This window comes from Octodon degus, unplaced genomic scaffold (assembly GCF_000260255.1).
Source record: "Octodon degus isolate 3935 unplaced genomic scaffold, OctDeg1.0 scaffold00070, whole genome shotgun sequence".
Classification (NCBI taxonomy): Eukaryota; Metazoa; Chordata; class Mammalia; order Rodentia; family Octodontidae; genus Octodon; species Octodon degus.
In genome coordinates this window covers 8,156,722-8,227,581 of record NW_004524646.1, presented here as the reverse complement: position 1 = coordinate 8,227,581, position 70,860 = coordinate 8,156,722, and the positions used below count along the sequence as shown (strand labels likewise).

At 50.9% G+C, this 70,860-nt stretch overlaps 1 protein-coding gene across 1 annotated transcript; it reads right to left on the bottom strand.

Annotated features, from left to right (window-relative positions):
• Positions 1–11,742: 11,742 nt before the first annotated feature.
• CUNH14orf132 (chromosome unknown C14orf132 homolog) lies at positions 11,743–41,515 on the bottom strand. Its single transcript, XM_023719690.1, has 2 exons — positions 41,301–41,515; positions 11,743–12,336 (listed from the first exon to the last, which is right to left on the bottom strand). The coding sequence occupies exons 1-2, from the start codon at positions 41,325–41,327 to the stop codon at positions 12,112–12,114; spliced, it is 252 nt and encodes an 83-aa protein (XP_023575458.1). The 5' UTR covers positions 41,328–41,515; the 3' UTR covers positions 11,743–12,111.
• Positions 41,516–70,860: the final 29,345 nt, after the last annotated feature.

Below are 70,860 nucleotides of genomic sequence, written 5' to 3'. Positions count from 1 at the left end.
CACTTTTAGGACAGACAGATAACCCTCTATATGGTAGTCAGAGACCTTAAGAACAGAGATGGAGGTAGGCTTTTGGCAGGAGAGAAGTGAATTCTCAAAGGTGCCACAGGGAAGTCTTGCTTCCGTTTCCAATCTGCTATCAAGGGAATTTGGATGTAAGATGGCGACTGTGTTAAATGGCGCTTGACAGATCAGCAGACATGCTTCTGTGTAAAGTAATGAGGCTGGCTTTATTTCATTCCTCTGTAATGGGCTGAGGCCAAGACGTCAGCTCCTGGCCAGAGGAGGGGCAGGGTGATACAAGGCTCGGGGAGGGAGCTGCGCTCTGACAGAGCATGGAGGGATGGGGCGCCAGTGGTCCACTTCATGGAAAGGTCCGAAGGGTTGGGCGGGTGTGTAGCTGACGTCAGACTCTTCACCATGTCCTGATCTCATCTTTATGTCCTTCTGCTTGGTGTACTGAGTGCAGCACAGCCCATTGGTGGCTTCCTGTTGTCTGCTCAAAACCGCATGTTTGCTGTCAGGGTCTCTCCTGGGTCAGGCATGACAGCAATATCAACTCCTAGCAGAATTTCTAGCCTGCCTGCACACTGGCCTGCCTTATGAATCTTAGGTTTGCCAGGTCTTATAACTGCGTGAAGGAATTCCTTAAAAGTCTCTGTCTTTCAGTCTCCATCACTTGGGCTTGGACTCCAGTCTCTCTCTCTGTCTGTCTCTCTCTCTCTCTCTCTCTCTCTCTCTCTCTCTCTCTCTCTCTCTCTCTCTCTCTCTTTCTCAGAGTTGCTCCTCAGTATCTGCAGAGGAGTGGTCCCAGCACCTTTGGGGAAACAAAACCCTGGGAACTCAAGTCTTTTGTATAAAACGATGTGTTTGCGCATAACTTGCACACATCTTCCAATATACTTCAAGTCATCTCTAGATTATACCTAATCCTCGTCTCTAATACAGAGCAAATGATATGGGAATGGCTGTGAGGCTGTATTGTTTATGGAATAATGACAAGGAAAGTCTACCCGTTCGGTACAGATTCAATTTTTTTGGAGACATTTTATAGCTGAAGATTGAAAAACACAGGGAGCTGGGCCCAGCAGGGGGCAGTGTGGGGCTGGCAACCGGCCAAGATGGATCTGCCCGCGGGGCCCTCCTTTCAGGCAGAGGGCTGCACGCCGTGTGCTTGCCTCAGGTCTGCCCCCGTGTTCTTCCCACCCACCGTGTTTCCTCATCACCTCACAGCAGCATGGACCCACGCCAGAGCCTGCAGATGCTCTTGTGGCAATGAGCTCAGCAAAATGCAAACCTGCCCAGGCACAGGGGAAGGCACAGGGTTCTGGCCTGGAGGGGAGTGACGGCGCAGAGGGACAAGTCTAGGCTCCTGGAGCCCTTTGGGTTTGTTTTTTTTCCCATAATTTTATTGAGAGACAAATAGCAATGAGACAGTTTCAAATCAAATTGGTAGGACAGTTTCAATAATCAACACATTGCATACTGTCTTCCTAGTGGTTAATTGCTGTACAAGATGCAGACATGATATCCTATTTACAAGTACTATTAAAACAGATCCCTCTATTCATTAAGAGAATGTAACTATATATCTATCCTAACCATTTTGAATACACAGATACAAAATGGACATTCATCTGTATCCCCTTTTTTGTTTAGTTCTGTTATTTAAATATTATAGGTGTGTTAACTCAGCAAAATATTCTAAAAGAGTCCAGTAGCCCATAATAGCATTGGGGCTTCCGCTTGACAATGGAGCCCTTTGTTGCGTAGGACACGAAATAGTCCTTGGCAGTGGGGCCCAGGGCGGCTCCCAGCCCTCAGTTCTTCCCTTCCATGCCACATGCTGATGCTTCAGTTTTGTCAAGAGAAAACAGAAACCAAGACTTTTGGTTGATTAGACTGCAGCCAATCGCAGCACACGTCGTGACTTTGTGCTGGCCGAAGGGGCGTGGGGTCTCCTGCGGGTGTTCTGCTGTTGGCCTCCTTCCTGATTTATAGCCACCACGACCTTGGAAAGTTCACTGACTTGTGCATGTAGGACACCGGCATTTCTCTGTCCTTGTCACATTTCAATAAAAAGACTTCATTAGAACAGAACAGCACCCTGCCCAGAGTCGAGGAGGTCTGAGGACAGAGTTGGCCTGGAGTCCAGCAGCTGGCTCCAGCCCGAAGGCCTGCCTGGCATTTATTTAGGTCCTGTTGGTCAATTTCCTCTCTGGGGCCCTTCCTGTAGCCCCAGGGGGCAGCAGCTGGGCAAGATTCGGGGCCTCACGATGTTCTCATGAAAGCCAAAGGCCCCGTGTTCTCTGCTGGTTCCTGACACCACACTGTCCCCTGCTGGGCCCAGCTCCCTGTGTTTTTCCATCCTCAGGCTATTTTTCTACAGCTCATAACTGCCAACTTGCTATACATAGCTCTGAGGGCAACTTTGGGGATGTGTTTAATGGCCCGGGGTGTCATGGCACAGGAGGAGCTTGAATGGATTCCGTCAGCACAGGGCCAGACAGCGCACGTGCTCTTTTCTGGTAGAAGGTGACAGCGTGGGAAGGGGGCAGAGTCCTGGCCTCTGAAGGCAGCCCTAGCCCTGCCGGCTCCATGCCCCTCGGGTCTCGTATGGGAGAGCAGGGTACAGCTCCAGGCAGCCTGCAGGGACTCGTGTCCACGCTGCCTGCAACAGGTCACCCTGCCTTCTCATTCTCACTTCATCTACCAATGTGCCTGCCCTGTCCCCTCCCCCCGCCCACAGGAGGAGCAGAGGCTGTGAGAGGCCTTCCAAAGGCAGACATACAGCAAGCATCCCTGTGACACTGACCACCATGGCAGTGCCCCAGCTGTATGTGTAGCCCCTACGGGCATCTGCTCCGGGCTCTTCAGCATGTATAGGTGACAGCCACATCCTTGGCCCCACACCATTGACCCTCAAAGGTCAGGGTGGAGGGAGAATGACAGGCAAGCAGAGGCTAGTGCTGTCTGTGTTTCTTTGACTAAGTGTCCCAGGGACACCCCACCCAGCCCCAGGCTCGGGTCTTGAGATCTGGCTTCTGAGGACTGACTGTGGTGGCAATCAATCAATCAATCAATCAGTCAATCAATTATGGGTGACATGGCGTGGGTTGTAGGGTCCTGAAGAGCTGAGTTGAAGCCCATCCTGTCATTCGCTAGCTGTGTGATGTTGGGTGGGTCATTGAACTTCTTTCTCAGAGCTTCAGCTTCTCCATCTGCAGTGTGGAGATGACTGTGTCTAGGTCTTGGGCCTTAGAGGGCTCCCGGAAGCAGACCCAAGACACAGGTTCTGGGCGAGTGTTTTTCTAAAGAAGTGCTTCCGTGGAGACTGGGGGGAGGGGGCCAGGGGCCAGGGCTAGAAGGCAGAGAGCAGAGCAGGGAAACAGCTCCAGGCGGGGTCCCGCAGGGCCAAGCCCAGCCTGCTCTGCCGAGAGCCCCAGGGTGCAAGTGGCAGAGCCCTGTGGAGGTAAGAGGCTGGGCTCATGGCTGGGCACCAGTGTCAGCGGTTAAGGCCACATCAGGGTGGGCAGGGCTCTGTGGCTCCTGCATCTAGGACAGCATGCCACAAGGCACAACCCTAGCGCAGCTGGGGTGTGGCATCTTGCTGTGGTTCAGATGTGTATCCCCAGAGTTCATGTGTTTAAAGGCTTGGCCAATCAGGCACTTTGAGAGGCATAGCCTGACAGGAGGCCCTTGAGTCACTGAGGGTGCACCACCAAGGGGGACCACGGAAGCCCAGAATGTCCTTTTTCTCTTTTTGCTTCCTGGCTGTGTGCAAGACCAAAGCTAAGGAGTCATCCAGCCTTGAACTGGAATCTCTAGAGCCTTGAACCAAAGCAAACCTTTTCTCTGTATAAGGTAACTGCCTCAGATATTTCATTACAATAACGTAAAGCTGACCAATGTATGTTTGGAAGGAATCTGAGCAGAGTACTGCAGGTCAGAGCTCAGCAGGGTTCACTGCAGAATCGCATGAGAAAATGGGTGTGAACTGTCTTTGTCACCTCAACTGCTATAACCAGGTGCTAGAGCCTGAGAGGTTTATAAACAGTAGCAACTCATTCCCACAGTTCTAGGGCTACACATTCAAGATCATGGACCAGCATCTTCTAGGTTGTGGCCTGGTCTCTTCTTGTGTTTTCACACAGCAGAAACAGAGCGGGAGCTCTCTAGGGCTCACTGAGCAGGGTACTCGTCTCATGCACGGGGGTCCACCCTCGTAACCTGCTCGCCTACCCAAGGACTGCCTCTGATGCTCACACACTAGATTTAGGGTCCCAATGTACAACTTAGGGGGACTCGTGCATTCAGTCCACTGCATGAAAGAACTTTTGTAGGCGATGAAGCGCTGTGCATGAAATGGTTATGGCTGGCACCCAAAAGCACCAGAAGCTTCACAGGGCTGTGCTGGGACTGTGCATTCTCCTCCCTCCACCCCTCCAGAGTAGGACAAAAATGAGAAGTTTGTCTGATACAGTCTAATGTTGGGCTGGTACCATGGCTGGTCCTAGGTGCTGGAACTAAGTGGTGGGCAGTACCTGGGGCTGGCAGGGGCTAGCAGACAAGGAGAAGGCAAGAAGGTAGGGCCACACTAGAGAAGCTGAACCTGTGGCCAGACTCCAGGGGCAAGCTGCCGGCGGCATGGTGGGCCAGTGGACACCAGGAACACAGCCAGATGACAGCAAGACAAGAGAGCCTGGGGTCCCAGGTTGGGTGGTGGCATTGAACAGGATGGAGCCTGCAGCTCTTAGCTTGAAATAGGCCACTTTCCAAGCAGTTTAAAGGTCAGAGCTCCTTGAGGAAGTACCAGTGGGCTTCCTGCCCTAAGGAGCAAAGCCAAACTCAAAATGATGGAATTACACAGCGATTAATTAGCTCACACAGAGAATCCTCAAATGGGCCGGTGGGTGTGACTGAGGGGGTCCAGTTAGACACATCAAGACAAGTGTTGGACCCATCAAGAACCCATCTTTCTCTTCCGTCTCTGGACGTAGCTCTCTATGGCTTCATTCTTAGGTGGCTCTCCTGTCACCGCGGCAGGATGGCGACCACCCAGGTTCTGCTCCCCACGACGCTCGGTGCAGCTGGGTTTCCCACACCAGCAGTGTCTCAGTTACTGTTCTCTTGTTGCTGGGACAAAATACCTGATGCCCAAAATTAAGGGAGGAAAGGTCTATTTAGCTCAGTTAGTGGAGGTTTCAGTCCGTACTCCGCTGGCTCTAAGGAAGACTGGTGCGTGGCAGAGGGCAGCAGCTCATGGCGGTGGAAAACAGCAAAGAGCCACAGGAAGAGCCGCTGCAGCTTCTAGCAGGCCTCTCTCCCTTCCGTCCATGCTGACTGTGGAGACTAGAGCTCCTCCGAGGAAGTGGAACTCTCCATCCTTCCTCAGTTCCTTTTATATCCTTTAAGCGCTGAGTCACTCTAGGGAGGGCCCTGCATGCCCGAGGGCACGGAATTGATGAGCCAGTTTAGTTAAGCTTTTAACTTCTCAGGATGACGCAGCGAATCAACCACTACCTGCCGCATCCTGGGGCTCCTGCACAGGTCGGAGCATCTACTTGGCCTGCACCAGCTAGTCTCTGCTCATCCCTGACCCAGACCAGGGAGACTGCAATGTCTTGGCTGAGTGGGCTACAGCCATGCGTCTACTCTGCATGCATCATGTGCTTGGTGCTGCAGAGGCCCAGAGCAACTAGAGGCCAAAGGGAAGATCCTGGGAGTGGAGGCTTTCGAGTGTGCAGCGGGCTGCCAAGAGAGCAGGGGATCACAGGCATGTACCACCATGCCCAGTTTCAGTGGCCGGCTTAGTGCAGGACTGGCATGGCATGTGATACCAGGGATTGAACCTGGATCCTTTTGCTCACTAAGCAGGCACTTAGACTGTCGAGCTATCTTCCTGGCCCAAGAACTCTTTTTTAAACATGTTTATTTATTTATTTATTTTGATACAGTGTCTCACTATGTAGTTCAGACTTATGGTGATCTTCCTGTCTCAGCCGCCCCAGTGCTGGGATTACAGGTGTGCGCCACCATGGGTGGTTTCAGGGCCAGCGTGTTGTGCCTGGGATTCCGGGGCTAGCGTGGCATGTGGCACTAGGCATCGAACTCGGGATCTTTTGCTTGCCAGTCAGGCACTTAGACCGCCAAGCTATCTCCCCAGTCATCCTTGAGAACTCTTGTCCATGGTCTCCTTTGTTATTTCAAAACACCTCATTCTGGAGAGCAGACTGCCCTCAATGTCCCCTGGGCCATCTCTGCAAGGCATGTGACAGGGAGGGGCCTCGCCCAGTGGGTGCCAGCTTGGGCCCCCCTTAGCCAGCATGGAAGTCACTCCTGTCCTGTCTGCTCCAGACTATACTCCATCTGCTCGGACACCAGCCCTACCTTAGGGACAGCAGGTAGTGGCCCACAGCCCACCTGACAGACAAGGCCCCTTCTGCCTGGTTTTGTCCGTCACCCACCATGTCCTTCAGGCTCCAGCCTGGCTTCCCCATCCCCACCCTGTCCTCCCCTGCAATGCACCCACTTTGACATATTCTGTGTGAAGCCCACTTCTCCACATAGCCCCAGGGAGCTTGGTGGCCTTTCCTGCTGCCGGGGAGCCCACACAGCATGGACACTGGGAACACGCTGTCTACCCAGCCTCCTCTCGGTCACTCCCTGCTGGGGGGAGCAGCCCATGGTCTCTATTCAGCTGAGGACTCCTCAGGGCAGAAGCTTCTGCCCGCTCAGTGTCTGCATTGCCAAGCGGAGATAGCAACAGGCTCCACAGTATAACTGCTGCGTACACAGAGCTCGGCATTGCACCAAATGTCCACCAAGTGCGATGTAAATATTTGCCACGATTGGTGACTGAACGGGGAGAACTGCGATCGCATGCTTGATGTTTCTTTACTGCTGAAGTGCACCAGGCTGGTCACTCAGGATGCCTTCACCCTCTTACCTGCTGGAGGGCTGCTATGTGCCGGGCGCTGTGCCGAGGTGCTGGGGTGGGGGAAGCTGGCACGGTGCTCTGCTCCTCACTGCCAGGGCTTAGTGCTGGGAAAGACTGACGGGTGCTCACAGGGGCCTCCGCAGCCTGCTGCAGGGGTCACCGTGGAGCTGCCTTGTGAGGGGAGTGGACATCCTGCCTCGGTGGGGCGGCAGCACAGGGGTCACCCGGGGCAGAGGAGAGGACAGCACCGTGTATGCCAGGCAGGGCAGGATGCGACTGGGAGGCGTGAAAGCTTTCCTGTGTTCTGTTTTTAATTATCATAATAGAAAAATTGACAACCACAGCGATAAAGTTAACAAAGAGCATTTCACCGCCACGTTTTTACATCCTGGAGGTTACAGAGTTTTAGTCTAAAGAGCACACTGCAGTCCCACATTAAGAAAGAGCCTTTTCACTGTAGGAAAAGCCAGTGGGCACTGGGGACCCCAGGTGCTGCGCAGCAAAGGCCTACAAGAAGAGTTAAAATACTTTTATATCAAGGAAACCGCGTACTTTACAAGTTGATTCTGAAAACATTAGTAAGACATAGAAACATTTCTGATTCTCTCAGCATGGAGAGTTGTTAAATGTAGTTGGCAAGTCGCAAGAATAAGGATTCTGTAAAAGTCGAAAGAGTAGAAAGAGTACTTAGAACGCTTTCAGCTGGGGAGTAGGGTGGGGCAGGTGGAAAGGGTCAGAAATCGGAGGAAAGGCAGATTTGTCCAGCAGCTGGTCCCCAGCCCACGGCCCCCCTCAACTGTGCTTCTCGAGGTGCGGATGGCGACCAGTCTCCAGACGTCCTCCAGAGACACCTCCCCATGGGGCAGTGCAGCCTAGGTGTCCTGCCCACTTTGGGCAGCATTCGGCATCCTGACTGGGGTGCTCCAGAAAACCCCGGAGCGTGGGACCAGAGTCAGGTGGAATTCTAGATCCAGGCTCTTCGCTGGAATTCCTGCACCTGGGCAGCAGCCATGACCGGGCGGCCGCCATGACCCCCGCTGTTGCTCAGAAAGGCTCTGATTTCCTCAGTGACTCACAGATTAGGAGTGAAGCTCTGGGGAAACCCGTAATTTTGAAGTCAGAGACAGTACCGCCCAGTACAGTCTTAACTTTGGCACGACTGGCTTTTGGGGGCCGGATCATCGTCTGTCCTGGGGGCTGGGCTGTGTGCCTTTTAAGGGTTCAAGCAGCAACCCAGGCCTCCATCCACCAGGTGTCGCTAGTGCTCCTCCCAGCTGTGGCAGCCAAAATGGTCTGTAGACATTGCCATCATCTCCTGGCAGGCAGAAGTGCCGGCTACTGAGAAGCACAGATAGGCTGGCTGGAACCAGAACCTTTGTAGTTAGGAGCCCTGAGCCCATGATCCTGTGCCTCTGCTCTCAGCTCAGCCTGGTGTCCCTCCAAGCCTCCTCCAGACTCAGGTTCCTCAAGGTGCATGGTTGAAGCACCCTCCTGCCAGCTTACCAAGCTGTCAGACCCACGGAGAGTGCCGTTTCCAGCTGAACGCTTGGAGCTGTAGATGCCAGTCCCTGGCTCATAAAGTTACTGGTAGGAAGACTGCTGGGGAGATAGGCACAGGGGAGCCAGAGGCAACTTGGCCACACGGAATGGGGCTCCCCGTCTCTATTCCCAGTGCACAGCCCACCTGCCCTGTCCTCTGCCTCTCTCACTGAGTGGCCTTGGGCAAGGCCTGAGAGCATGCTGGGATGGGAGCGGCCAGGACAGGTGGCCATGGATGATTCGGGTGTCTGGAGTTCTCCCGGGCCCCGAGCACAGAACCCTGGGCCTCCCCAGCACACAGCGCTGCCCACCTTGGGGACTGGCCATCAGCGGGCATCTGCAGGGTGCAGCCATAGGGCCCGGTGGCAGCTGGCAGAGAACACGTCCCATCTCAAGGCTGGCTGGCTGTGGGGCTTCTGGGTGGTTCCAGTCAGGTGCTCTCTAAGCCCATCTTCTGTGAGACCCAGGACCAAGTGCACAGCACAGCTCCCGGCCCTTTGCACACTCACACTTGATGCTGGCAATCTGGCTGCAGGCCCTCCGGGACCAGAACCAGGCCGTAGGCTCTGAAACGCTGTCCCAGGCAGCCTGGCCCAGAGGGCTCATCTCAGAGGCTGTGGGCACAGGGAGCTCAGGGCAGTGCCCACCAGGCTGTGGCTGGGTCTTGGCTTCTTCTCTGTGGGCTCTCAGGCCAAGGGCCTGGCCTCAGTTTTCTTGACAGAAAAATGGGAAAAATCAGGTGCACACCCTGCACCCTCATACCTGCCCCCAGGGAGATTTGGGGGACTAAGAGATTCGCACAGAGCACTTGACACAAGGAAGATGCGCAAAACAGGTGTGGGGAACAGTGGCCAGTGACAGCTCTGCTCCTGATGGGGGGAGCCCCATGTCTGCAGAAAGAGCAGGTCCTTTGCTGGGAAGGGATCGGGTGGCCACACTGATGACAGTACATGTGGCCTGGGCTCTTGGCTGTGGGGACAGGTTCTGATACATGCTAATGTGGTCTGGCCAATATCCCAGCCCACCACTTAAGACAGGGCTGGAAGCCGGGCTGTGGTCACAGCTGTGTGGTGGTAGCCTGTCCTCCCTGCCTGCTCCCTGGGACTTGGGGACTTCTGCGTGGACATCCGGGCCTCTCTCTGGAGAGGGGAGGGGTCTCCCTGTCTTCTCAGCCTTCCAGCAAATGTATGCCTCTCTGTGAGAACCAGCTCTTGGAGTGATAACCCCCTTTCTTTCTCAGCACTGACCTCACATCTAAGGGCTGGGGATCCACCCCATCCAGGGAAAAGGCAGGACAGAGCCCTGGCTGGGGCCTGAAAGAAGAGGACACATGTCCCCCTGCCCAAGAGAGCCTGAGCTTAGAGGAAGGCCTGTGCTGTGTGGGTCCCAGGACTCTGGGGGGACATGAAGAGTTCTCCTCTGTGGGTGCACAGTCTGCGGGGCCCCGATCTCAGCCAAGGTCCCTTCTGCACACATCCCAAGGAAAGCAGGCCCTCAGAAGCTCACTGCGGCTTGGGGAGGCCTACATGGTGAGTCTTATGGGGCAGTAGAGCCCAGGCAGAGAGGGATGCAGCACGGGTCCCACTCCCCACCCTGAGGACATCAGGGACCCATGGGGACCAGAGGTGGCCCAGGCCAGCACGAAGTGGCCCCCCAGGAAATAGAGCCTGGAGATCAGGCCAAGTCACACAGCCACAAAAGGCAGGCTGGTGTCAGTGGCTTTAGAGCCTGGGTTCCTTGCTGCTGGGCAGCCTCAGGAGGCTAACTTCCTCCCCCAAGCCTGGTGGTGACCTGGGCAGTGGGGTGATGTCAGGAGGGAGATGGGCCTGGGATTCTAGCCTAGAACCTGAATGTGACACTGTGGCATGAGGCCAGGTCTCTGCTTCACCTTGCCCTAGAGCAAAGGCAGAACCCTGCGGGGGCAGCCGGAGGGTACAGAAATCTGTGATGGTGGAGAAAGCAGACTGGGAAAGTGCAGGAGGTGGGGATGGGGACTGAAATCTGCCACCTGCTGCTCTACAGGGCGCAAGCCAGCTCGGGCCCAGGGCCCAGGGGTGCTATGCTGGAGCAACCCGGAAGAGCTCAAGCCCCCCGCAAGCCTAGCTCCTTGGCTGCCCTCAGCTTGACCCCTGTCTAAGAACATCCTAGTCAGGGGAGTCCCACTGTGTAGGGCTCTAAGAAGGCACCCAGGGCCAACAGCTCAGTCCCGTCCCCCTGGCTGCCAGTGTTGGCTGGCTCTGCACTCACGGCTTTGCCTTAAAGGATGTGTTCGTGGACGGATGTGTGGCTGAAGGACAGGTGTAGCCAGTAAGAGTTGGCAGCCTCAGGCACACTGTCTGGAGGCCCAGCTGGTAGCTCTATTGGCTCGCAGCTCCCAGCAGCTGCCTCTGGGCAAGGGAGGCACCTGTTGCTGTCATGGAGCACACTTGTGTCCCAAGACCACAGGGGCACTGGGCCGAGACTGCTCCTTCCAGGCCGCTGCTGCGGGAAGTGCTGCCCACTCCAGTCTGGGTGCAGAGCTTCCCTCTTTGCAGGGACCCCCCACATGCCACGTCTTAAGAATTTAAGGAAACGGGTTAGGCAGAAGCACCTTCAAAGCTGCAGCGCAGTGCAGAGCTCACCAGAACCATGGCTGAAATGCAGGAGCTGGGTGGCCTGCCCAGCTTCCAGCTGCATCCAGAGCCCTTGCACATACATGTTCCCACAGGACACGCATGTTCCTGCCACACCTGCCAAGGCAGGGACCTGCCCATGACAGCCAAGCCAGCTGGAGAGTAAGAGGATGGAGGCCTTTCCATGCGCTTTCAGTCACCAGCCCTGGGATCACAGGCAAATCGCATCCCACCCATGCAATAATTGGGTGTGAAGACTCACTCTGTGACTCTTCAGAGAAGAGAGCCTGGCTGAAGAGCTGGCTGCCTCACGTTTGAAGGCATCTTTCATCTTTCTCTCTTCTTAAAAAGATCAGTCCCTCCATCCCTAGATAAAAAGCCCCTACCAACCACCCACAAACCTCACTACCGGCAACCCCACTCCTGTGTTTCCTGTTGTGCTTGGGTCCCATAGAGAGCCAGGTGTCAGAGTGTCCCTTCTAAGTCCTACTAGGAATGCTCTGTGGCCCTCCAAGATCACCATTATTAGAAGGGCTGGACATGAAACCAAGCCACAGTTCTCAGGGCTGCCCCTGCCCCGCCCCCACACACCACTTGGAGGAGTTTGCATAAAACCGGGACACACAAGTAATTTTTACCGCTGGCGAGTGATCACCAAGCCACATCCGTGTTTTAACCCTGCTGAGCTGTTGTTCCTCCTGGTCTGCGGTTCTGGGGCCACCATTTCAAGCACTCTCCAGCCAGTTCTTTGGAGCCTTGTCCCACCATGCCTCTGGGAGCTGAGAGTCCAGGTTGGCATGTTTCCGGAATCCACTCAACTGTGGTTCAGGATCTGAAATCAGGACCTGGGGGGGTGGCAGTTCTGGGATGCGTGGCTGCTGCCTCATCGACAGCCCACTCAAGTGGGCAGAACTCCTAGTTCTCCTTTGGAGCAGCCAAAGGCCAATGGCAAGCCAGAGCCAGGAGGGAAGCCTCAGCCCAGCACAGGGGGGCCATCCTGGAATGGCCGGGGACCGTGCCTCAGAAGGTGAAGGCGTACACCACGCCAACCACCACGATGTTGCCCAGCGTTGCTATGATGGCGATCCACAGCAGGACGGCGTCGTTGGAGGAGCGGGGAGGCTCCTCCAGCTGGCCCTGGCCGTTGGAGGCCGTGTGGACGTTGGTGGAGGAGTTGAACAGGGAGTACTCAGTGCTGAAGTCCTCGTTGGGTGAGTCCATGAACGCTCCTCCCATCATGGGCAGCTGTGGGGAGGACAGAGAGAGTCACCCAGGGCCACAGCAGGCAGCAGAGACCCCGAGCGAACCAGACCGGCCCAGTGACCGGTGGGAAACCAAAACAGGCCAGCTGCATGGGCCTTTGCTTTTGTTTGAGGTGACTTGATAGTGGGTGTTTTAACCTGCTCCACAGCAGGAAGCTCGAGCAACTCCTCTGCAGCTGGTTGGCAACACGGGGAGCACAGCCCACACCCCACACCAGGCCTTCCAGGACAAATGCGCTGTAAATGCCTTCCTTCTAATTTAAAAAGTAATCTATGGTGGGGGTAGAACTCTGAGAAAATGTTAAAGACAATGAAGAAAACTTAGGCCCATAATCAGCATATTGTCACGATTACTATTTTGATATATTTTCTGTCTGTTTTCTGTGTCAGAGAGGGAGGGAAGAAGGAGAAGGAGAGGGAGGGAGGCCTCACTTAAACGCATGCTTTTATATCCACACAGACAAAAGACCAATCCACTTGAGTTGTGCAATTCCCCTTCATAAACACAATATTCTAGTGTAAGTATGAATAACTTAACTTTTCCCTTGGAGTGGGGGTTAGGAATTTCCACTTCTGCCTGTCACAAATCGTGTAGCGAGAAGCACCCTTGCACACCTATCTGATGCGCATAAATCCTTGCACACCCATTTTACCTTCAAGAGTGGCCTCCCACATACACAACGTCTGACTTGGCAGGTGTGACATTTGATTATCTGATGCAGGAACAAACTCCCCCAAGACAGCGATTCTAATTTCTACTCCCAAGCCCCACAGCCCAGCCCCCAGCAGCCCATGTTTTCCTCCAGGAATCAGAACTCCCACCATTGTTTTAAAGGCCTCCCGATGCCCAGCCTGCAGGGGGGAGGTCAGTGCCCACGGGCACCGTGGGCACAGTCACATAAAGGGCCCTCGCTGCTCCAGCCCAGGAGTCAGGGCTGAGCCCCACAGCCCTGCATGGCCCTCCCCAGAGGTAAAGGTGGGAGTGCATTCGTCCCCAGCGCTTATCTGGCAGCTCTTCGCTCTACAACAAACGCTTCTCTGGAATAGGACCCGAATGGAGGGACAGGTGACAGTTCTGCCTTCCCTGGATGCACTGATGTGCTGACCCTTCACTGACCACTCTACTACCAGGGTGCAACTGGGGACTGAGCTGGAGATCCCAAAATGCCCATTTAGTCATTCAACTATACTGGTGGAGGGGATTGCTGTACCCCATTTCACAGATCGATAAGCTAAGGTCAAGGTCACAGTGAGAAGCTGTGCTGGACTCAGGGCTGGAGTCCAGTGTGTCCCCCTGGGCATTTCCAGCTCTGCCTGTGTCCACCCCGCACCTGAACTGTCAGGCACTGATTGAGTAGCCATGCTGAGCTGGCTCTGTGCCTGACTGTCACAGAGTCCCGGGGGCTTCTTGATAAAGGAGCAAGGAGTCAAGGAGCACCTGCTTCAGATAAGAGCAACTTCCCAAGGGCTTCGCTAGAAGGAGCTCAGCGTTTTTATTTCTAATACGGCTCTGCCCTAGGGTGGAACCTGGGGTGTAGTGACTGAAACTGGCCACTGGAGGGAGCCTGGGACAGGCCGGGCCCTGCTGAGGTGGGCTGAGGGCTGCAAGTGAGCTCGTGTGTACTGATGTACTACCCGACGGACTCCTGACACGTGCAGCGTAACACATATAGGAACGCTTAAATTACCCGTCTTTCAGTATATTGGTGAATACAGTGACAGCTATAAATAAGAGTGTAACAGATTACAGATGCTCCTGGACTGACAAAGACATCTAGGTTGAAAACAGCACGGGCCCTGCACGGACTGCACCCTGCCTGGTTTAACCAGGGTCAGGGCTGGCCAGCCCCGGACTCCCAGGGGCTACAGATTGTTAACCCCGAAGGAGCCAAATCCCAAACCTGAAGTGCTAATTGCACACCACTTTCGCACCCTGGTAAAGTCACAAAACCCCAAGTAGCACTTTGTGGGCTAGGGTGTGATTTGGGGGAGAATACGTGTGCTAAACTCGGGGCTGAAGGTCGACACTGGTGAGATCTGGGGCCGCGCTTGGGCCCCACTTTTGCGGTGCAGGTCAGACGGGGTAAGACGCCTGGGGCACGTGCCAGCCTGCTGGGCGGGTGGGGAGGGGGAGGCCGGGCTATGCACACTGCAGCCCAGCAGGGGCCTGGAGGCTGCAGCCAACCGTTAGGCCCAGCACCTCTACCCCTCACCCAAAGACCCTGCCCACTCCAGCCCGGGGCTTGCCCGTGCATGGCCCCTGCAGGCATCTGTGGGCGAGATTTATTGGTTGCTATGGAATTCCTCTCCTCTTGTCCAGGTCAGGCAAGATGGTGCCTAATAAATATCTTTGGCCAGGTAAATGACCCCCAGTTTCTCCGGAGCTGTGGGGGACTCCACTCTAGGAGGGCACCTCTCTTCTCCAGGTCACATCACAGTGTCTCTGTCTGGCCCCCACCATGGAGGTCCCCTGTGTGCAGGAGACCTCTGAGGAAGAGGCACCCTCGTGGGCTGAAGCTTGCTCTTGACCCCCAAGGGAAGGTCCCGACACCCTGCCCCCCCCCGCTGGCCCCTTCAGGGGCTTCCAGACTGGGCTCTCCCTGGACTCCATGGGGCCTCCTTCCTGTGGGGATCTCCGGGCCCCAGGAGAGTGAGTTTATGCACCCGCATGCCCTGGGGAGCCTCCCCTCCGGGGCCCCACTGCATGTCTGCATCCTCAGTTCCTTCATGTGTGTGCTCAGTGCCTCTGCGTGTACATCACCCCGCCAGCCCCACCAGGCCTGCTCCCCACAAGCTCCCTTGGCCCCTTCTTAACAGACTAAATGTGACAGAGAAAGCCAGGGCTGTGGAATCACAGGGGCGCCCCATGCTGTGCCGGGCAGTGGACCGGACCCCAATGTGCCAGCCTCCCCCACGCCCACCCCAACCCCCGCCCCGCAGCTGCAGTGAGTGTGGAGTAGTTGGAAGGGGCGGCTTGTGCTGCACTGATTCTGCTGCCCCTGAACTTGGGGGCCGGGTGCGCTGCATGTGAGAAAGACTGGGGCAAACCCTGCCTCACTGCACGCGCAGCGGCCGAATTTCCTTCCCATGCGCAGTGGAGTTAACACGGACCTTGCGAGTGTTGCCAGGGCCCGGCCGGGGCCACGGGAGACGAATGGGGATCGTCCTCCAAGGCGCAAGTGCCGGAAGCCAGGGCTTCAGGGCGGTGATGCTAAGAGCGGGTGCAGCCAGCAGAAGGTTACAGGGGTGCTGCTCTCAGAAGGAACCAATAGCTCTCCTGAGACCCCAGTGGGCTCCTGCAAGAAGACTGCTGCAAGGGAGCGAGGCGGCCCTTCCTTGGCCTCCGGCTGACCATCTCATGATGCAGCCCCTTCCTGTCACATGTATCCCACCATGGTGTTCTCCGCCCAGATGCCTCCTCCCTGCAGGAGCTGGAACCAAGCTGTCTGGATTTCTGCCTCCAACACTGTAATCTACATAACCTCTTCTTTTTATAAAGTACCCAGCCTCTGCTCTTTCATCATAGTAACAGAGAACAGGAGCCTACATTCATTTAATGACTACTAATATTCTTCTCTTCTGCTGGGCTTGCAGCCATGCCACACTGAGCGTATTACCACGGGTCTCTTCTACTTCTTAATCAAAAGCAGGGGAGGCAGGACCAGGCATGCTCTCCATAGGATTGGTTGGTTCGTCACACACTCCTCTGCTTGCGCTTGCCAATGGACGAGCCCTACACCTCCTGCTTATGCTGAACCCAGCTGCCAAACGCTGCTCTGAGCCCATCTGCCTCAGGTTTCTTGGTATTGTCTGGTTTCTATGAATTTTTTTCCCTCCTTTGTAAAATAGGTCTAAACTCAGAGTGCTTCAAACAGCAAAATCCCACCACTGGGCAACAAGAGGCCAGACTCGACTCCATCATCTGAGCTTGGAAAGACTTAAGCAAGAGCTGGGCTTTGGCCACGGGAGGAACTTGGCTGAAGATACCCGGGAAGCAGGCAGAGCAAAGCGTTGCAGTCAGAGGCCACCCCGCCAGAGGGGTCTGCTTTTAAGCCACACCTTGGATGTTCTGTGTGTGTGTGTGTGTGTGTGTGTGTGTGTGTGTGTGTGTCTTTGTTGAAATGAGCCAGTGAGCTTTGAAGCAGTGGGCAGGGGCAACCAGGCAAGGGAATCTAGGGTGGCATCTTGGCGGGCTGGCTGCTCGGCTCTACCTTTATCACCCCCGGAGCTCCAGAACACAGCCTTTTTAGATGGGAGGGGTGAAGGGACTCCAGGGAGCTGGGAGTTTGAGGGGATCCCCAAGGCAGCCCCAGGAGTCAGTGCTACATTGGCGGTGAGGGTGCAGGGACTAGAGCCCTCAGATGAGGAGCAAACTCACTCCATGAGGGTCCGGAGCGAAAATCTGCTCCAGGCCTCAGCCCTGGGCCGGGAGGTGGCCATCCTCTCCCTGGTCTCACCAGAGCTTCTCTCCTTGGTGTGCACCTGTGTCCAAGCTCCCACTTCTTACTGGGACATAGGACATATGTGGAGCAGGGCTGCCCTGGAGACCTCATTCTGACTCGCTCGACCCCGGAAAGCCCTATCTGCAGTCACATCAGGAGGCCCTGGGGGTTAAGACTTCAATATTCAAATATTGGTGTATTTTTGTTTGTTTTGTTGAGACAGGATGTTGCTATACAGTTCACGCTACCATTGACCTCATTATAGAGACCAGGCTGGCCTCAAACTCACAGCCCTCCTGCCTCAGCCTCAGGTGCGCTGAGGTCACGGGTTTGTGCCACCTCTCCCGGCAACACAGGAATTCTGGAGGACATCGTTCAGCCAATATACCCAGCCTCTTATGTCCAAGTGCATCACACTTCAGCTGTCCACCCTTAGTGACAGAAAAAGAGAACGAGCAGAGATGCAGAAGGCCTGGAGGCCCTGCGACCATGGGGACCAAGGGACGCTGCTGAAGCTTGCACCTGGCAGAACAGCCTCTTCTCGGGCACACGTAGCTCATTCACCAAGACAGACCACAGCCTGGGCCAGGAAGCCAACCTTAGTGAGGCTCAGAGAATTACAATGGTATCATTAAGCTAGAAAGTACACAGAGATATTGGGGAAATCTCCCAAACCCTGGAAGCTAAACTACATACTTCTCTACTAGTGGAGAGTCAAAAAGGCTCTCAAGAAAAAGTAGAAGTCTTTTCAACCAAGAAAAGGGAAAATACCAGTTATTAAAAAATTTTGATGCAACAAAAGCAGTGCTTAGTAAAAGTTTGATTGCATGACATACATCAGAGAAGATGAAAGATCTCAGCTCAATAATCTAAGCTCTACCTTAAGATATGAAGACGGAGATTAAATGAAAACCAAATACACAGAATGAAGTCATAAAGATGTGAGAAAAATCAATAAAATTAAAAGCAAGTACAAGAGAAAATTAATGAAGCCACAAATTAGCTCTTTGAAAAGATCAGTAGAATCCATCAATCAACTTCTTGCCAGATGAAGCAAGAAGAGAAGAAACAGAAATTTTCTGTATCAAGAACTGAAGCGGGAACAGCACTCCAGACCTTACCAGTACTAAGAGAATGATGAGGAATTACTGGGGCTGTGAAAGACAGCTACTATCCACAAACCCCGCACTGTAAGTGGAATGGACCAGTCCCCTGAAAAACACGCACTACCAGAACTTACTCAAGAAGAAATGATAGACTGAGGAGGCTTTCTAGCTAATTCAATCCACAGATAAAAATCTTCTACAAAAGGAAATAACCAAATGGCTTAAATGACACATTCTACCAAAAACATAAGACAGAATAACACTAAGTCTACACATTCTCTGCCAGAAAAACAGGCAAAGGAATATGTTCCAATCTGTTTTCTGTAGAATGCCTGCTGAATCACTTTAATGAGGCCAGCATTACTGAGCTGCCAAAGTCGAAGACATTACACAAAAATAAAACTGTGGATCAATTTCTCAACTGAGCAAAGATAAAGAGTCATTAATAGGATATCAGCAAAATGAAGCGGAGGATATATAAAGGGACAGTGTCAACAGAGTCAACATTCAAAAATCAACCAGGGGCTGGGGAGATAGCTTAGTGGCCTAAGTGACAGCCTGGCAAATGCAAGGACCCAAGTTTGCTCCCTGGTACCGCATGCCGGGCTGGCCACTGAAACTGGGCATAGTGGTGCACTCCTGTAATCCCAGCACTGGGGAGGCTGAGACAGGAGGATCACCACGAGTCCAAGCTGCATAGCAAATGTAGCTTGGAGTAAATAAATAAAAGTTAAAAAAATTATTTAAAAATCAATCAGCCATTCTCCTTCTAGGTCTCTTCCCAAAAAGGTTAAAAACATCTTATTTCAGGGATCCATGCACACCCAGGTTTATACCAGTGTAGTTCACAACAGCTACGTCATGGGTGTGGCCTGTATGGCCATGAGCAGACGAAGGGACAAAGAAAAGGTGGCACCGTGCACCATGGAGCGCTGTTCTACCACAAAGAAAGACAGACTTGAGTCACTCTTAGGAAATGGGTGCACCTTGACATGAAAGAAATTGGACACGTGAGCTGAACTATTGTATGATGACCACAAATTGTAAGAGCAAAATAAAAGATAGGCGATGAGAGTGACAGAACCAGATCTTTCTTAAATGGGAAGGGGAGCCAGAGAGCAAGGGGAGGGGGAAGTGGAAGGAGAGGGACCAAAAGAAGAATGAAGACACCCCAGCAGCTCCACCCAAGGATGCGAACCCTGTGCACTGCACTGTTAAGAAATCAAAGCAGGGGGTCAGTGAGATAGCTCTGCGGTCTACAGCGCCTGCTTAGGCAAGCTTAGGCAAGTGCAGGGACAGCAGTTTGATCCCTGGCACCACATGCGGCGCCAGCCCTGCTCCCAGGGTGGGCAGAGCCAGCCTCAAAAAAAGAAAACAAAGCAAAACTTAGCAACAGCATTCACACCACACAAACATAAGAAAAAGAACCCAATTCTATCAGTAGACCCAGAGAAAGCACTGGATAAAACAAAACATCCACTCCAAAAATATTCTTTGCAGACTGAAAGTAGAGGAGAGTTCTAAAAGTGGACAAGAAACAGCTACAAGTAAATCATCCACTAGCTGATGATGTCTTACTCCGTGCTAAGAGAGAGACTGCTTCCCTTAGAAAGTTTAGGGAATATGCAAGAAGGTGTCATCTCGCCAGGCGTGGTGGCGCACACCTGTAACCCCAGCACTCAGGAGGCTGCGGCAAGAGGATCCTTGCAAGTTTAAGACCAGCCTGGGATACAAAGTGAGCTCAAAGCCAGCCTGAACAACATAGTGAGAGCTTCTCTCAAAAAGATTAAAGACAAAGAAAGGAAAAGCAAAAGAATGTGTCGTGTCTCTGCACCCATTACCTACCGTAACAGTCTTAGCTCTTTTCTCAAAAGCGTATTTAGTACGGGGTCTGCAGGGTCTCACTGTACGATTGCACTCATAGTGATCCTGCTGTTTTCAGCCTCCCACGCGCTGGGATTACAGGCGCGCACCCTCGTGCCCAGTTTCAATCTCTGCATCAGCATGCCCTGGGGGCGGGGCCAGCACGGCTCGTACCAAAGTCTTAAATAGTGCAATAAAGAAAAAGAAAAGCACTTGGGCTGGCGAGATAGCTCAGCAGTCTAAAATGCCTGCTTGTGCAAGCTCAGGCAGGCGCAGGGGACCCTGATCCCCAGCACCACATGCCACGCCAGTCCGCCAACAAAACAAAACAAAACAAAACAAAACAAAAAGCAGAAAACGAGAAGCACAGCTTTCTCACATTCAATGAAGGCACAAAACTTCCTCTAATTATAGATTACTGCATGTGTAGACAAGCCCAAGGAATTTATGAAAAGATCATTAACTAATAAATGAGTTTTTAGGAGCCACAAACTACAAAGTCAATATTTAAAACATTAACTGTATTTCTATGTTCGCCAAGTGAGCATTTGGAATTTGGAATGTAAAACTACCCTTTACAATTGCACCAAAGTATAAAATATTTAGCGCACATATAACAAAATATGTGCCAATCTGAACGCTGCCAACAACACAAACAGATAAAATAAAGCAAAGATCTAAATAAACAGCGACGAATGCTTTGGCCATGAATCATAAGAATTAATATTATTATGACGCAAATTCTTCCCAAATTCATGTGTAGAGTCAGGGCAGCCCCACTGAAAACCCTAGCAGGCATTTTTTAGGAAGCCTCCAAGCAGATTTGAATATGAATATGCAAATCTAAGGGCGGAGCTTAGCCAAAATGATCTGGAAAAAGAAGAATAAATTTAGTGAACTCAGTACTTACTGGAGAGTTACTGCAACTCCAGCGTTGGCAAAAAGAGAGAAACACAGGTTGGTGGCACACACCAGAGCTGCGGTGGAAAGGCTTTAGCACGCGTGCTTTATGTTTTACTTTGAAGACAAAAGATATCAATGAGTAGTTTTTTCTAAACTAAAACCTTAGTATTGACAGAGGTTTGTGTCAAAGAAGTCAGGTGGCTCCAAGGAAGAGAGACCAAGATGAAGTCAAGTAGCTCGGCAGGCCCTGCCCAGAGCAGGACCAAGAACGGACTCTCCAGACCTGCCCCTGACACAGGCTGGGCCTCCACTAGAGCTTGGGCAAGTGTCGACTCAGAAACTGTCCTCAGAAAAGGGTAAGTGAGCTGTCCAGGCTGAGCTAGAAGGGGTGTGTGCATGTGTGTGTGCATTCGTGCGTGTGTGTGTGTGAGAGAGAGAGAGAGAGAGAGGAGGGGGAGACTAGGAAGAAAAAAATTTGCACACTCAGACCCTTGCAACCCTTGTTCCCACCTCCATTTCGAACCTGGCCTACTGGTGACAGGGCCTAAGTGTCCACTTGTGCCCGAGGCCCAGCAGTCCCATGCATGTGTCTATGTTTTGTCTGCACAGGCAAGACAAGAAAGGGAAAGAGGGAAGGTCACAGGGTACAGAAGGAGAAGTGTGAGGAGTGACAGGAACCAGCTCCAGAGAGAGAGGACTGGGTTGAACTCAGCCCCAGGGACCCCAGAAGTGGCCGCATCCTAGTATGGGGGCTGCGCAGGCAGGCACTCCCTTATTTACCAAGTGGCCCACCAGCTGAGGACTGCCAGCTGTGGACTGCAGGGCTCCGGGCACCTACAGGCCATCTGAGGAGCACCTGCTAGAGATGCCTAGATACCCCACTGTGGACAACCAGGGGGTCCCCTTATTGCAGGCTCCTCATTCGACTTGGGGGTACCTGGGGTACATCCAGGGTGCAGGGTGGCTCCCACCAAGGCAGTACCATTCTTGGGGAGAAGGGAGTCTATACCCAAGTCCTGCTGCTACACCCACTCCTTGGCACCCTGGGAAGGTGCTGGAGAAATGCCAGCATGCTGGGGTCTGAAGATGCCCCCTCAAGACCGCCAGGGGCTTTTCCCGGCACAGGATGCAGTTAATGGCTGTACAAGCTGCACAACAGCCAGACCTGGCTGGCTCCAAGCTCTGGAGCTTTCAATTAAAAACAAGGCAGATGTAATAAAAATGAAAGTAAGACTGGGAGCTGCTCTGGGCCAGGTTGGTGCTGGGCGCCTGTGGGCACTGTGGTACTCTGTCATCAACAATCCCAGGCAGGTACTAGTGTCCAGGAAAGGAAACTGAGCCACAGTTGGAAAGGAACCAATGAGGGCAGCTGGGGCTCAGAGAGCTGCGGTCGATTCCTGAGCTTGCACAGGTTCAAGTAGTGATTAGGCGCTGAACTCCCTGCCTGCCACTTCCAGGCTGAATTCATAGCCCTACAGAACCCCATGCTGATTTATTCCTACACTGACAAAATAGTTACTCTTCAATTATGTTACACTATATTGATTACATTACAGTATGTTGTTATATGGCTTTATAATTAGCTGACACTGTGTATTTCTCTTTCTTAGGGACCTTGAACTCTTTTTGCAATTGTTAATGTATATTAATTGCACAAAGTAAGAGTTTGTGACACTTCGATGCAAGTACATTTCCTGCTTTGATGGCATCCACCTTCCTGTCTTCCTTCTCTGCAGCCTCTTCCTCTCCTCCTTTTCCTCTTCCTCTAGAGGATTTCAGATTCTTTAAGAACACAGGCTAAGTCCAATTTCTCTTGCAACCACAGGGCCTAGTGCATCTACTTACCTAAGGTAGGTACTAAGAACACCGTATATTCAAGCTGTTCACATAATTGATTGCTGCAGATGGAGCCATCAGACGCAGTCCACCCATGCAGGAGGTGGCTTTGGACTGCCCAACAGGCCTAGACCACAGATGGACCCAGGAAAACAAAAGTATTTTTGGAAAACCTGAAAGCATTACAGAATTATGAGAAAAAAAAAAACAAAAAAACAAAACAAAAAAAAAAACACTCCTTTTGAAACCGTTGCCATGGTAACTCGGCACACCGCAGTAGGAGAAATGCTGTCTGGAACAGCACATCATCTTTGATTACCAAGGAGGAAGCAAACATTTGTCCTGGTGAGATAGAAATGCTAGCTGGTGGCGGTCCAAGCCCCCAGGACTGGGCCCCCAGGGCAGCTCAGGGGCCACCATGAGAACCTGGGGCCCAGAAGGATCCCAGAGTCACACAGTGTCTTAGAGGAGACCGGCTGAGGGCCTCGAAGAGAAAGGGCCAAGACCTGCTTCACCTTCTGGTGGCTCTGACCATGAATAAGTGGCCGTGGCCCTGGCCTCCTGTGTGTGGGGAGCTGGCCGGACCTCCCGGTAGGCACATCAAGGAGAGATCCACTTCTCTGGGCATCAGCAGCTTAGCAAATGAGACAGTGGGTGAGTTTTGAAGTTTTCCCTTGGGGAAGAGCTGGCAAAGGATGCCCGGCGCTAGCACCCGCTCTACCCCTCTGAACTCCAGGGCAGTCTGCAGTGACCACCTGCAGTGTGGGAAGCAAGCCACTGTGATCCCCAGTCACCTGAGATCGCCTTTCACTGAATGGAATAGAGTCTCAGGGCCACAGGCAAGGGGCGGGAGACTGACAGGTCAGGTGTTCGTTCCTATGCCGCGTAACAGAGAACAGACATTTTTCTGAGCTTTCACCTCAGCCCTGGGGCACAGCAGGGAAGGCAGAGGCAGAAAGAAAGCAGTGAGTGTACCTGTGTGGAAGAGGAGGAGCAGGAGGGAGGAGGGGAGAGGAAGAGCAGAGAGAACAAAAGCAATGAACCAGAAATGGAATTATTCTGCATGTGCCTGGGATAGAGGCGCCCCCAGGAGTTCTGCCTCCCAAAGTGGCAGAACTGTATTATTTTCCATCCTCCCTTCCTCTACTGCAAAATCATTTTCAAGAACAATCAGGACATGAAACAAAAAGCCGATTTCCCACCAGGAGTGCACATCAGAGCACCAGAGCCATCCTTCACTCAGTGCCTCCTCCCACCACCCGGCTGCACCCCGGGAATCTGCAGCATCTGCCCACAGCACGGAGGTGGCTGCGCTCGCTGGCCCGAGCCCACTTGAGACACCTGTGGCCCCCCGCGCTGTAATTTCTGCAAACCCATGTGGGCTGCAAGGCAGAAAGGCGCTGCCCCTGCTGCGATCCGGGAAACAGAGCTGGCCTGTGGTGAGTAAGCCAGGCAGGTATCTCGAGGCCTCTCGGCGCCACCTGCCCATCTAGGCTGACCACGCAGTCAGACCTGAACCCCATTGTGGAGGAGGGGCCTGCTTCAAAGGCAAGCACAGACGGGGATGGACTTCAGTCGCTGCTCAGAACAAAGCCACCACCCTGTCCTGGTGGGTGGAGGAGGGGGCTTTAGAGGAGTAACTTCTTATGCTTTTTTATTCTCCCTTCTTGGTCCACCTGCCAGATGTTTCACAAACATCTGATGAAAAGATGCATTTTTTAGGTGGTCCGTCTCTTTTTCGTGGTCTCACACCCACCCCTGCGATTCCACAGTGCAGGGCTGCGTGCTGCCTCTGGTCCTCTGTGCCTCGCACGCAGCAGGCGCTCTGTAAGCCCCCGCGGCTCCTCTGGACCACGCCGAGCCCATTCGCTGCTCCCCCCGCCCCCTCAGTGCCCGCCTACGGTAGGGAGAACATTATCCTGGAAACAAGCTCCTGTGCCTCTGTGGGCAGATTTAGGGTGCAGAGGAGGAGAGACACCGGGTGGCTCATGAAGGAGGTGCCTGAGTGCCCAGAGCAGAGGGCAGAGGGCAGCACTAGGACCCTCGTTTTGAGCAAAGTGGAACAAAGCCCCGGCGGGTCTGTGGGGAATGCAGCTCGGAAGGTTTCCCGAGGACAGGAGCAGCACCACAGCCTGTGAGACGCAGGCGGGGAGATTTTCCTGAGAAGAGGAACAGTTCTCCTTTCCCACCAGAAAAAGACAGCGCTGGTGCTCCCAGCGACCGATGCAGACACACGCGTGGGTGGCTGGAATCTCCGCCTTGGCTTTTCCAACAGACAGAGAGAACCGAGGAGTCAATTAATCAGGAAAACACAAAGATCGGAGGGTCTTTTCCTCTTGCTTGCTTCCTTGGTTAACATGGAGGCCTTGGAGAGTGTGGCGCTCTTCTCATCGTTCAGAGAGAAGTAGGGCTGGAGTGCAAAGCCGGGCCCTGGCCCTCGGGGCTGTACACAGGTGCACGGCCTGCCCTCTTTCCCACTCTCTTTACCTGAGGTATGGGGCGACATCCCAGCTACCCGCCAGCAGGAAGGTTCGGGGCAGACGGGTGCACACAGCAGGCACCTGAATGGAGCTACGGGCGCGCCTGCAGGGCTCTGACTTCAAATGCACGCCTGGAGCCTCAGGAGTTTGATTAACACCTTATCAAAGCAGAATGTGATGAAAAAACGAAATAATTGTTCCCGCGAGGGCCGGGGAGAATGTGGTGGGTTTCTGCTGAGGCAGGCATTTCCAAGGTTTCATCAGCGCTCAGTGGTTACATGGTGGTTAAGGAGTGCCACGGAAAAGCAAACGTGTTCAGCTGCACCCGCATCCCTCCAGGGACCGCACCTACTCCTACAGCCAGACATTCGTCACAGGAGCTCCTGCAGCGACTCAAGGCTCTCCTGGTGGCCACGTCTGCGATCTGTCACACTCTTAAATAGGTCACTCCTTCAGCGAATGTGTGAGCTGAAATAAGAGGTGGGGGGGGACACAAGCCTCGTGATTGCTCACCCCTCATAACAGCCCCCGACCTGTCCAGCCCACGTAGGGGACCAGAAGCTGGGCCATCTGTATTCTGATTGGGATGATGAATTTTGATTGTCAGCTTGATTGGCTTGAGAGATGCCTAGGGAATGAGGAAGGTGCCCGTCAGGGTGTGTTTGAGTTTCCAGCCAGGACTGTCACATGGGACAGCAAAGTGGTACTCACTGGAGGTAGGGCAGCACCACCCACAGGTGGGGAACCCTGATGGAACCAAGGCAGGGGGAGGGGCTCCTGCACAGACTGTCTGGCTCCTTCTACTTCCTGGCTGTCCCGTGGGGAGGAAGGGGCTGCATCTCCTCATGGGACAGGAGGCTCAGCCTGCCCAGGAGGAGGGCAGGGGTGTCCTGAGGACAAAGCACTGAGAGTCAGGACTCCAATGTTGAAAATGCAGTGTGGGGCTGGAAAGGCATGTTGGGGGCCCAGGGCCTGGAGCTGAGCCAAGGCAAGATGTCGGAGGGCAGCAGAGGCCCCTTCACCCACCCAGTGGGCCTGCAGTGGTGCAGGTGGGGAGGAGTTGCATGAAGGGCTGCATCGGTGTGTGCGGGCTTGGGGACATGCGTGCTTCCATGTCAAGGAAGTCCCTGACCCATTAGGGCTCCCTGTAGGGACTGCTCCAGAAAGCTATGGTGGTCTGACCACTAAGCACGGTGTATCAGTTTGGGGCCTCCATTTCCCCATCTGTAGAAGGGAAATGACAAGAGCCTTTCCTGGTCCGCCATGCTGAGGGCGGCGCCAGGCTCTCAGCAAGAGCCTGTAGTCTTGCCTTTCACTCCGCTTGCAAGCTGTCTGTATAGGTTACACATTTGGTGTTCCAGGGAAGCCAGACAGCCAGGTAGTTTGGGGTCCCATGTCAGGTGTGCAGGCACACTCAGGAGCTGGGGCTTGAGCTCAGGACACCCATCAGGACAGGGCAAGCACTGGAGCTCCGGGGGCCACCTGGGGCCTCTCACAGTGATGCACCAGCTGCAGCCCCTCTGGGCTGGGCCAGACAGTGGAATCATGGGAAGACCTATCCTTCCCGATCCCCATTTGCTTCTGTCCTGCCCAATGGATCATGTGGGCTGGAGCCCAGGCGACTCTGGGTCTCATCCCCAAAGCTTTCCTAGGAAGGACATGGGCTGGGACCAGAAGCCTAGAGGCACTGAAGCATTTTCCTGTGTTGCTTGTTAATCTCGGCCACACACCTGGGTAACCAGCTGTGTGGGAAAATCTCCCTGTGAACGTCAAAGCTGTCTGAAAGTTGCTGTGATGCATCCAGCTTTACTTGGGAATATTCTCCCGCTGGATGAAGAATCAGAGCTTTCCAAGAGGTCTCCACATGAAGTCTGGAGAAAATTCTCTGGGAGGCCACAGAAGATGCATTACTTTAAACTGTCCAATAGACACAGTGGTTTAACTCTAAAGCACTGAGCGCTGGGAGTCAGCAAGAGGGGAGGTGAACATGGTGGTGCCGCAGAGCCTTCTCTCCGCATCACAAAGAGCACCGTTCATTTCCAGGAGCCAAGCTGTGCTTGTGAGTCAGCAGGAAGTGCAAAAGGCAGCAAGTGTGCCAACAAAGGAGCAGAGCAGGAGGGGACCTGGCTGACAGAGGACATGGCCCAACAGAGGACAGAGCAGTTGCAGTGCAGGAGAGCCCAAGTCAGGTACAGAGCCTGGGGGAGGGAGGAGCCAGCGGCCACGCCCACAGCTCAGCAGCCTTCACCTCTGTGGTCATTTCTGCTGCTTCACCTGATACCTGGGCTTAACTGTTGTGTCAGTCAGCTTTCCCTCACTGTAACAAATACCTGGGATCATCATCTTAGAAAGGGGATTCACGCTGGCTCACAGTTGTGGAGGCTTCAGTCCACGGTCAGCCTCCAGGCCCTTGGCAGAGGACAGTGCATCAGGGTGGTGAATGGAGTAGAATAAAGCCACTCATGACCAGGACAGGAAGAAAAGAGAGGAGACTGGTGTCCCACACTCCCCTCCCAGTGTGCGCCTTAGGGACCCAAGACCTCCCCCAGAACCCCTCCTCTTACATTCGTCTTACCGCCAAGGCTCCGACCTGTCCCTGAGGTTACAGCCCTCAGGACCTGTTCACTTCCTAAAGGCCCAATGTGGCAATGGGAACTAAGTTTCTTTTCTTTTTTTTTTTTTTTGGCGGAACCAGGGATTGAACTCAGGCCCTTGCGCTTGCCAGGGAAGCGCTTATTCCACTGAGCCATCTCCCTGGCCCCTGGAAACTAAGTTTCAGTTGAGACTTGGAGGGGTGCACACAAGTAGGCACCTTTCTACTGGCCACGGCCATAAGAGGGGCCATGCTTTGAGGCCACCACCCCTGCTCACTGACAACTGTGGAGCTACAGGGCGAGGAATGCTGGCACTTGGCAGGATCCTGTGCCAGGCACAGTGGCCAGTGTTTCTGCTAAACATCACAGAAGGGGCCTGACTGATAGCCACCAACATTGGCAGGTCAGGGGCAGCGAAGCTACGTCACAACCCAGCCACATAAGCCAGAAAGAGGCTGGAGAGAATCGGGATCGGGATGCTTTGGGCTCTGCCCCAGCAGCATGCCCACCTCTGTGCAGAAGCTGAGGCCGGGTATTTCCGCTCCACCTTCACTTTGCAGACCAAGAAAGCGGCAGCAACAAAGCATCACAGCCAGCACCAGGCAGCGACTCAGCTCTGCCCATGCCTGCTGAGTCTCATCCTCACAGCTCCACAAGGCCAGCAAGTGCTCACCCCACTTGACAGATGGGAAAAGAGAGCCTGCGGGGCCATATCAAGCACTTGGCCTTCCTGCTGGCCCCATGGTAGGATCCAAGCCTGGGTCTGTCCAACTCCACTTTCAAATCCTCACCGCTGTGCCATGCGCAAGCCCAACCCGAGACTCAGAGGGCGGTTGTCAGCCCCACCTCCCGAAGGGAATGCAACATGTGTGTGGTGCTGCAAGGCCAAAGAGCGGCTTCTGGAGGCCCGGGTCCCAGCTCCCTCACCTCTGATCCCAAGAAGGCAGAGGCTCAGGCTGCCTCGCCAAGTGAGCCCACATGGTGGTAAGTCGCTGGCATGGAGCTGTCTGCAGGAGGCTGGCTCTCCGGTGCCTGTTGATGCGCTGTGCCCCGCTTGCCCTAGTCAGTGCCCACCTACCCACCCAGGAAGCAGCAGCCCGTGTCTGCTGCCAGCCACACCCCGTCTTCAGGAGGCTGTGGCCATGGCATTAGCACCACAATGGCTCTCCCGAGCCCGTGTCATAGGGTGGGACACCTCACACACTGCATGATCATTAGTACCTGTTGCTCTTCCTGAAATCCCAGGAGGCAGGGTCTAGTGACAGGCTAGGAGGCAGTGGCTTAGGGGATAACACTCAGGCCTCAGAGCCCAGATGTCCCTGGGCTGAGACCTCCTGACAGGGCCACCCAGGTGCTTGCCGGCAGCCCGTGGCCAGCAGCTCTGGGCCAGGACGGTGACTCTGCACTATCTGACAGGGCAGGGACTGAGGTCAGGAACGAGCAGAGGGTGGCAGGACTGCGTGGCCAGTGGGCTGGGGCACAGGACACAGTGGCCTCACATCCTGCTGGTCCGATTCATGTTCATTTACACCAGGGGTTCCAGGAATTCCTCCCACTCCAAGGAATCCCTAAGGCCACTCTGGAAGACAGAGATTCGGCTGTAATCGCCAGGACCAGAGAGCTTAAGGAGTTTGGCTAGGGTCCTACAGCCAGGATGCCAGCTTAGATTACTGCAGCTGCATTTTCCAAGGATAAATACAAATCAATGTTTTGGAGAGAATTCTCCCTGAGTCCTTTAGACTCTCAACCTTTCGAGCCAAGGCGTCAGTAGCTTTACTTTGGGATTATCTTTTCACAAATGTTTGTATGGTCAGTAGCCTTGAAGAAAGCATCCCCACGGGCCCGGGGGGCCTTTTTTTTCTTGCCAGGGTTACCAAGGGGTTTGGTTTTTTGCGGCAGGTTGAGGGTTGCCCGGTTTTTTGGGGGCTTCTTTAAAACAGTGGGCTTCCCGCTGCCTGAGGGTTTCCAGCTATTCCCACGCTGCTATGCCCACAGGAACTTAGCAGGACATTGGTGTGACTAAGGAGACCAGACACAGGTATGCAGAGGGTTAGGAGGACTCTCCTGATTTACACTGGCATCGTGGATGCTGCAGGCTAAAATTTCAGACTCTTACAGTTCTTGACACATCTGCATCAAGATCCAGAAAAAAAATTCCAGAGGGGAGACCTTGGCTCAATGGTGTCCAGGAGAGACAGAATCCTCATCACAAGCTGAAGGTTCAGCATCGCACAGGGCACAACTTGGCTCCCACTGGTCGTGTTACTGAGGGCATCAGCGCTAGATCCCAGGAGGTGACAGATTGTTCTAGAGAACCAAGTCCACTTCTAAAGAGAACTGTTTTATAAGAGCACTCACAGACTGGAGGGACCTAAGGAAGATACCCAGGGGATGGGGCAGGGGAGTTGGAGTGTGAGGGGTGGGGTGGGTGACTCGGTGCTGCCCTGTGGCCTTGGAGGAATCTAGAACCCAGAGCCAAAGCAGAGGTTCTCCAGGCTCATGTCAGATGAAGTTTGGGGCCTAGTTTTTCTCCTGCTTGTATTGATTCCCTGCTCTCCCTTCATTCATTTATTAAGTATTTACCAGGCTGGGCAATGGCAGTCCTGACATCAGTGGGTTGGAAACGTGTGCTCTCTGGGACTCTTGGCCAGGAGGCTGCTCTCGTGGAAGCTGGACAGAGCCAGGGCAGCAGAGGGAGGGAAGCGACAGGAGCCCCGGCCCAGGATGGAGCAGGCTCCTCCCTCCCCAGGCCTCAGCCAGGCTCTGCTCACTGCCGTCCAGGGAGGGTTGCGGCCAGCACTCACTGGGACTCAGGGCTCACTCCATGCCCCCCGCACTCGGCAGCTTCCCCGATGGCTCATGGGCTCTGGGCCTGGACCTCGCCCTGACCATGGCTTAGCTCTTTCTTCTCTAGATGACTTGGCCCTGGAGCTTGGGCTGTCTGGGTCCCCTCTCATCTCTGAATGGGCACAGGGACAGGACTTCCTCTATAGTGTGGTGGGCAGCACCTGGCCTGGTTTGGGCAGATGTCCCTTTCTCTGTCTTTGGACCCTTTCGTCTTCCCCAAGGGGAGAGCTCTGGCCTTGCCTGCCTGGCTGTGGACAAGTCTCCACGTGACATGCATGACCCACAGCGCTGGTGTGGGGTGACAAATGGTGGCCTGCTGACATACCCACACAGCCCTCCTGTGTGGCCGCCCTGCCTGATTGATCTAGCTGTAGGAGACACTGCGGCGCCAGGCAGAGCCTCCATGGGAGGGATGGAGGAGGTCAGTGAGGAGGCGGGTGGCGTGGGCAGCACTGCTCTTGATGGCGCGGGCGGCCTGGAGAGAGCATCACTCACCCTCAGAGCTCCCTCCAGGCTGCCAGAAGCCAAGACTTAATGTGTTCCTAATCACCCCGCAGATCTTTGTGCTGAGACAGATGGGGGGAGGGGCTTGCAGGTCCAGGCAGGGTCCCAACTGCTGGCTGAACACAGGCTGCCCCACTGGAGCAGGACTCAGGTAGGAGCCTCCTGGCCTCTGTCCCTTGCTTTTTCCTTGTAGGGAATGAGCTTCCCAAGGTCCAGATTGTGGGGACAGAGGCCTAATGCAAGCCCGTCCCCTCATGAAGCTGGCACCCTTCCAAAGGCCAGCACTGAGACCCCTGGGTCATGGATGGTCTCCTTCACATCTCGTGAAAGGTCCCATCCCAGGACACCCGGAAGGAAGCCCAGTGGCGATGGCAGCCAGGAGAGGGCCTGTTCCATGTGGATATGCTTTGCCTTAGCAGTGGGGACTAATTCCTTGCAGACCAAATATGGCTCTAGTCTGCCTAGCAAATCTTCAAAGCCACTCCTGAAAGGCTCTGACTGTTCTCAAGTAACTGAACAGCAGCCCGGGACTGCTTTCAAAAATATGGACAGGAGAACAAAGATATCCAGCCCGCAACCAGGTGGAATTCACAGTGCCTGGCATCAGGCAAGAGTGATCCTGTCGTGCCGAACAGCGAAGAATGAAGCACATCTGGAGAAAGAACAGTCGGCCAAGAGCAACTCTGACCCAACACACAGTCACAACTGGCAGACGAGGACCATTATGCCAGAGGTTGTAGCTGCATCGTGCATGTTTTTAAAAGCTAAAAGAAACACTGCATGCATTAAGACGAGAATGGAAGGCTTTTAAAAGACACAAATTAAGCTTGTACGGATGACAACCACAATTTATGAGGTCAGAAATACACTGGACGAGATCGTTTGCAGCTTAGATATTGCAGAACACAATGTTGGTGAACATGAAGATATTTCAATAATTATCATCCAAATGAAACACAAAAAGAAGACTAAAGAATAAAATAAAATGATTACAATATCAGTGAACCATGAGAGAACTTTAGCCTGTCTAATACCTATATAAAGAGTCTCCAAAAAAGAAGAGAAAAAGGAAGGAATGCAAAAAATTTGTAAAGAAGTACTACGGAAAAATTTACATGGGTGTTGCAAAGTGAAACCCACAGAGCAGCACATGTGGGTCCCCTCCTGTCCCTCTCTCAGACAGAAGCTTTCTTTTCCCCAATAGATATATTCTGCTCTTTAAAAAAAAGTAAAGCCCACAAATACATCTACAAACCAAAGCACAAAAACACCAAGATAATTGCATGAAGCCACCTCGTAGTGAAATTGTTCTGACTACCCTCTACGGGGGAACCTGAACGGCAGCCACAGGGGGCAAAAAGAAGCTTTGTGTTCAGAAGAACAAAAGAAGGACTGATTTCTGTCCTTCTTTCTGTCTTTAGCAGATTCCCTCCTGAAAACAGCATAAGTAAGGTGTAGTTGGAACAGTATCTCTTTTTTCCCCCCTGTATTTAGCACAGGGTCTACAGGGTCTCACTACACAGATTGGACTCATAGTGATCCTCCTGTTTTCAGCCTCCCAAGCGCTGGGATTACAGGCGCGCGCCACCACGCCCAGTCTCAATCGCCCTCTGAGCTCACTCCGGGGGCAGGGCCAGCACAGCAGGCTGGGGATCGAACCCAGGCCGCTGTGCTCTGCCTAAGCAGATAGCTTTAGTCCTCTGAGCTACCAGGCCGGCCCTGGAACAGTATCTTGAACCAACGTGCTAACTTGGAACTCTGTGCCCAGTGAAAATATTTCCACAATGCCAGCAAAGAAAAACGGATGTTTTCACACTCAGCAGCTGAAAGAATTCATTACCAGCCACACGGTGGTGCTAGGTACGTGGGGTTTTTCTGGCACAAGGTCAGTGATGCTTCTCTGATGTGGATCTATGTGAGGGAACGAAGGACATGGAAAAGAACAACTACGGGGGGAAAGAGCCAAAGCTTTTTTTATCCTCTTATTTAAATCATTTAAAAGGAAACTTAACAAAGATAGCAACGATGTGGTGTGAGGTTTCTAATGTATGTACAAGGAAGCGTGTAACAACAATAGCACAAGACTGAGAGAGAAATTCACTTGTAAGTTTCTTACTGTACCTGAAGTGACATACCATCGCCTGGAGGTGGGCTGAGAGCTGAGATGCGGACACAACTGCTGAAATAAAGAAGTGTTGTGTCTAAGAACCCAACAGAAATAGCATGCAAAAATACAAATTCCTCAGCCCAACAGAAGGCAGAAAAGAGGAAAAAGAGAATATAGAATAGATGGGAAAAATAGAAAATATGATAAATCATCCTTAAATCACACCATACCAAATTACATTAAATGTAAATGGCTTAAACACTTTAATTTAAAAAAAGCCAGAGACTCTCAGACTGGATTTGAAAAATGGGTTCTATAACAATCATGCCAACATGTAAACCTGCACCCAGGTGTTTATAGCAGCTTTTTTAATAGATGCCAAACTTGGAAGCAACCAAGATGTTCTTCAATAAATGAACAGAGAAGTAAACTGGTATTTCCAGACAATGGAATACTACGCACTGCTAAAAAGGATGGCTAGCAAGTCAAGAAGAGACATAGCAGGTACGTATGTACACACCGGCAAGCTGACCTGAAAAGGCTACGTACTGAATGATTCCAATTTATTGTGGAAAAGACAAAGCCATTATGACAGTAAAAGGATGAACAGAGGATTTTATCAGGGATTAAGGAAAAGGAGAGAGAAACAGTTGGATCCAGAGGAGTTTTGAGGCTGTGAAAATACTCTACACAATCCTGTAACAGTGGATACATGCACATCCTCATACATTTGTCCAGACCCACGTCCAACACCAAGGTGCGGACCCTGCTGGGACTGCAGGCCTTGGGTGACAACGACCCACCAGTGCAGAGGCCTCCGCGGCAGCACATGTGCCGGAAGACACTGAGGATGAGAAAGGCGGCAGAGAGTATTTATGTGGGGGAGCGCCGTACTTTCAGTTTTTCAGAACAAAAAGCTTCTCCAATATATGAATCCATAAATAAAAGCTAAGTTACAAAAAGATATCATGGCAGAGGCCTGTGTGGAATTCTGGCTATGTGCCCTCAGGGAGTGACTTGGCCTCTCCAGGCCTCAGTTTCCTCATCTGTAAAATGGATCTCAAAGGACCGACCCTTGTGGCTGCTATAAGGATTGAGCGAGAGTGATCTCACGCACTGTTCAGCTCAGGGCCTCCTGGTGCGTCACAAGCATATAAATGAATGTCTGATGAAAGTATGGGGACATCTAGAGGGGACAGCACAGGGAGGGAAGGGACAGAAATAGGTCCTCATCACCTCAGGGTAGGAGAAGCTGCGACACTCACAGCAGAGCTGCCCACTCAACCTCCACCTCCAGAAGCCCGGTGCTCTGAGCTCTGTGAGGTTCTGGGTTCAGCTCGGATGTCTGGAGTCTTAAAACACGAGCTAGCAACTCAGGCCAGAACACCTGCTCCAGAGTTTCACCCCTTCCTTCGCTGCTCTTCACACTGTTTTCTGATGAGGCAAATCTAATCAGAATGATAAAATATTTACATCTTTTCCATGGGAACTTAAACAAGACAGGCCCTTTGGTTAAAAAACAGTTGACATAACTGACAATCTGTATTCTAACGATGAGAAGTCTTGCCTTAAGAAAGCGCTGTGTGAGTCGCAGGTTGCCGGCTCCCTGGGACCCTGCTTTCCCAGGCAGGGGTGAGCTCCTGCGGGGATGAGAAGCTTCGGCAAGGTTCTGGCAGCTCTGCCTGAAAGGTCTCACAAGCCCCTGAGTGGAGCTAAGACCCACTCAGAAGCGAGCACCACTGCTTCTCCAGTGCCACCAGACATCTTCTGTGTTTTTTCCACTCAAGGAAAAATAATTAAAATGCAAATTAACTGTGAGTTTCCTAAGGTCCTGAGGGCCAGGCAAAGTAGGATTGGCAAGGGCTGGGGAGATAGCACAGAGGTCTGAGTGCCTGCCTGGCAAGTGCAAGGACCCGGGTTCGATCCCTGGCCCCTGCATGCCATGCTGGCTCTGTGCTGTGCTGGCCACTGAAACCAGGTGTGGTGGCACACGCATGTAATCCCAGCACTGGAGAGGCTGAGACAGGAGGATCACTATGAGTCCAAGCTATGTATGGAGACCCTACACCAAATCAATCAATCTTTAAAAAAATGTAGGACGGGCAGGGAACAGCTCAGCATCTCAGCTACCCTTAGACCCACACAGTGTCCCCTGCAAGGGCAGGCCAGTGTCAGCTGGAGTGTGAGCTTTTGCACATGGATGCTGCATGCACGTGACAGTCACCTCCAGACAACCTGGCCACTTGTGCCACTTGATGGCCCAGAGATGACTGTCCCCTTCCACCTAGCAAGGCCAAGGAAGGCTCCCAAAGGCGGCTGACAGGTGAAGCAGGGGACCCCCAGTTCGTCAAACACAGAATACCTTCCCAGACCACCCCCCCACCATCCTGAGGCCAAACCAATGACACTGCCATTCTGAAGGTCAGACGGGGTCAAGTATCAGCAATTCCATTCGGCTCAGCCTCCGACCATCGCAGCCCACCTCCTTAGTGAAGGACTGCTCTCTGGGCTTGGCAGTACACAAGGATTCACCAGTGTGGAGACAGGGCCTCCGCAGCCCACGGGAACGCAGCCCTCACACCCGCTTCTTTCGATCCATGCAGTGAGGGTCTCCCGTGACGGCCTCCATGGCTGCTTCCCTCCCTCCTGGACACCGGTGTGCAGTCGGAATCTGACTCCCCTCCCAGGACTTTCCTGACCAAGAGACTAGTGTTGGCAACATCCCGGGACTCTCCCAGGCTCATCTTAAGAAGCTGCAGTTCCCCTAGGAGTGCTGGAGGGAAGGTGAGATCATCCAAAGCAGCCGTGGGATGCAGAGTCAAGTGGCGCGAGCGGCCAGGTTGTCTGGAGGTGACGTCACGTGCGTGCAGGATCCACGCGCAGAAGCTCACACTCCAGCCCCAGCGCCCTGCTGATGTTTAGAGCAGAAAAACAGACTGACTGAGTCCCACCACACTGAGGCAAATAAACAGTTGCCTTAGCCCACTAGGTAACCAGAACAAGCAGTAAGTAACCAAAGCAGCCCACATCATGAAGGCTTGGTTTGTGAAAAATGTCTAATTAATTGCCAACATTAAATAAAGGAACAGCGGAAAGCATAACTTCAGCTTTCTCCAAAGCCCAGAAGCACTGGGAGCCCCAGCCCGTGGTCAGCATGGCTGAGCAGAGAGCGTGGGGCTGCAGGCTGCCTGAGCCCCCCAGGCTAGTCCCTCACTCCACAGCCCCTGTGCTGCCTCTCCATCCCTCAGGTCCTGGATGAGCCAGCTCCCCTCCTCAGCCCCTGCCCCTCGGATCTGCTCCATGCCCGGCAGCACATCCCTGCAGCTCCAGCCCTTGCATCTGTAGACAGCCACAGCCTTAGTAACTGTCCCGGATGCTGGGGCAAAGTCCTTGACACCAATGACCTGAAGTTGGGAAGGTTTATCTTGGGTCATGGTTTGTGGAGGTTCAGCCCGCAGTCAGCTGGTTCCAGGGCAGGGTGGCATGGCACAGGGGCATGGCAGAGGAGACCTACTCACGGCATGACCACACCCTCCTCCCAGCAGCCAGCCAACTATGCCCCCCAAAGCCCACCTCTGTGGGGTCCCACCCAAGATTCCATGATCTCATGAGGCTTTAGGGGGACATCTAGACATCAACCATGCCAGCTACACGACATCACATTTAGCTCGACCAACCCGCAAAAGCCCTCCTGCCTGCTGCCCTGGGAGGGCTCCCAGCACCTGCATTTATTTCCCGGCTGGGACCAGGTCACAGCGTCCTGCTCCAGCGCTCCAAGTAGAACATATTTGCTAGATGACAAAATGAACAGCGTTTTGTTCCCATCTTGTAGAGGATGAAGCTGAGGTTAGAGAAGTAATCTGCCCAGAGCATCTCTAAGACCAGCATCCAGGAGCACAGGCGCCAAGGCCCTTATCCTGGGTCTCCAGATTCTGTTGTGCACTGCGTCCCCCAGCAGATACACGCTCCGTCCCAACCCCAGCACCTTTGAGTGTGACCCTACTTGGAAACAGAGCTCACAGCTGTCATCCATATATGAGGTCTTGAGGGTGGGCCTCAAGCCAGGAAGTCTGGTGTCCTCAGAAGAAGAGACACAGAGGCCATGTCGTGCTCCTGGGAGGAAGTGGAGCAGCACATCTCAGGCCCAGGGCTGCTGGCCACAGTCCGGAGGCCGGCAGGAAACGTGTTCACTCCAAGGCTCTGCACAGAGCCCCTGGTAGGCTGACACCTTCAGTGTGGACCTCGGCCCCTAGGACTAGGAGAAAATACACTTCTGCTGCCTTAAGTCCCTTGGTGTGTGGCCATTTGTCACAGCCCCCCTTGGAGACTAACAGGAACTACTTTAAGATGTTGCTTAAAAATGTCTGAAACCCAGTGTCTGTACACACAGCACGTGAGGTCTGGGAAGAACCCTTAATTTTGGAGTAAATTCCAAGGTTATATTTTCTGGACTTGTATTTCAGGTTGTTGAATCAATGTTGTGTTTGGTGACTTCCTGTGCCCAAGAGTTTTGTGTTTTATTTTATTTTTTTCTCCTGACCTAAGACGGACTAGGGAGCCAGGGACTATTTCACCCAGGAGAGATGAAGGGGTGAGCCCAGCCTGGTGGACTGGCACTCCTGGCCTCAGTGTGGGCCAAACAACAGGCCATGTGATTCTGCCCAGAGTGGCGGTGGGCCTGCTCCCCAAACTTTGGGGTCTCTGCGGACCTGGGGTATTTATAGGGAGCTGCTCAGAGTGTGGAGCACCCAGTCCTCACACCCAGGGAGGCGGCCTTGCCCAAGTTTCTGCAGGACAATGGATGTCATCGCAGAACACCCATGAAGGAAGGGTGCCTCTTGAATGTTCAGCATGGAGACACAAACTTTCCTCCCTAGGGTGGCTTTGTGCCTTGTATCTTCAGCCCCAATCAGGAGCCACACTTAACAGGACCACAGAGAGGAAACTTAGGCCTTGCAGTCACACGCTCCTGGCTTTACTCAGCTCACCAGCTAACACACAAGTGTGCATTCCTGAGCCCCCCAGCTCCGGGGCTTGCAAACTGTGAAGCAGCAGAGTTTTCTCCAATTCACTGCTTCAACTACATTCCACGCCATGCCCCATAACTCACCGTGGCTCCCACGGCCCTGATTAAATGTGAACTTTAAAACCTGCCCAGTCCCCTCTCTCAGCCCTGCTGTGCCCCTTACCCTCTAGTTCTCTGGAGAAGTCTGGGCGTCTCCTGGGCTTCTTTGCCTCCCTGTACCTCTGCCTAGAGCGCCCTGATTCGCAGATCTATGGAGGAAATCTGCCCGAGACCTAATCTGTCTCCAGCCCCATTCCCAGCACCCTGGGGATGACGGACATTCCCACTTGACACCTCCCATTCCCTCCTTTCCAGGACACATATCCCACGCAGTCCCATCTATTGAGGATCCACTTTGAGCCAGGACTATTGCCCACGCCACACTCGATCCATTGCCTTTGCTGGTCCATCATTTGTCCTACATCTGCAAGCAGCAGAAAGAGAACCTGTGTTCCTTTCAACCCTCATGCCCCTGTCCTGGTGCCTGGGTAAGGCAGATAAACAACACTGAGGAAGCAGGGACACATGGACATTCCTCTGTGAACTCCCTCACTGCAAAAAAAAAGAGGCTATGTGAGGGGATAGGGACAGCACTCAGTCTTGGTGGTCACTGCACACAGCTGAGTGGAGAGTGGGTAGCTGCTCAGGAGAAACACTGCCCGGCCTCTCCCACCAGACAGCCATCCTCGGACCACCCAGGAGCGCTGTCCAGAGAGACACCACAGTGAGACTGATAGGCCGCTAAGCGAGCAAGAAATACAGAGAGGGACTGGGCTCTCAAGGAGGCCAGCAAAAAAAATAAAGACCTCAGAACTGTGGCTGGAGGTGCAGCTGAAGAAAACCAGGCCTCAAGATAGAGACGCAGTGGCCAGGCCAGCAGCCTCCCTAAGGGAGCAGCAGTACCCTGACATTGTGCTCTAATTAGCCCTTGCTTCCTGGTGGTGCAGGAAGCCCAGCTACCATCAGTCACCCAGGCGATGACCAGAGCATCCAGACCCATCCCTTCCCCAAGATGTGCCTTTGTTCTTTCCACGTCCTCTGCTTCCCTATTGGATCGATATTAGCTAAGCAGCTATATTTGTCACATATAGGTTATTCATAGTTTGACCATGTTGGACCCACACTGTGATTTTGCTGTATAAATTACCCCTGACAAAGGGCCTTGTGGACACCCCGGGGGCCCCTCCAGGAAAGCCAGGTATTTCTCAATAACCTTGCCTATTCTTAATCACCACTGTTCTTTAGAATTCATTCTTTGATTTTGGGGCACACCTGACATCTAACAGGTTGGGAGTTTCATTTCCCCTATACTGAAACCACTTCCAGGAGGAAGGGAACAAACAAGTCACCCTGAACTAGGCTGCCCCATGGATAAGGTGGAGACCCAGAACTTGGCTGGCTAGAGACTCAGATGCTCCGGCCTAGAACTGAAAGAAGTTCTCCTTAATAACAGTGTCCTCGGGTGCATGCTTTAATCTTGCTGAAATCTAACATCACAATGTGTAAAGTGGGGAGTGCAGACTGGTGAGGCTACTTCGCATTAAAGTGGGCCAAGTAGCCTGCACCTGGCATGAAGGAGATGCCCAGGAAACCATAGCACATCTTCCACTGGTAAATACCTTCATGTTTCTGCTCCTTGTGGCTAGTGCAGTACTGAGCAAGTAATCAATGCCAAGCATCTGTTGGCAGAAAAAATTGGCCAAGTGAACATGAATTGTAAAAAAATAAATTATAAAGAACTCAGTCTTTCTGTAGGTTTTGCCCATAGGTGCTGAAAAGCCCCATTTATTTTGTCCTGTCGCCATAGCAACTGTTGACGCTCCAGGAGCAAGGATCAAGTTACCTTGTAACCATGGAAACACTAAGGGGTTATCCAGAGGGGAAGGCAGCCACAGACACCTGGTAAACTCCGGTCCATGCTAGAAGTAAAGCCTCAGTTTTCACCTAGCTGAGGCCACCTCAATCTACAAGGGTGATGACTTTTTCTACATGACAATATTTACTAGCTTGGGTTCAGAAACAGGAGCCAGAACATCAGGCAGGAAAAGGACCAGCAATCCTCCTAGGAGCAATCGACATTTAGAAAACTCACTAAGGGGCAGAGGAGAGCTGGGATCTGGACTCAAGGGAGCTGGCCTGGGGACTCCACATCCTCCTCCAATGCCTCCCCACTGGGGACTGCCCACCACCACAGTCTGGATTTTGCCAGCTCCTACCACAGGAAGTTGAGGAGAGGTGTAGTATCCCCTCCAACTTCCTTTCAGTGTTAGAAAACAGCAGCAGGTGGGATTACTGCTCTGTATCCAGGGGACAGAAGGGGCCGGGGCGGCACTCCTGCCCTTGGTCCCCAAAGCGATTGAGGTCTGACTGGTAGATGGGGCTCCCTGTCCACAGTACAAGGAACCGGCCTGCGGTCCACACTGTCTCCCAGGCACGTGACTTTCCAGAAAAGGGTCCCCTTTGGTTCTGGCTCCAGAGCGTGGAGGCCAGAAGGCAATACTCACTGGGGGGTGGAAGCCGGAGGTGGGGGGTGGGGAGTGGGGGTCGAGGGTGGCTGTTGGCCGAGCTGAGCTGGTGGGGGAGATCCATTGATTCCCTGCTCTGGCAGCCCGTTTGCACGCAGGGAAGGACTGTGGGCCTGCAGGGCACTGATGGCCATTAGACCAGGCGCAAAGCAAAACTGGGAAAGTGATGGCTGGGCTTCTATGTCTGGGGGTTACAAAGCCATTCCCACTGGCGCCCTCGAGCAGCAGGGACTACAGTCCTCACTCATAGGGGATGGGCGCGCTCGAGGTCACTAGCAAGCCACAGACTACCCGCGCAGCACAGTGCATGGTACAGCGGGTTGAGGGTAGCCTACCCACCCGGGCCGAGCTCGCCCGCTTCGGTGGCTCTGGGGTCGGGGAGGGCACAGCAGGTGGGGGTGGGGTGGGGAGGAGGTGGCCCCTGCTGCCCGGGTTCCTCGAAACCTGCTCCTGGGGGCCCTGTACAAGGGGCTCCAGAGAGCCCTGAGCCCCACGCTCAGCTAATCCCGCCACCCCGGGCGCGCACACAGGTGGGGCCGCCGGGCTCGGGACAAAGGACCAGGACGCGGAGCCCGGGAGGGCACCGGCGCGCAGACGCGGCCGGCAGGGCGAGGCGCGGACCCCGAGCCTCCTCAAACTCCGTGACCAGGGCTCGTGGAGCGGGGTCCCGGTTACCTGAGCGGCCATGAAAGAGAGATCCATGGTGTCGGTGCTGCTTGGGCCGCCGCCCGCGCTCGCGTCTTCGCTGCGACTGGAGCTGCTCCAGCTGTCCACACCGCTCGCCGGGCGCAGACAGAGCGGCGAGCAGGCGCCCTGGGACCCCGCGCAGACCGCACCAGCCCCGGCGTGGCAGCGTCGCGAGCCCGCGCGGTGCCCCGGCTGTCGCTGGGTTCAGGCAGCAGCAGGAGAGGAGGCGGGCCGGGGGCGGAGCCTGGGCGGGGCTCGGGGACCCACAACCCTCCACGTGACCACACCCAACCCCACCCCCGGGGCAGGGCGCGGTAGCAGTCCACTAATGCGTGCCTCGTGGGGAAACTGAGGCCTGGGGTGAGTACAACAACCAGCCTCCAGTCCGAGGGTCTCGGTATTGCGCCCCGCTTTGTGCAGCGGACCCGGCCCTCCGTGGGCCCTGGGCACTGCCTTCTTTCCTGGGGTCGGTGCGCTGGGCCCCGGAGCCTGAGAACCGGGTTCTCAGTGAGCCATTAGACCCGGCTTGCTGTGCCAACTCTGCACTCAGTGTCCAGTGTGCGCCTGGCTCCGGAACCCGGCAGAACAAAGTTTGAAATCTAGTTTCGCCTTTGGCTTGGGCAAGTTAATTCTCTCTCTCTCTCTCTCTCTCTCTCTCTCTCTCTCTCTCTCTCTAATATCTCTTTAAACCTGGATTTTCTTGTCTACAAAATAAGGATTTACAGAACCCAAGCACTGAAACTAATGTCCTCCAGGGCAGGACGCGGTGAGCCCTAACCTGGTCGGGTTGGGGCTGAGGGGGTGCCCTATAAGTGCTCTCACAAGTCAAACCGTGCAGATGCCACAGCGGAAATGCGGGAGCAGCAAAGGGGCCTAGAGGTGTGCTGGGGGTGAAGGTGTCCCCCCAGGCCGGGAGGCAGCTGCAGTCTGTGTCCACCCCCAGGGACCTCCGTGCTTGTTACCTGGTCCTTTCTGGGGGCGGCGCTCCCAGGACTCAGGTGTGCTTTTCTTGAGCCTGGGACATCCTGTGAGGGAGGCAGCCTGGGACTCCTGGACCTTGGCATGGATCCGAAGCTATGAGTGAAGAGATGGTACAGGTGTTCGAGGTCAACCTGCCTCCGGGTGGGGGTGGGGGAGGGGCCAGGGCCCTTCCTGTCCCCCCTGGCTTCCAGGAAGGCTTCTTTCTCTTCCTTCTATCTCCTTCTGGTTCTTTCCCCTCTCTTCCCCTTCTTTTTTGTCCTCTCTCCTCCTCCATCTTCCCTCATCCTTCGTTGCCTCCTCCTTTTCCACACTGTACCCAGCCTTCCGGCCCCGCCCTCACACCCGGTCCTCAGACCCCCGGCTCAGCCAGGCCTGTGCCTCTTCCCTGCACGGGTGCTGCCACCTTCCCACCCTGTCCCCTGCCTGGCCATTGCGCAGGACCTTCCGTGTCTCCTGGCTTGCTGTGAAAGCACTATGTGTTTTGGGCTGAAGTCTTCCACCCCTGAAAGGGCACACACACACGCACATTGGATATGCACTTTAAATAATGACAAAGTGCCTTGCACTTTAAGGAACTGAAGACTAAGTAACGGTCTTTGGACTCTGGTGCGACAGACTCCAAAGCATCTCCTGCCTGCCCCACTATTAGCGGTCTCTTTTATCCTAAATGTTCATCTTGCTCTTACTATTATTTATAGTTTATCTGCTTTAATGTTTTATGGAAAAGTGAAGTCGCTCTTTGATATATTTTTCCCTCATACTACCCTTTTTAAAACCAGCATTGTGTGTGCAGCTGAAGGCCTGCAACACACTGGGCTGGCACCCCAGCCTTTTGATGGATATGTGCACGAACCCTAAATATCCTGCGAGGGAAAACAGTGCTTCTGTGAACACTCCAGAGCTTGTCCTGATGCAGAGAATGTTCTGTAAAAGAAACTACTGAGGCATGTGCTTATATAATTGTATTTTTTAACTAAATATCTATCACTTTCCAATTTTCAAGGAGGTTTTGCCAATGTACTGTTGTACCAATAGCATGCATGAGTTCATATTGCTCCATTTCTTCACCAACACCTTGTGTTGTTAGACTTTTTATTCTTGCCAGTGTGATAGGATGAAGTAATGCTTCCCTTGAGTTGAGTCCTCATTTCTCCAGAGCCTTGTGATGTTAAGTATTTTATCTGTTGACCAATCTCATGCTATCTCAGGCAGGGAACACCTTTCACAAAGCGCTCTTTGAAATTCGTTGTTGATATTTTTCTTCTGACTCTGTAAAAGTATCTGTGTCTAGCTGTCATAAATAGCTTCTTTCAGCTTTGGTATTTATTTTCACTTACTATGTGTTTTCATAGACAGTTGTCCTCAATTTTAATTTAGTTAAAATTTACAGTACTTTCCTTTACAGTTAACCTTTGTTCAAGAAATCTTTTCCTGACCTGAGGCCGTAACAGATACTATCTTATCCTACTCATAAAGATAATAGTCTAAGAAAATACTTTTCCTTCTATTATTTAGCTCTTTTATAACTAGGTTTTTAAGGTACGGGGCCAGGAAGCAATTGTCATTTTCCCGGGGAAGAATCCATCGTGCCCTCCCCAGCTGGCCACCGCGGCCCCTTCCTGGGGTGCACAGTGCCACTGCCCAGCCGTCCGTGCAAGGCCGGGCCTGTTCTGTGTGCAGAGCTGGCTCATCACTCCCAGCGCTAAGGCTGTTCTGACTCAGTTACTGCATGTAAGACCTGCTCAAACGTGGCGAGGCAGCTGTCCTCACTCTGTCCTTCCCCTGGAGCTTCCTGATTCATCTTGACCTTCCACCCTCTGGGTGGGTTTTGGAGTCACCTCGTTGGCTCCACGCAGGAGCCTGGACTGGATCCGCCTTCTCAACTTCTTTGGGAGGTGATCACCCCCTTAAAGATTACGAGCATTTCCCCTGAAGCACGTACTGTAGCCCTATTTAAGAGATGGCGGGAGGGGAGAGGAAAGAGACATAGAGGGGGATAAGCCGTGCCGCACACGTGCGCCGGCCCTCTGCGGTGAGGAAAGGGATCCCTATGCACTGCCAACGTGTGCTAATAAGAATGAAAATTAAAGAAAGATAGCAGCACACATAAATACGAGCCTGAGATGTAAAACAATAATGATAATTTTTTATATGCAGAACTTGAAAATCTTTGCTAAGGAAATCCCATCATGGCTCTTGAAAATGAACATTTTAATCTTGAGAGGACTGTGGGCTCATGTGCAGTTGTGAGAGACAACACAGAGAGCTTGGTGCACGTTACACGTTACCCTGCTTTCCCCAGGGTGATGTCCTGCCGAGTGATGGCACACTGTCACCACCAGGGTGCACACACTGACCCCGTGGACCCAATGGGTGTTGGGTCACCAGTGCCTCCTCCACCTCCACCTGCTCTTTCAGGGCCAGTCCTGTTCCACCCTACCCCACCCACTCTTTGGTGCTGGGCAACCACCACAATTTTGTCAAGAATGTGACACAAGTCTAACCTTGCAATGCATTACCTTGGGGGTCAGCGTAGGTTGCCAGAGACTCGCCAGGTGACCTCTGCGTCCATAATTGTTCCCTTTGGCTGCTGGGTAGGGTTCTATTGCATGGATGTACCAGCTTGTCTGGCCGTACACCTGTTACGGGACATCTGTGCTGTTTTTGCTCATGGTGATTATGAATAAAGCTGCTATAAATACAGGTTTTTGTAGGAACAGGTTCTTCACTTTTCTGGGATAAATGCCCAGGAATTGAGTTGCTGGGTTACAGGGTAGTTGCATCCTTTGGCGGTTTTGTTTGTTTTATTTTCTTTATTTTTGGTTGGATTGTACCAAGGGCCTTGCACAAGCTTGGAATGTCCTCTACCACGACCTTTCCGGGCTTCGTTTTTCTTATTTTTATTTTGAGGCAGTGTTTCTCCAGGTTGCCCGGGCTGATCTCAAACTGTCCATCCTCCTGCCTCAGCCTCAGCAGTGGGGTTATAGGCACGCATAGGCCATTGCGATGGCTCCATTTTTCAGGTTTTCAAGAACTACTGAACTGGTTTCCACAGTGATAGTACCATTTCACATTCCCATAAGGAAGACACAACTGTTTTCTCTAAATGTTTGCCTGCAACTGGTGTTGTGACAATTAACCTTACACATCAGCTGCTAGAAGCCCTGAATTGAACGTTATCTCCCACCACCCGGAGGAGTTCCACAATGAGATTAGGTGTGAGTGGGTGGTCTGGTAAAGGAGCCGCCCTCCGCATCCAGGTGGGCGCCTCTGAGCGTCTGGATAGCAGAAAGGTAGAGAAAGGGGCTTTCCTCGTTGCTTCCCAGACTGCCCCTTGCACTAGGACATGCCCTCTTGGGCCTCAGGTCCATAGACTTGGGCTGAACCAGCCTCTTCCCTGCGCCCCCTGCTGGTGGGTGGCAGATCAAGGGTCTTCTCGGCACCGGATCTTCTGGGCCGGCCCCTTGCCCTAACTTTTCCTGTTTCCCTGGAGAACCCAGACAATACAGGAACAGCCGTGTGTAGGAGAGCAGTGGGACGATCTTGGGGCCCCATTCTGCGTTCCCCAACAGCAGCCTTGTTGGACAGCTTCTCAAGTGTCTCCGCCATCTGTCTGTCCTCTGGTGCAGCATCTGCTCTTGTCTGTTGCCATTTTCTAACTGTGTTATTTGTTTACTCTTTAATTGTGTGAGTTATTTGTGTATCAGAAACTATTTTTTCATCAGACAGTTGGCTTGCAAGTACATGCTCCTGGTCTGTAGTTCATCTTTTCAACTTCTGAGCAGGCAGTTCACAGGGTAAATGCTTCGGTCTTGGGGCAGTCCAGATCATCACGTTTTCTGCTATGATTGTGTATTTGTGGGATCAAATCTCAGAGCTCCTTGCCTCGCCCTATACTCTAAAGACTTTTCTCTCCTCATAGGCTTATATTTTAGCGTTAATTTTTATACAAGGTGAAAGATTCAGTAGAAAATTTTGTCAGCCGTGGTGGCACACTGTGGAGGTGGAGGCAGGAGGATCACAAGGGCAAGTTCACCTCAAAATAAAAGGTGACAGCTGGGGAGATAGCTTGATGCCTGCCTCGCAGGCACAAGGACCCAGGTTCGACCCCAGGTACTGCATGCCTTGCTAGCCCTGGAACCTGGGGTGCACTGTACCGGCCACTAAGAGCAGGAATGGTGGCACAGGTCTGTAATCCCAGTGCTGGGCAGGCTGACTGGTGGATCACTACAAGTCCAAGCTGTGTAGCGAGACCCTGTACCAAATAAATCAATAAATCAATCAATCAATAAATAAATAATTTTTTAAAAATAAAAGGTGAAAGAGAGCTGGGGGTATAGCATGAAGCAAGACCCTGGGTTCAATATCAGTATCAAAAAGAGGAACAGAAAACTGCGTCAATAGGGGCTATCCTCTTGTTCAGCCCCACTGACAGAACAAATCTTTGCTCTCCCTAATTGCTTTTATATCTTTGTCAAAACCAGTTTAGCCTAATTGTATTGGTCTGTTTCTAGGTTCTCTATTTTGTTCCACTGGTCTAAGTGTCTATCAATCTGCACATTCCACGCTGTCTCAATTATTTTGGCTTCATAAGTCTTCAAACCGGGTAGACAGGCTCTGTCTACTTTTTCTTATTTTTTCAGAGTATTTAGCCTGTTCTTTTTCTTTCCCATATAAATCTTAGAATATATGTGCATATAATTATGTTAACTTTATGTATCAAACTTAGGAGAGATCACATCTTTACTGTGTTGATTTTTCTAATCTGTGAACACAGTATGTATGGTCAGTCACACAGATCTTCTATTTCCATTAATGTTATGTAGTTTTCAGGCTGGCAAGATAGCTCAGTGGACTAAGAGCCTGCTTTGGCAAGCACAGGGACTAGGGTTCGATCCCCAGCACCACATGCCCCTGGGGTGCACTGAGCTGGCGACTGAGTCCAGGCGTGGGGGTGCAGGCCTGTAATTCCAGTGCTGGGAAGGCTGAAAATAGGAGGATCACTACGAGTCCGAGCTGCATAGTGAGACCCTGTACCAAACACATAAAATGAAAAAAAAAAATGTTATGTAGTTTTCTGCATATAAGTTCTAGAAATTTTTTTTCAATTTATACCTATCTGTTTCTCCTTCTTTTGTCTCTTTCTTTCTTCTTTCATTTCTCAATTATTGTAAGTCGGATTCATCTTAATCTGTCCCCATTGCTGTAAGAGAATCCCAGGAGCTCGGTAAGTTGCTAACCACAGGAATGTGCCCTGCTGACAGACTGAGGGGCTGAAAAGCCGAAGGTCAGGCTGTCTGTGGAAGACGGTGTCTGGCAAGGCCGCACTCTGCATCCATGAACACGTCCTGCTGCTCACCCTCGGAGGGACACCTGCGGCGTTCTCTGGCAGCAGCGGGGCTGGAGGGGTGCAAGCGGGGAACGCTGTGCGAAGTTTTGCTTGTGAGGCCTTCAGTCTCATTCATGACTTACTGCTCATCGCTGCTAATTCTGTCTGGAAGGGATGCCTGTATTCAAATCATCAATTTCAGACCTTTGTCTTGTACCCTGTGACTTAGAACTTAGTAGTCCTTGGATAATTTTTTTGTAGAATTTTTTGGGATTTTCTAGGCAGACCATTGTGTCTTCTGCAAATAGGTATCTCTTTATTTCTTCCTTTCTAATCTTCTTGCTCTTTATTTCCTCACTTTCTTACTGTGCCGGCCGGAACTCCCAGCACCACGCTGAGTACGAGCAGGCAGCACAGCGCTCAGTGGCTTCACTCCTTCCCTCTGAGGGCCAGGGGGGCAGGAAGGACCATGATGAGGATGGAGAAGCCGAGCTGCGAGTGGGCGCGGGGTCCTCACAGATGCTGGGGTGCACTCCTGGGCCGGATGCGTCAGCTCGCCAGCGCCGCAGACCTCAGACCACACGCAGCTCCTGCCCTCTGGTGTGGCCTCAGCCAGTAGCCACTGAGATCCCTCAGGACCCAGGTCAGGAGGAGAAGAGGGACTGGAGAGAGGCAAGCTGGCTGCACGTTTGGCTTCAGTTTTACAAGCTCCAAGCACCCTGTGGCCAGTATCCACGCCAAGTCATTTGTCCCCGGCCAAGTCGGTCCTTCTCCAGGACTTGACCTTTCACCTTTTAAAGAAGGAACAGATGAGGCCCCAGCAACGCTGAGCTCATTTCTAGTGTTCACCGCGTCCTAGCAGAAAACAGAACTTTTAAATCATGTCCTTGGAGAATAAAAAGCATCCTTAGACTCCACATTCAGAGTAACAAGAGGGCCACAGATGAGCCCTGAGGTACTTTCAGTCACTCCACTCATGTCTTATTTACATTAATGAACCTGTTTTATGTGTCTAGGTTGGTGACTCATGATTCAGGTGACTCATAATCAAGATTCAGGATATGTCCATCCCCACGGAAGGCCCCTCTAGTCCCTGTACAGCGAGCTCCCAGCCCATTCCTGCCAAGCCCATGAGGACAGGCCCAGGTTTCTATCATGGGGCTGCAGGAGAGCTTTTCCTTCCTAGGATTTTCCACAGACAGAACCACTCAGAGTGCCTCCCTCATGGCTGGTCACAATGAAGCTTTGGGGAATCGGCGAAGGTTGTATTCATCAGTAGTTTTTTATCATGGAGGAGTATTCCGTTGTGTAGATTTATCGGCCTTGGGCTCCTTCCCTTGTAAATGGGTCTTTCTAAGCCTTCGGGGATTATCAGTGAAACCCAGGCACGTTTGTGTATAAGCCTGGTGCAGACGTGGTATTTGCCTCGGTGTATGGTGACTGCGGACCGCTGACCTGCTTGCTCTAAAGAGCGACTGCGCAGTTACAGTTCCACCAGCAGGACGCGAGAACCCAGCAGCCTCGCCTTTTCCGCAACACGTGCTGTTTTCATTGCTTATACTCCATCTGTTCTCTTGGGTGTGAAGCAGTATTTAGACATAAATTTATGTTTCTCTGGTGACCGATGACCTTGGTCATCAACTCCTGCTTATTGGCCATTTGCCTATTTTCTCTTGTGAATGGTCTGTTCTGATCTCTTGCCCACTCTTTACAAAGTTGGATTGCTTGTCATTTTATTATGGAGTTTTACGGCTCCCTTATGTATTTGAAATCAAAGTCCAGGTCTGACATATGTACCATGAATATTTTCAGGCTTTTTCAAACTTTAAATTTTACTTAATTAAATTTGACTTTCTATTGTATATATTTAAGGTATACATGGTATTTTGATATGTTTATCTTGATATACGTAGTGAGATGATTACTATGGTCAAGCTAATTAACATCTCATATGGTTGTCTGCCTGGCTACCTGCCTTCCCCCTCCCCTCTGCTCCCGCTCCCCCTCTCCATTTCTTCCCTCCTCCCTCTGTCTCTCCCTCAGTCGCTCTCCTCCTCTCCTTTTCCTCTCTTCCTCCCTTCCTCCCTCCCCCTCCCCCTTTCTGAGCAGTGTGAATGCCCAAGAACCCCTCAGTGTGTTCCCAAGCATGGCACAGTGTTGCTGGCTGTAGCCCTCCAGCTGTGTGTTGGATCCCTGGCCTTCTCATCCCGTAGAACTGCACCTTTGTGCTCCTTGGATGCCATCCCCATGCTTCCTGCACCCATCGCAACCACAGTTACGTTTTAGGTTTTGAGACATCCACTTTTTTATTTTTACTACTTTAGATTGCACTTACAAGAAAGATCATCCTCCTTGTGGGTTTTGCTTCCTTTCACTTACCACAGTGTCACCTATGCTTGGCACATGGCAAGGTCCCCTTCTTCAGCTGAATACTATTGCAAGACACTCCCCGCGTTTTCCCCTGCCAGTTCATCTGTCAGTTGTTCCCCATTTTTGTTTTGTTTTTTCTGTAGCAGGAATGGAACCCAAGGCCTTCTGCTTGCCAGGCAGGCGTGGTGCCACTGAGCCACATCCGTGGCCCCTGTTCCCCACCTTGGCCTGGTGGTGCCGGTGACATGAGTGTGGAGCACAGAGCCCTGGAGCCAGGCCATCTCTTCCTACTCCCTGGGGAGCCAGCGCAGGCCCACAGGCAGCCCCAGCGTTGATCTCCTCAGGAGCCTGCAGGTTGTCTCCTCTGTCTCCACACTCCTGGTTGAGCTAGTTGGCTGTAGCTTGCTTTTGCTTTATTCCTTTCCCCCTTCATCTTGTAGTGGTGTTGTTCAAAGAAAGGTTCTGACCTGTGGCAAAATCCAATTAATTTTTTTCCTACCTCAAAGTCATGAAATTTTCACTTTTTTTTTCTTCACAGTTTCATAGTCACAGCTTTAATGCTTAGGACTATGATGCAAATTTTTGTTTTTATATACGATGCACATTAGTGGTTAAGGTTCTTTTTTTTCAAACAAAAAGATGTCCAGTTAAGCAACTGTGTTTAATGACTGCTTGTTGCATTTGAATTCCAGGACCAGGGCTGGCTATAAGCAGGTGCCACATTTAAGGTGGCCTTCACGCTTCCATTTGCGGGGCTCTTACAGCAATTGCCTCCTTAAATTTTGATTCCAGGCACTTTCTGGACCCTCACCACTGGCAAATAAGGCCACTTGGAAGATCACTTGCCTCCACTGCTAGAGTCTCACCCAGGCACGTAAAACTGCCCATCCAGGATGTCCAGAGCTCTGTCCTGAGCCTCGGAGGGGCACATCCAGCCGCCTGCTCAGCGGCATCCTTGAGTGGCTCATGGCAGCTCAGTTTTCCTGGCCTGTGTCCCCACCAGGATCTGTCTCAGGTAGGTGACAGTCTTCCCCAGATCCTCCAGGAGCAGTTCCACAGGTTGCACACGGCGCAGGGGTCCGTGGTGGGGAAGTGCACGTGCTGGAGTCTACCCATGCCCCTCCGTGGCCAGGGGAGGGGCTGCATCTGCCCAGAGGATAGGAGGCTTTTGCCAAGTCCCCCAGGAGGGTGTGAGATCCAGGAGCCATCTCTGTCCTCTCTGTCCCTCACTCATTCTCAGCCTCCCATCCTTCTGACCACATGGCTTCTTTCTGTGTCTGGCTCAGCCCTGGCCAAGTGTGTTTCTTTCTGGGAATTAGTCTTGCTGCACTTCTGCTCAGAAATCCCTTCTTCTCCATCTTTCCTTGAAGCCAGCTCTGCAGGAGGTCCTGGCTGCTCCTTCAGCGTAGGCAGCTCCACCATAGCACTGAGCTGTAGCTTGTGAGAAGGTGAGGTCACACCTCCCCCAGACAGTGGGCAGACTCGCTCCCCGTCTGCCTCCAAGTGCTGAAGCTTGTGGCGGCGCCCACGCCATGTGCCACCCCCCATAGCAGGCCGCTGTCCCCCCTGGCCCCTAATGTGCAGGTGCGAGAGGAAGGGTTTAGAGTAACAGGCCCTGGATCTGTGTGAGGCACTGCTGGTGGCCTAGCTAGCGGTGTTACAGCTCTAGCTATAGTTCCTCTCCAGCTCCCACCCATCACCGGTGCGATGGGCAGGAGGTCGGATTATACCAAAGCCAGTCACTGCCAGGTGGCCAAATTCAGCCACGGGGAGCTGAGAGGGGAGAGACCAGAGGCCGCCTGGCCACTGCCTACCCAGTGGTGTGGCATGGGGCTGGGCGAAGGATGGGCCTTGGATCCAGGGACACTGCGGCTCTGCCAAGTGCCGGATACATAATTCATGTGTCCCCAGCACTCAGGACCCAGAGATAAGACACACAGTGTTCCCATGAAAGGCTCTAAGCCTTGAAGGCCGCAGCAGGGGGCCATGACCTTGTCATCCGGCTCCATCTGGGATCCAGATGAAGATGGCAGGGAGCCCCTGAGATCCTGGGGTGGGTGCTGGTCCTCCCTGGAAAGCCCTTAAAGGGTTTAAGCATTCATGAGCTCCCTGCTGAGTGACCTGATAAATTATTCAAGCCCTGTCCTCCTGGGTTGCATGTGGCCAGGGCCTATTCCTTGCTAACAGGCAGGAAAAAATGTGGCCATCGGGCAGCCAAGTGCACAGACACTCCTGTGGGCTTGGAGACCAGACTCCAGCGCCCTCCACTCTGTGGACTCATTCACTGAGGTGCTGTTTTCTGTCCGTCCACAACAGGGTCTCTTCCAGGGCTCTGAACAAGAGTCCTGACTGCTGTGTCCGTGTTAAGATTCAGAGTCCTCCCCAAGCTGATTCAGCATTGGTGTCTCCTCTCAGGGGATTTGTGTGCCTGCTCATCCTTCTCCCAACCAAATTAAGCCTTCCCCCTGCAGGGATCCCGGACTGTGCTATGAACGTGCAATTCAGCCCAATTTGATTGAGCAGGTACTCACCAGGCGCCCACTCATCTTGTGTGGATTGCGTCTAAACCACAAGAAAGAGGCCAGAGAGGTTTACCTTGCTCAGGGCTCTCGGCAAATGTTCACACTGCCAGGATTTGAATCCAGATCCGAATGATTCCAGAGTCCTAATGTCTTCTCTGCTACAGCCCCCGACCATAAAGAACCTCTATTTTAGTCAGGCCAATCCAAAACACTAGTAATCATCAGGCAAGGAAGAATCAACTCATTCATCTGTTTAGTCTTTAAGTCAACAAGTAGCCCATTCACCTCTTCAGTGGAGATTTATGAGTGCCCACTAGGTGCCAGGGGAGGGGAGAGGGAAGGTTAGAAGCCAGGGAAAGGAGGGCTGCTGTGGTCATGGAGGCCATTCGTTCTCCTAGGCTCCTTCCAGTTTTGCAAGTGTCATGGCTGAATGGTACACCAGAGGGGTGCCAGGTATGGGGAGAGCAGCTTCCCATGTCCTGAGCAGCACGGTGGTGCTCCGCAGATGCCTGGCATGGTGTCCTGGGGATGTCCCTTGAGTGAGACAAATGGGTGAGCTGGTAAGCGTGCATGCTTGAAAAACTGTATGGGCAGAACAACCAGGAGCACGCAGGAAATGAGGTCAGCACCCCGCGTCCCCTGATAGCCTCGCCTGCTTTGCGTGCCAGCCCCCCCAACACGCACACAAACACACACACATGCACACACATGGGGGCTGATGGACAAGAACTGACCTGTTGGATTCTCTTCTGTTTTTGGAGCAGGATTCTTGCAGCACAGGCATGAGAAGGGAGCTTGGAACAGGCCTCTGGTGATGCCCAGAGGCATCACCCCCCTCCACCCCCAAGAACTGCGAGGCCTTGGCTCCTTGCACTATTTTTTTGCACGAGGGAGGAGGGTTCCTCTCGTGCAGCCACTCATTCCCTCCAAAACTGAACTCTCCCAAGTGCCATGCGCCATGCCAGGCTCCTTGGGTGGGAAATGCCTGCCCTCCCCATGGACAGCAGGCAATTGCCTGATGCGCAGAGCAGTGCGGCCCAACATGGTAGCTGCAGGTGGGTCCTGAGCGCTAGAGGCATAGCCAGTCTGAGCTGCGGTGTACGTATGAAATGCACCCTGGATTTTGGAGGCTGAGTGGTGTAAAGCCATAATGAGTCTAAATATGGATTATGTGCTAAGGTGACAGCATTTGCATTTATTAGGCTAAGTCAAACCCATTATTAAAATTCCATCTATTTCTTTTTATTTTTGAAAAAACAGAGGGCTGGCCAAATAGCTCAGCAGATTAAAGATAGCAAGGTTAAGCTCAACTGCCTATGTTATAGGGTAATAATATCATTAAGCTTCTCTTTTGCAGCACTAACAACTTAAGTTTGTAGACCAAAAATTAGAGAAAAAGAAGGGCTGCAAGGACAGCCAACATTTTGGCCCGAGCCTTTCAACGTCAGTGAGGACTCAGGAAGTAGGAGAACCTGTACTGTAACATCCTGTAACTCAATTGTGTCCCAAATTTTCTGATCAAGGAGATTTTGGGGCCACAGAGGAAAGTGATCGATGATGTAGAGTGTGCCTAAGGACAGTTACATGGAAAGAACATTCTCTCAGGCTTTCACAGAGAGCAAATTGGTCAGGCAATGGCCGTGACTCAGCCACATGGCTGACACTGGCAAAGGATCTGCAAACTGTGGTACAGGGTTTCAGGTTAAATCCTGAGAGGATTTGACTGACCTTGTCAGATAAAAAAGTTACATTTCTTGTTATACAGGTCTTGCTTTATCTTGATCTTAACCATCCAGCAGAAAAGTATAAAAATGAGATATAAAAAGTAATGCCTCATTTTTCTGAGCTGTAAAAGGCTCAAGTCAACAACTTCTGATGTTGCCAGTCCTACGGAAAACCCACTACTATTATGGACTACTGGACTATATTGGATCATTTTGCTGAATCCATACACCTACAACATTTAAATGGCAGTGGAATACCCATCTCTGACAAAAAAGGGGGATATAAATGAAGGACAATTTTGTATCTGTATATACAAAATAGTTAGGATAAATATATGTCTACTTTCTCTTAATTCAACGAAAGAAAGATTTGTACTAATAGTGTTTGGACAGGATATCATGTCTGCATCTTGTGCTATGAATAACCACTACGAAGACAACATGAAATGTATTAATTACTGAAACTGTCCTACTAATCGGTTTTGAAATTGTCCCATTGCTATTTGTTTTTCAATACAATTAATAAAAAGAAAATAAAGTGCCTGCAAGCAGGCACAGGGGCCAGGGTTCAATCCCCAGGCCTGCCGTCCCCGTCCCCAGGGCATGCTGACACAGCAATTGAGACTAGGCGTGGTGGCACGCACCTGTAATCTCAGCTCTTGGGAGTTTGTAAACAGGCGGATCACTACGAGTCCAATCTAGTAATGAGGCCCTGAACTCCCTGTAGGCCCTTCCCAAAAAAAAAAAAAAAAAAAAAAAAGTTCAACACAAGACAGGATCTTAAAAGTTGGTAGAGAAATGCAACCCAGCCTGAACTACACAGTAAGACCCTGTCTCAAAAAAAAAAAAAAAAAATACAAAAAAGAAAAAACATGGCCATTAACCCATGTCAGAGGTGTCTGCGGCTTATGTTCCTCCTTCATGGAAGGCCCTTGGGGTCAAGCACAGCGCAGACTGCCCAGCTGGGACACGGGAGTGGGCACAGGAGGCCAGGAGGGTCTGGGCAGGTGCAGTGGCTTCCTGGGTGGTGGGCTGGGCAGGAGTATGAGGCAGAGGGAGACAGAAAGCACCGCAGCGAGGGGGTCGGCTCAGGCAGGCAGTTCTAACCAAAATGAGGCTCCGTTTCCCTAGGACAAACCAAGAGGCACTGCCAGTCCAGCCAGGCTTGCCCTCAGAAATCCCACATCTCCCCAGAAATCTAGGCTGGGCATCTGCCGGTGTCCCCCACCCAGAAAGCAGCTCTCCCTCCCTTCCTCCCTCCCTCCCTCCTAGTCCCCACCTCAGTCCTGATGCCTCCCACAGTCATTTTCCTTCATGGGAAACCTCCAGCTTTCCAGGCTCCATCCTCGGAAGGTGATTGCCGCCCTGGTGCCTCTGTTGGCTGCGCCTCTGGAGTCTGGTGAAGGCATGTTAATTAAAGCACTGACTGCTCAGGGAGGGAACGATGGGGAGCATGCAGCTCGGCCGGGGAGGGCGGCCAGTGGTGATGCAGGAAGGTAACTGGAGGACTCGGCTTCCTCCAGCTCTGCCCATTTGGGGCAGCTGTGTCCATCCTCGAAGTAATAGCAGTGTGACAGTGGTGACAACAGCGAGTGCAGGGTCTCCAGGCCCCTCCTGTTTTCCTGCAGGTCAGCTTCTCAAGCCCTTCGCCACACTTTGCTCTCCCCGGGGGGGGGGGGGGCTGCGCCTTCCAGAAAGCACACAGAGTATGAGTGTGCGGGGAGGCCTGGACCCCAGGCCCTGGCCCAGCGTCTGTCTGTGCTGTGACCGCATATCCTGCAGTTCCAAGCCCAGTAAGACGAGTCCCTGGTGTACCCCAAGGTGACGGCCTGGCCCGGATTCCGCTCTGCCTCTGCCCAGCTGGTGTACTCAGGGAGCTTCAGTCTCTCCTGTGCAGTGTGAAGTGGTGCTGCTGGCGCTGACCTCATGGACCAGTGAGGGTTCGGCCAGCACACAGGCGCCTCCGCTGGAGCCTGTCGCTCACTCCCTAACGTCTTGCTCATTGTTATGGCAAGCTCAAGGAAGAACGCACTCCCATGAGACTGAAGATACAGGAACAAAGGAGCTTTACTAAAGCTGGCCACCCAACAACTGTGGCAAGACGCCGGGACCAGTGCTGGTGCCAGTTGGACTTTGAACACACCTTATATAGCTTTTAGGTTTCCATGGTAACCACATCCTCACTTCACCTCATTTTCTGGAATTATACAGGAATGGCACATCATTGTCACAAGGCTTACGCTTCCCTGAAGTTGTCCATCTGGTGGTTAGGCGACCTTCATGGCTTAACATTGAGCCTGCTTCTCAATTTGTTCTATTTGCTCCTCCTGTTATGGCTCTGTGATTCCCTATGGGGGGAGAGGGGAGGAGTGAGCTTGTCTGCAGTTTAAGTGGAATTATGTGACTTTCTTTTAAGAGTTACACAAAGGGGGCCGGGGAGATGGCTCAGTAGAATAAGCGCTTGCCTGGCAAGCTCAAGGGCCTGAGTTCAATCCCCAGTTCCATAAAAAAAAAAAAAAAAAGAGTTACACAAAGAAAATGGAGTCTCTCTTGCCCTGTCGTCATGACTCCAGGACAACTGAGGAGATGGCGTGATGTCCTGACATCTGTGTTCCCACGCACAGCTTTATAACCCTCCTGCTTCTGCCCCCCAAGACTCTCAGCTCTCTCTGGCTTTTCCCTCTTTGGTTTTTCTCTGAGCTGACTGCTCATCACACAGCTTTGCCCCCCTGGGGGGCGGGCACCCTCCCCCTCCTGCCTGCTCTGCTTCACCCTCCTCACTCTTCCCAGCTTGGCAGAGTCTCATCCTCAACGCCTGCGCAGCTGAGCAGATGGGTGGCTGCTGCTCTGAGCGTGGCTCCCACCATGAGAAGCCCCTGGCAGCACTCCTAGCTCCCTTGCCGTGGGGAGCCTACACTGGCTTGTGGACCTCAGGCTGGATGTAAGAAGGACTCAGAACCAGGCCTCTTCAGGGTGCTCTCCTATTCCCCAAGAAGAAGCCTCTAAGTCTACATCCCTAGTACCTGCAAATGCAACCTTACTTGCAAGTAGGGTTGTTATGCAAAGTCTCATGGGCTTGGAAGGTGATCGCGTACTCCTCAGTGGACTCACCCATTTGTGAGTTTAGCAGCAGACTGTGCTGCTAGGAAGTGGGGCCTGGGTGGAGGGGGCCACTGGAGGTGTGACCTGGAAGCATATATTTGCTTTGAAGCTCCCTCCTCCACAGTTTGGTGGCGGTCATGAGGGGACAGGTCTCTACTGCCACACCCTTGCAGCATGCAGCACTTCTGCTGTGGAGCCAGTCAACCACGACTAAACCCACCAAAACTCTGAGCCAAAATAAACCCTTCTTCCTTTTAAGTTCCAGAGTTGAGTGTTTTCCCCCAGGGATGGGAAGGTCACTAACATAAGTGGTAAAAGGTTTGCATATGGAATCAAGTTAAAATAAGACCATTACACTGGACCCTAATCCAACAGACTTGTGTCCTTATAAGAGGATCTGAGATGCAGATATGTGAGGAGGAAGACAGACTGGAGTGACACACCTGACCTGCAAGGTCTGCTGGCCAGGAAAATGCAGGAGGCAAGAAAGGAGCCTGTCCAGGGCCTTGCGGGAGTGCTGCCCTCCTGACACGGTTCTGGACTCCAAGCCTCCAGAAGAGTGGAGGTCAGATCTGTGTTGTTTGAAGCTGCACAGTTTGTGACACTTGGTTACAGAAGCCCAGGGAAGGTGGCCTGTTTCCCACCCTTTGGTTCCCTTTGCACTCACAGCGTCTTGTAAAGTCATGAGTGTCAAATGGATTCATAGTTGGGAGCCCCACAAAGTGTCCATGCTATGGGCATCAGCTGCTTTATTTGTAATATTTCTCAAAAATTGGTATTGAAAAAATAAGCAGATGGGAGATAGCAGTTGTCCAAGAGTTGTTCATTTCTTCCTTCTCTGTGCTCCTGGACACTTACACTCTGTGTGTGCTGCCGGCGCCCAGGAAGCCCCTCCCCTTCTCCCAGTAGCAGCACCTGGTTTCCTGTCCTCAGCTGCCTGTCAGGGGGCTGAGCTGGAGCTGATGCTCTCCCCAGCCGCTGTCCGGATTTGAGCCAGTGGAGTGCACAAGGCAACTGAATAAGTTAGCCCTGGCTTTTTTATTTTTATTTTTTAAATAGTACAGAATGGTTAAAAAAACATTAGAAATGATATACATTTTTATTAGACAAATTAATAAGAATTCCACAATGGTTGTTTTATTGCATAATGGTATTTCCAAATTAGTTGTTTAGGTTATCAGATATAAACCTGCAAAATTCGTTTTAAGTGTATAAGAAATTAAAAAGAAGAAAAAGATTTAAGCATTAGCTAATCCTTTCAATAAACCAGCAGAAACCAGTGGTACAGTTATCCAACCTATCCTGTAGATACAAATATATCTTTTCCCTTCTTTCTTTTGTCCTTTCCTCATCCCAGGATTTTCTTCCCATTGGGCAGATTCTGTCCCTTTCACAGTACCAACTGCAGCTTTTAGATTTTATTGACCAGCCTTAGCTTTGTGACCAGGAGGAGGACCTGTCTGTCTACAGGGCTGCTAAGATGGCAGAATGCGAATCAGGGACGGCGAGGAGCTTCTTCCAGCCAAAGGGAACCTGTAGCAAAGCAGAGGTGGAAGCTGGAGAGAGAAAGCTCCCAGCGGCACTACTGGAGCTCCGGGGTTCCATGGAGCCTGAAGACAAACCACCCCTGGACTCCTCAGTTACCAGAGAACATAGGTTAGAGCTCTGTCTCTGCAACCAGAAGATCTGATCTGATACTAGATTGGCAGCAGAAGTGGAGCTTTGCGAAGGACCACACCCAGGTGAAGAATCTGCTGAACAGTGAAGGTGCGGAGCCAGGAGAGATTCCCCTGTGCCGCTGGGACATCGCTGGTCCCCCTGGTTACACAGGCACAGGTCAGCGGGCTGGGAGCTGCTTGCCTGTCCTGTGATGGGGCCCGGTGTCCATCTGCATTGGACTTTAAGAGCTTGGCAGGAAAAAGAACAGTGGAACATGGTGGCTGCTTCTTGCTGACTTCAGTAAATTCCTACCAGAAAGAGATGAGCTTTAATGGGAATTGCCTGTCCCGGTGGCGAGAGAGTAGTGTGAGGCTTTGCTAATCCAGGTTTTTTGGGTCAGACCATCTTATTTGAGCAGAATTAGAAATGTCTGATCTGTCCCTCAATTGAGTTAACTTAGGGGACAGAAACAAAGAAGGCAGGTAGGGATTTTGGAAATGTGTGACATCCTCTCACTTCCCAGGATCCCTCTGAAATGTCACCTTCAGTCCTGCATATATAAGCCAAGAATTGTCCCATGTAAAGAGGCATCACTGGGGTTTGGCCTGGGCATAGGGCAGATGCATGTGCTCACCTCTCTACCCTTTGTTCAGTTATGGTCAAAACAGAGGCAGGGGGGTTGAGGGGTAATTTGCAGAGAGCAGAGAGGCCAGGCTCTCCGCTGTGCAGTTTCCCACGCTGTTGCCTGTGTGCAAGCCAGGACACTATGACAAGCAGAAACCTGCTCCAGATACCGTCCAAGGAGCATTCCTGGACCAGACCAGAATCTTATGGGTTTGTAAGCTATTGGACTTCTAAAGAAATTTCGGTGTTGGGAGGTTAAAAGCCAGAGTTCTGAGTTCCGGAGGCAGCCACGAAGCCCGGAACCTACATCAGCAGGAGCTGCATTGCCAAAGACACGTCATGGCTTCTGAAGCATCGCTGCAGTTTGGATCTGGATCCAGAGGCCTGCGTTTCGGCTCCGGCTCAGCTGTGCCAGGATCACCACCCAGTGGTCCCTAAAGTGGCACATTCTGGAGGAGAGAAAAACTGGTAAGAGTAAGGCCAAATGGGAGGTTTTAGATAATTGGGGGCAAACTAGAAGGGAGCTACAGGGCTCCTGCTTTTCTCTGTCTCTATTTTTTTTCCCCCTTAGGGAAGGGTCTACAGGGTGTTCAGGGTCTCACTACTAATTTGTACTCATAGTGATTCTCCTGTTTACAGCCTCCCAAGAGCTGGGATTACAGGCACATGCCACCATGCCCAATCTCAATTGCTACACCCAGCCTCAATTGCCATCTAAGGGTGCCCTGGGGTCAGGGCCAGTATAGCAGGCACAAGGATCAGTCTCTGTCTCTTGCCTTTTCCACCTGGTTTCTGCCCATGAGGTGGGCAGCAGGTCTCTGCCCCGTGTTTCCACTCAGTGAGCTGTCTCATTGCAGTCAGCAGCGATGGGGCCACTTGGGCACAGACTGGAAACCCCAAAAGTGCAAGCCAAGAGAAGCTTTTCTCACTATAGACTGCTTATGCCCAGTATTTGTTGCAGCGATAGAAGGCTGATGCACAAGGAGGGGCCCTTGCTTTCGCCACAGTCGTGGAGCTGTCTCCCAGAGGCAGGGCAGTCCGCAGAGGCCAGCCGGGAGCCGCTGCTGTGACCAGTGTGAAGCCACCCTCTCTGGCTGCTTCCCCTTTCCCAGGCGACTTTTTTTGCCACTGCTGTTTTCCCTTTGCTGTTGTTGTACGAGAGTGCATTAGGCAGGGAGCTCATTTACCTTTCAGCTATTTGTTTCTGGAGCATTCAGACGAACAGCCGTTAATGAAATCTACCTGAGTAGGGCTTTGGATCCGCATCTGGCGGATCTTAGTTTGCCTCTGATTGGGGGTGGGATAGCGCTGGTTGTGTGTGGCTCTGTCACACTGAGGTGGCTGTGGGGACTTTGGAGGCCCTGGAGGGCTGTTGTGTGTGAAGTTGGACAGAGGGCAGGACATGGCTGGCATCTGACATTTTCCCTGTCCGATGTCCCTTTCGGCCTCTTCTGCTTCAGCTCCCCTTCCTATGGGAACAGTGGTCACAGTGGCTGTGAGGCCGGCTGACAGCTCCACCGCCTTCCAACTTCTCAGCTACTGGGGGTCACTGACCTGCCTGAACCCAGGCTGTCAGTGACCCCATGTCACAGGCTCCTGCTTCCCAGCAGCGGTGGACATTTATTTCCAAGAAGAGCCCATTGCTATTTTAACTGGAGTGATCAGGACAAGAGAGTTGTATTTTTGAAGCTGGCAGAAGGCAGCTGTGGGGATGCTGAGCGTCTTGCTCCCAGGTGGAGAGCCTGCCTGAAAGCAAGGGCTTCCGAGCAGATGGGTGGCATGGATGGGAGGCACAGCTCTGGGTCCCTAGAGCCCTGGGCCCTGAACTCGCAGTTAAGTCACCAGTGAGTCTCTTGCAGAACTGCTGTGAATTGAATTTCTGCCCGCTGAAACCGAAAGAATCATGAACTCAAGTTGATTCTTGGGGTGAGGGTGGCTGGGATTTGGGAGCACTGGAAATGTTGGTTAGGATTTGCTTCTCCTTGAAAGTGATATGACAAGGCTGGCGAGATAGCTCAGCGGACTAAGAGCCTGCTTAGGCAGGCGCAGGGGCCAGGGTTCAATCCCCAGCACTGCACGGCCTGCTGGCCCCACCCCTGCGGCATGATGAGATCGGCACTGAGACTGGGTGTGGTGATGCCTGCCTGTAATTCCAGTGCTTGGAAGGCTGAAAACAGGAGGATCACTATGAGTCCAGTCTGTGTAGTGAGACCCCGTAGACCCTGTACTAAAAATACAAGAAAGGAAAAAGTGACATGACACACCACCATCCCCAGCTTCTGGTTCTGTAGCTCTGGAAACCCAGCAGACACGCAGACCTACTTAATTACTGAGGTGTGGAAATCTTCACTCTTTGGCTATATTTAGCTTTTTTCCCTTATGGATGGGGTATGAGTGGCTGAATATAATTATCTTTGGATTTTATTAGGTTGCCCTTTATTTTGATATGATTTCAAACCTCAAAGTGCTGCACAAATAGTACAAAGAACTCCCATGTTCTCTTGACCTAGATTCATCAGTTAATCACATCTTTTGGCATTTGATCTATAATTCTCTTTATATATGCATATGTAAATTATTTATTAACCCTTGAGACTAGGGATGCAGATATTGTGCATCTCTACCCATAGTTGTTAAATATTTTTAACAGAGATTTTCATCTTGCAATATAAGTATCAAAAGTAGATAATTTAATATTAATGTGCTACTGTCATCTACTGTACTGTACAGAAAGTATTTAAATTTCATCAGTTGTCCCACACTGTCTTTTAAGGCCATTTGATTCTGAGCTGAGATGCAATTTTGAAGTCAATCATTGCACCAGATTACTATTGGGCCCTGGTTCCCTTTAATCTGGAGTGGTTTTTTAGTTTCTTTGATTTGCATGGCAGTTTTGTTGGGTAGAATGTGTCTCAGCTGGGTTTGTCTGTTGCTCCCAAACCACTGGGTGCAGGACATACATTTCGAGGCAGGAGACCTCACAAGTGGGGTTGTGTTGCCCTAGGAGCAAGTGTGGCTGGCTTATCCCATTATTGATGGAATTATTGATGCTATTATCGACCACTTGGCTAAGGTGGTAGCGCACAGCTTTCCTCACTCTAAAGCTACCATTTCCTCTTTGAATAGATATGAAATTTTGAGGAGATGCTTTGGACAGTTCATCTTGCTCCTCCTCAGTGGTGGCACCCAGCAATGATCCTTGCCTGGTTATGGTGTTTCCATGACGGTTGTAAAATGATTAATTGCTAATTTCATCTTTCTTTCTTTCTACTTCTGCTGTGAGAAAGTGGTTTCCCTTCTCCTCTACTTGATTCATTGTTCACTCATAGGTGCATGGATTCTTGGACATTTATTTATTTATTTATTTATTTTTGAGACAGTCTGGCTACACAGTTCGAGCTGGTCTTGGCTCACTTTTATAGTCCCCAGGCTGATCTTGAACTCATAGAAATCCTCCCAAGTGCTGGGATTACAAGAGTGCACCATCACATCTGGGGTTCCAGCACCAGCCTGGCATGTGAGTCCAGGGACCTTGTGCTTTCCAGGTAGGTGCTTATACCTCTGAGCTATCTCCCCAGCCGTCAGATTCTTATTTTATTCAGTGGATTACAAATGAATTACTGTTGACCTAGTTCAGGTTGTTATAAGAAAATACCATAGATTTGGTAGCTGGAACATCATCAGAAATTTACTCCTTGTAGTTTTGGGGCTGGAAGTCTAAGGTCAGGACGCAGCATGGTTGGGTTCTGTCAAGGGTTCTTGGCTTGTGCTACAGATGGCCACTTTCTTGCTGTGTCCTGTATGACATGGAAGGGGCTGGATTGCTGGTGTCTTTTCTTATAAAGGCACTAATTCCATCATGACAGCCCTGCCCTCACAGCGTGATCCAAACCTAGTGCCTCCTCGGTCCCCATGTCTAACTATGATGACGGGGTGATGAGGGTTGGTTGGAGCTTCAGCATAAGATTTGAAGGAGACGCCATCAGTTCAGCACCTGTCAGTATTTTATGTTCGTGTTGTCTCAGACTTGACCTCTGGCAGCCCATTCAAACTGACCCAAGTTGCTCTTAGTGTCCTCTGTAAATTCCCATCATCTTTTCTGAGCACATATTTTTTCAGACATAATTAGGTATAGAAGCCTACGTTCTGCTTTTTTGGTCCTGGCTTGGGTGCCAGTCATTTTTCCAAGAAACATTCTTTTAAAGTGACATTTGTGTTCGTACAGGATGATCTGACCATTGTTGGGCTTTTGAACCTGAAGTTGTCAACACCACGGTTGGGTCCCACTTCGCCCCTCCTCCTTTTTCTTCCTCCGTTCCATCCATGGTCTTTTCCTCTTGCTCCTTTTGCAGTGCTGGAGGTCAAATCTGTGCCACGAACGTGCTAAGTGGTGCTTCCCTCCTGGGCTACACCCACCACCCTGAGCGACTTCTGAAACTCTGGGGAGCTTCTCAGGTAGCTCAGACCGAGATTTCGGGGCGGCGTCCAGCCTCTCATCTGTAGGATCCAAGCCACGAGCCTGAGTTATTTCGACCACTTGACTGTGGCACAGTTTGTTCAGGGGAGCCTGGCAGATCACACAGAAGTGACAGATGAGCGCTTGAGAAAGTGACTGACGTCTGGCCTCTCAGTCAGAGTGAAGGCATCTCTGTCCTCTCCGCGGCCCAGTGGGGCAGGCAGTCAGCCTTCGCCTCTAGCTGGGAGGCTCGCAGCCTCACAGAAGACTTACCGACATGTGGGATTTTGACTAAGCCGAATCTTCTCATAAAGAAAGGACTCGTTTACTTATGATCTCTGAAGAAGGAGGTGGGGTAGTACTGCACTGGAAAAAGTGTCAATTGTGCACACTCGTGGAGTGGGGAAAGCAGGGGTTCTGCCCCATGGAGTTCCTGAGGGCAGGAATAGTGACCGTGGGGCCTCAAAGGTGACAGCAGGTCTCTGCCCCTATTTTATGGGATTTCTAGTAACTGAGAGTGGTAAGACAGAGTCCTCCAGTATCGGATATCAGACTTTTACTAGATGAGCTCAGGCCTGGGGTTGATTTACTTTTATATATAATTTTTAAAGTGTGCTCATGTCTGTTGCGGGGGAAAGGCCTACGGACCTGACACAAAGGTAAAAGGAAAGCTCACTTGTCGAAGAGGGATGCCCAAAGACACATAGGATTTTCCGTATTCTATACACACAGAGGGTTGAGACTCAGTACAGAGCATGGGATGGCCAGCTGTGGGTGCTGGGTGGAAACATTTGAGGAAGTGGTGCCCAGAGTTCTCTCATTTGCAAAGTGGGAGCACTAACAGTGGCTCACTGGGTTGTCATGGCAATGAAATGAGGCGCTTCCAGGAAAGTGCTTGTTCCTGGACTCGGACGTAGGACATACTTGATAAACAGGCTATTTTTACTCTGTCTAATGGCTAGGCCTGGGGCAGGTGTGGCATAGATGGGTCCTCCCAGAGGAGATGTCTGATGGGCACTCATGTAGTTGTAGAGCTTAAAAGAGAACCCTGCATTGGAGAGACTTGAGGGAGTTGTCAGGGACAGCCTGTGACTGTCCCCTTCTAAACAACTGTGAATAAAAACCACTCTAATAGACTGGCTGGCTCAGGGTGAGTGATGTGGAAAGATTGTTTATTTAATATTTCCTGCTGATCTAGTTCATGTCAGGACCTGCTAGGCACTAGGAATTCTACACTGAACCCTTTATCCATGGATTTATTTATGGATGTAGTGGGCGCGTCATAGCATTACTGTGAGTAACAATTCCTTTCCCTCTTTCCTGGGTTTTCTAGTACACACACACACACACACACACACACACACACACACACACACACACGGGAGAAAAAGCCATTGATTAATTGTTTATGGAACGAAGGTTGTCTAGCCTTGTTTTTAAAAAATATTGTTGTGGTTTCCAAAGAAATCACATGTAACTTTTAAAATCAAATTTATGAGCCACCTCCCAGAAGGGAAGATTTCTGGAAAATAAGATAAAGGAACCACAGAAGGGTTATACATCGACTAATTCAATCTGCCAAATGGGACAGTGGAGCGAGACACAAGTCTGTGAATCCGAAAGTCTCCAACTCATAGAAAAGGAAGCACCGTTGTGTCGGGCTCCACACACACTCAGCTGCAGCGGGACAGTCTGGGATGCCACTGGGCGGGATTCTCCGAGGCTCGGCCACACTTAGGGTGAGACTCACCCCGGTATCCAGTTTGTAGGGAATTAAGTAAGAGGGCAAGTCCAAAACTATTTACTGAAGCAAGGCTGCAACAGTGAAATGGAAAGGAAAGAAAGAAAAAGAACCTTAATGAGATTCAGGTAAGAAATGGAAAAATAAACTAAAATCCCTCTCTAGTGTAGAATGTAGCACTCAAAAATGAATCATACTTACGTATTATATACTTCTAGATAGAAGCCCTTTGTGTGAGGGACAGCTGGTTATAGTTCTTTTTCTTTCTTTTTTTTTTTTTTTTCCAATTTGTGGGTTTTATGTTCACTCTGTTGGTGATTTCTTTTGACATGCAGAAACTTTTCAAAAAGATAAGATCCCAATTGTTGATTCTTTGAAGTATTTCCTATACAGTTTGGTTTTTATTTATAAAATCTCTACTTATCCCTATGTCTTTAAGATTTCTACCTACTTTCTCCTCCAGAAAATTTAGTGTTTTGGTTTTGATATTCAAATATTTGATCCAGTTTGACTGCAGCTTTGTGCATGGTGATAGGCATGGGTCTAGTTTTAGCCTTTGGCATATGGAAAGCCAGTTTTTCCAGCACCATTTATTAAGGAGGCTGTCTTTCTTCCAGCAAACATATTTGACCCTTTTGTCAAATATAAGGTGTGTGAGTGTGTTCGTAGTTGCTTCTGCATCTTCTCATCTGTTCTATTTTTTTATTATTATTTTGGCCAGGACCATGCTGATTTTATGACAGCAGCTTTGTAGCATAATTTCAAATTAGGGATTGTGATGTCTCCTGCCTTCCCTTTGTTGCCCAGGATTGCTTTTACTATTCTAGGTTCCTTCTGGTTCCAGATGAATTTTAGGAATGCTTTCTCTAGATCTGTGAGGTATGCTAATGGTACTTTAATTGGGGTTGCAGTGAATCCATATAATTTTGGGGGTGCAGCTATTTTCACAATGTTAGTCCTTCATATCCAGGAGCAAGGAATATCTTTTCATTTTTTGAAATCCTCTTTGATCTCTTTTTTCAGAGTACTATAATTTTCACAGTATAAATCTTTTACTTCCTTTGTGAGATTGATTCCTAAATATTTCATCTTGGGGAATGTTATTTAAGGTGTGGTTTCCCTAATTTCTCTGTTGGTGTATTCATTGTGTATAGAAATGCTATTGATTTTTGATTGTTGACTTTGTATTCTGCTATGCTACTGAATTTAGTTATTAAAGCTACTTAATCTATTATTAAGTCTCTTGGTGGAGACTTATAGTCTTTTGGAGTCTTCTATACAGAGTGTCTTTTAATCTGCAAATAATGATTTCTTCCTTTCCAATCATTATTCCTTTTATTTCTTTCTCTTGTCTAATTGCTCTGGCTAATGTTTCCAGAACTATACTGAACTGGAGTTCGATAGTTCAGTAGGACAATAGTCTTGTCCTATTCCTGATTTTAAACTGAAAGCTTTCAATTTTTGTCCATTTAGTGTGATGTTGGCTATTGGTTTGTCATAGATGGTTTTTATCAGGTTGAGGTAAAAACCATCTATTCTGATTTTATGTAGGATTTTTATCATGAATAATAGTGTTGGCCTTTGTCTAAAGGTTTCTCTGCATCTATTGAGATGCTCATGTGATTTTTGCCTTTGGCTCTATTAATGTGGTATATTACATTTGTGGATTTGTGTATACTGATTGATCCCTCTATTCCTGGATGAATCCCACTTGGTCATGACGTATAATCTTCTTGGTGATGTGCTGCGTTCTGTTTGCTAGTATTTTATTGAAGTTGTTTGCATTTATGTTCATTAGGGAGACTGGCCTGTAGTTCTCTTTTTTGGTTGGGTTTTTTTCTGGTTTTGGCATCAGAGTAATACTTGCCTCCAGAAAAGAGTTTGGGAGAATTGCTTCCCTTCTGATTTCATTGAAGTGTTTGAGAAGAGTTGGCATTAAATCCTTTCTAAATTTTTTGCCTTTGCTGATTTTTAAGTTGGGGTGTTTGTCATTTTATTTTTGGACGGTGTGCATCCTTTATGCATTCATCAGATCCATGAGTCGCAATTTTTCCTTCCATTCTGTGGGTTGTAATTTTCTTTTTAGTATCATTTGTAGCACAAAAGTTTTTAATTTTGATATTACTTTTTCTTTTTTGCTAGTGCTTTTGTTGTCACATCTAAGAAGCTAGGGCTTAATCTAAGGCCATGAAGACTTAACTAATTTATTTGCATACATTTATTTATAGTATTTTCCTGTACAGTAAGAACATGTTTGACTTTCTAAGAAAATCCTGAACTATCCCTAGCTGAACCATTTTTCATCCCCCATAGCCAGGCCCAGCAGTTCCCCTTGCTTCTTATCGTTGTCTGAGCATGCTACTTATTGTTAGTTTTGCTTTTCTAAAATGTCATTTTAAGGGTGTGGAGTTTCATCTCACGTTGGCCCAAATGTTTACTTCTCCGATGACAGAGATGGTGAGCATCTCTTTCTCTGCTTATTGGCCATTTGTATATCCTTGCTGATGTCTACATCTTTTTGTCTATCATTAAGCTGTTTTACTTATGGAGTTCTGAATATCCTTTGTATGTTGGAAAAAAGTCGTTTATGTAACACGTGACATACACACATTTTTTCCCCCAGTCTTCTTGTCTCTTGACAGTGTCTTTCGGAGAATACAAGCTTTCCTTTAATGAGGTCCTACTTGTCGTATCTTCTTTCATAGATGACACATTTGATGTATCTAAGAAATCATTGCCCAACCTAAGATGACCAAGAGCTGCTCCTATTTTTTCTTGCAGAACTGTGATCCTTAAGTTTTACACTTAAGCCAGCGGTCTCCTTTGAACTGTCTGTATTTTGTATGAGATGGTTTGAAGTCCACTTCCTTGCAGGGGGATATTTAGTCGTTCAAGCTCAAGTTCCTTTCTCCACTAAGTTTCCTGTAGAACTTCATCAAAAGTCAAAGGACCGCATCCACACTGGTGCATGGCTGATGCTCTGCTCTTTCTTGTCAGTCTATGTGTGGATCTTTTCCTTTTTATCGATGTATTTTTTGCAGTGCACACTGATTACAGTTCCCAAGGGGAGCGTATACAAGTGCACAACAGCCTGTAAACCTTTTCTTTTCCTCTCCTCCTCTGCTCTCATCTTCCTCTGGTCCTTCCAACTTGAAATTTTAATTTTAATTTAATTAAAATTAAATTAAGTCCCTTCCCATTTGAAAAAGTCCTATTTCCATTTTTTTCAATTCTTTAATAGAGAACTTCACTAGATTTATGCCAAGTTTGAAAATTTGGTAATGAGAGTCTTGCATATTTTTCCTTTTTCTTTCAATTTGTTTTGCCATTCTAGCTATTTTTATCTTTTTTGGGAGGTGTTTTGGTATTGAACCCAGTTCTTAGTGCAAGATAAACATGTATCCTACCACTCAGCTACACTTCCAGCTCTTGTTTTATTTTAATTTTGTTTATCTTAGAATCACCTTGTTAATTTCTTTTTTTTTTAAAAAAAAAAAAAGTCCTGTTGGAACTTTGATTAGAATTGCACTAAATCTGTAGATCAGTTTGGTGAGAATCAACGTCCTGATAATATCAAGTTATCCACCCGTGAACGTGATATATATCTTCATTTCTTTACATTTTATTTTATTGCTTTTATTAACAGTTTGAGATGTGGTCCTAAGTGGGGATTTGTCCACGGGAGATTTCATAAATGGTTTGTGGTGGTTGTCAATCTATAAATATTGCACATATTTTGTGGGATTTTTATCTACTTTATATTTTTTCTGGGGTGTACCAGGAACCAAACTTAGGACCTGGGGCTTATGAGGCTGTGCCTCTGAGCTTTATCACTGACCCTTATTTTATACTTTTGATACTACTTTAAAAGCGTGGTTAGTTTTATTCTAAGTTCCAATTGTCATTTGTTGTATAAAGACTTGTGATTATTTTTTTTGTGTGTGTGTTGGCTTTTAATCCTGTAACCTTGCAAAAACTACTATTTCTGGTAGCTTTCAAAAGAATTCTTTAGGATTTTCTAAGAGAAGTTCACACTGTCAGCAAACACAGGCACTTTTGTGCCTTTTCATTTCCCTTCCTTCATTAAATGAGCTGAGATAGCTGGTATCAAGTTGAATCAGACTGAGGAGAGGGGACATCGGGCCTCCTTCCTTCTCCGTGGGCAAAAGGACTCATTCTCCCATCATTAAGCTTGACATTAACTGCAGCCTTCATTCTTGGTAGGTATTTTTTCTTGTGTTAAAAAAGTAGCTATCCACGTACTATCATGAAGAGATGTTGAATTGAATTGAGTAATTTTCCTGCATATGTTCAGATAATACTTTTCTCATATTTAGTCTACTCTTGATTAATTACATTCATCAATTTTGAACATTGAAATGATCTAAACTTCCTGTAGTGAACTCCACCTAATGACAGCGTATAATCTCTCTGAATGCATATGCGGAATGTATGGTGCAATTTGCTAGTACTCTACTGCCAAATGTTGTGTAGTTTTGTTCATGCATAAAATTTACCTCTAGTTTTTTTTTCAGTGTCTTTGAAATGGCAACTGGATGGATTTGGTGTCCAAGCAATGCTGACTTCATGAAGCAAATTGAGAAGTTTTTGCTCCAGTTCTTTTTTTTTTTTTTCTTTTTGTTGTTCTTTGTTTTGCTTTTTATTTATAATTAATATATATATTTTTTTCTTGAATGTTTGGTAGAATTCACAAGTGAAATAACACGTAGCACCGTGTCTGCATTTGCAGTGCTTTTACGAGCAATTTCTGCTCTAGACACAGCTTCTGATTTTCCTTTGCAGCATGCCTGGCAGGGAGAGATGAGGGACTTCTCTCCCTACCCTGCCTCTCTCCAAGCTGTAGAGTGCTGTTTCCTGTTGTTAGTCAACATTGCCACAGCCTGTTGGTGGCGGGATGCACAGCATAATTTGCAATTGAAAAATGAAAATGCAGAGCCCGCCGGGGCTTGAAAATCATGTCTAAAAAGTTCAAGATGGCAGCAGCAGGACCCTTCCGGGCTGGACCCTGCGCGGTGCCCA

What these genes read in the sequence shown, in the direction of transcription:
- CUNH14orf132 (XM_023719690.1), bottom strand. Translation starts at nt 41,327, where the DNA reads ATGGATCTCTCTTTCATGGCCGCTCAG. An exon ending in TCTCTTTCATGGCCGCTCAG is followed by an intron (nt 12,337 to 41,300) that starts GTAACCGGGACC and finishes TCCTCCCCACAG; the next exon opens with CTGCCCATGATGGGAGGAGC.